At 39.5% G+C, this 72,089-nt stretch overlaps 2 protein-coding genes and 1 long non-coding RNA gene across 4 annotated transcripts in view; 1 reads left to right on the forward strand and 2 right to left on the reverse strand.

Moving 5' to 3' along the window:
• Positions 1–15,125: 15,125 nt before the first annotated feature.
• Positions 15,126–17,976, reverse strand: LOC147137859 (uncharacterized). Its single transcript, XR_015089363.1, has 2 exons — positions 17,688–17,976; positions 15,126–17,244 (listed from the first exon to the last, which is right to left on the reverse strand). It is a non-coding gene; the product is annotated as an uncharacterized LOC147137859 (long non-coding RNA).
• Positions 17,977–23,201: 5,225 nt separating this feature from the next.
• Positions 23,202–45,196, forward strand: LOC147137860 (alcohol dehydrogenase 1-like). 2 transcript variants are annotated; one of them, XM_086049930.1, is made up of 10 exons: positions 23,202–23,302; positions 31,333–31,450; positions 33,976–34,077; positions 36,487–36,628; positions 36,736–36,823; positions 39,261–39,480; positions 41,637–41,897; positions 41,972–42,104; positions 44,651–44,789; positions 44,883–45,196. In XM_086049930.1, the coding sequence occupies exons 2-10, from the start codon at positions 31,433–31,435 to the stop codon at positions 44,914–44,916; spliced, it is 1,137 nt and encodes a 378-aa protein (XP_085906056.1). In that variant the 5' UTR covers positions 23,202–23,302; positions 31,333–31,432; the 3' UTR covers positions 44,917–45,196. The 2 variants fall into 2 exon arrangements, with proteins under 2 accessions (XP_085906056.1, XP_085906057.1); XM_086049931.1 differs by lacking the exon at positions 31,333–31,450 and having other exon boundaries at positions 23,278–23,302.
• A 7,863-nt stretch (positions 45,197–53,059) lies between these two features.
• metap1 (methionyl aminopeptidase 1) overlaps positions 53,060–72,089 on the reverse strand; it is a 27,210-nt gene continuing 8,180 nt past the window's right edge. The window contains exons 5-11 of the mRNA XM_086049161.1: positions 66,840–66,931; positions 66,530–66,613; positions 64,650–64,788; positions 60,049–60,180; positions 54,346–54,489; positions 54,179–54,244; positions 53,060–53,391 (exon numbers count right to left, since the gene is read on the reverse strand). Coding sequence (XP_085905287.1) covers positions 53,225–53,391; positions 54,179–54,244; positions 54,346–54,489; positions 60,049–60,180; positions 64,650–64,788; positions 66,530–66,613; positions 66,840–66,931 — 824 coding nt within the window. The 3' untranslated portion in view covers positions 53,060–53,224. The remainder of the gene's footprint in view (positions 53,392–54,178; positions 54,245–54,345; positions 54,490–60,048; positions 60,181–64,649; positions 64,789–66,529; positions 66,614–66,839; positions 66,932–72,089) is intronic.

Genomic DNA, 72,089 nt, shown 5'->3' on the forward strand with positions numbered 1-72,089 from the left:
GGACGCAGGGTTCCGTCTTTCTTCCCTACAAAGAAAAACCCTGCGCCCACTGGAGACGAGGAAGGTCTTATGAGCCTTGCAGCTAGTGATTCATTCATGTATTTTTCCATTGCTTCTCGCTCTGGCTTGGTCAAGTTGTATAGTCTGTGGGTTGGGAGCGTAGCCCCTGGAAGCAAGTCGATACCGCAGTCATAGGGCCGGGGCGGTGGGAGGGAACGCGCTGAGTCCTTATTGAAAACTGCTTTCAGGCCATGGTAGTTGCTGAGTATGTTGCTCAAGTCAACGACCTCTGAGGTGCAGGTGGAACTGGGGACTCTGACTGGTATTGCTGACTTTAGACAGTGGAAATGGCAATGGTTGCTCCACTCCCGAATAGTTCCCGTGGACCAGTCTATGTGAGGATTGTGCAACTTTAACCAGGGTCTACCTAAAATCACAGGTGTGAGTGGGGAAGTTATTGTATAGAACTCAACTATTTCTTGGTGGTTCCTGGACAGGACCAGGTTAAGGGGCGTGGTACGGTGCGTTACCTCTTTTAAGAGGCTTCCATCTACTGCTACGACCCGCTTGGGGGAAGATAGCGGGGTCAGTGGGAGGTTGTTTTTTAAAACGTAGTCAGTGTCTATGAAATTGTCATCAGCCCCCGAGTCAATCAGCACCTGGACTGGCAACGAACGTTGTGATTCGTGAATCATAACTGGCACACGTGTTTGGGAGGAGATTCGGCACACCAATGCCTCCCTTCCTACTGGTGAGCCCCGTCTTTTGGCAGTTCGGAACAGCTGGCGATGAAGTGACCTCCCTGACCACAGTAGAGGCAGAGCTGATTCATCATACGCCGTCGTCGCTCAGCAGGGGTGAGTCGGGCCCTTCCCAACTGCATGGGTTTCACAGGGGAAGTTGACTTGCGCTGCGTTGAGGGGAGCGTTTTGTATTTTGTATACTGTATTTTGACTGTAGTATGTAATACTCTTCTGAGACCACAAGATGGCAGTGTAAGTGCCCACATATGTGTCCAAAATACCCACAGTTCCACGGTGCACACGTTTGTGGACACAAGAGCTAGAAAGTGCTGCCCACATGTGGCCACTAAGCCTTAGGAGGTTATATTATTTTTGAATTTGTATTTCCTTGCGTGCATTTTCCTTTATTTTATTGAATATGAAGAATGGCATAATTGTGGTTGTCTAAGGAAGATCTGAACTTCATATTCAGTTTGTCATTTAATTTGAATATACGATGTGTCGGGACAGGAGGATTCTGCTCAGTGGGAGAAATATTCAGGCCCACCCTGATTTTTCCAGGCCCACCCATTAGCCACTTTCTGGCTCTGCCCCTGATGTAAAGCATGAACTTACTACTAAATGTTTTTTTTCTAAAGTATAGAATAGGAACGTAGGTTCAATCATATGAAACGCATTTTCAGCATCCATTCATAATATCAAAGTAGCGTCCATCGATCTCCGACTTACATTGGAGCGATAGCGACAAACATTGTCAGAGCCTTGCCTTTTCTTAACAAACTCAGTCTGGTCTGGGCAATTATTGTAGTTCCAATCTAGTAGCAATCAAGAAATAATTTTATAATCTACATTTAACAAACTGAGGGGGCGGTAAGAGCTACATTGTCAACTATCTTTGTCAGGTTTGGGTAGCAACATAATAGTTGCTAATTCGAGAGTCGTGGCAGGATTTGGTGCTCCAGAGCCAATCCTTTGAGGGAGAGCGACACTCTCCAGAAACCGTTTCGCAGCAATGTTGTTTGTGTTATGATCAGATTTACCGTTTCGCAGCAATGTTGTTTGTGTTATAATCAGATTTATACAATTTTGTGTGTTTAAATTCTCATGAATCTCTTTCGTACCAGTCAGTAGTTTGCCCTCTTCAGTAACAATAGTATGGATAGGTCTATCAGAATCCTCCCTCTTAATCTGCCAAGCCAGACGTTTGCCAGTCTTGTCGCTATATTAAAAATACAATACAATTTACGAACAAAGTGCATGCATTTTGAAGCACACGAACTACGGTGCCTCAGAGAGACCCTACGTCGCAATTCTACCACCAATTTCTTCAGCAGAGGTACAAGCAAAATGTCATCACAAACGACTTCTAGTATTCCCTCAAGTGACGAAGTAATTGCATTGCATTTGTTATACACATGCTGTAGTGCATGATGTGGAGCAGCTACGTTCGCTAACTGTCTCCTTCAGGTATCCGTACCACAAAGATGGCGGCGAAACATGGCAGCCTCCTGTAGGGGAGGCGCGCCCTATGTAATATAATTAGAGATTACGTCACCTACGATTATATTTTTACAAATAAGTTTTGATAGAACAAATTTGCATATGATTAAATTAAGTGTTTTTTTAATGAACAAGCATTGAAAAATCAAAACATTCTACACATTGCCCTTTAAAGCTGATTTATCACAAAGTTTTCAAAATAATGAAAAACAGTAGTCAAAAAAAAAAACTTGTTTTCTTAAATTTCTAATGTATTTTAATGTCTGGTGCCAATGAAAGTGTAACAAGTGCCAAAACAAAATGTGGGATCACTAAAAGCACTATTTTTGCCAGTACAATGCAGAAGCTGTTTATGCAAGAACTTAAGAATTGATTTTGGCCATTAAAAAGAAAAATATAAAATGTCTCCATCAGCTCTTAAATTTATCTCTCATGAGTAGGTTTTGTTTTCATTTAAGTATTATTAAAAGAAAAATGTTAGTGGAACTAATATAAAGATCAATGTATGTGATTAAATCATCTAATCAAAATCTATTAAATCAGTGGAAAAAAGACAGATGGTTGAAAAATTATGTGCCTTCAGAGAAGGTGTAATGTGTGCATTTGGAAGAAAATTTTCTTGGATAATGATGAAATGAAGCAAATAATACTTTTATTGCTTTCCGCCTGTAGCCAGGTACCCTTCCGCCATCCGTCTATCCGCCTTTTTGTCCGGCCTGAACAAATAGTAATCGCCTATAGGCCAGTCCGCCTATCATTTTAAACGGGCTTCCGTTTGCATTTCCGTCTACAAAATGGGCGTCTGTCATAGGCGGATAGACGGACCGGTCCCTCACATAGGCGGAATGCCCAGCTCTGCTTTTTAATGATTCATGTACACACACGTTACACAGACGAGAAAGATTGGCCAAGTCATTTATTTTCAATCAGCAGCACCTTTTACCTGTTAGGGCACAATAGTGTTATTCAGACAGCGTTCTCGGTGCGTGACTTGTCTTGCCTCATCTCAACTGACTGTTCTTCTTCAAAATTACATCCAAACCATTTCTATTATGACAATCCCATGGCTATGCAGCTCAATTCACATACATCACAGTTTTATGTTATCAAAGAAACCACAATATGCATTATGTTCAATAACAAAGACTGCACTTCAACAAACTAGTGTTTTTAAATGTTCTTATAATATTTTATTAAATTGTTCTAATCCACTTTACTCCCTTAACTTACAGATGAACAATTTATATTTTCTTCAGGTGACAGGAAAACTAGTAGTCACTTTAATCCAAAACATCTGATGTGGACAACTATGGCTTCGACCACTGGCTAATAAAGACCCACACGTGTGCTTCTGAGCTTAGTTTAGCATTTAGCATACAACCCTTATTTTAGTAAAATAGTAGAATTGATACTGGCATCTCGAGACATGACATGTCCTGTTTAACATGAGCTTCGGCCACGACTTCAACCCTATACATTTCAGCACTAAATAAAAAAAAACTGACATACAATGACGTGTATCGTCTCCCGCGATCGCGTCGCACTTCGCGTCCGCCATTACAAGAATACGTCATAGTGAATCGCATTCACAAACTCTAACATAATTGTTCAAATATAGACTACTTAGCTCGACATTAATAATACATTCAAACACTCGTGACCATTTTCGACTCTTGTCTATCATTTCCATCTTATTTACAATCCAGTCTACCTGTCAGGGCACAATCGTGTTATTCAGACAACGTTCTCTTCTCGGTGCGCGGCTTGTTTTGCATCATCTCAAACTGACTGATCTTCATCAGTAGTCAGCCTCTGCTCTGATAAGCAAGGGTCTAAGCACCCTCTGCTGGCGAACCTTATATTGCTCTCTGATACAAATCAGACATCAAACCCATGTTATTAGTAGAAAATGACTTTCAGACATAAAAATAAAATTGTGTTAGGGCAACTATTTCTATGTACAGTATTCACTTTTATAATAGTGCCACACACATGGTCACTCACGCACTTCTGTAGTTCAGTAGTTCAATAGTTTTGCGTTATGTGCAAATAAATTATTTTGCAATCAAAAGCCCTTTTTGTGTTGTTTGTGGATGGAAATCATTATTTAGATGTTTGAGCTGTCACTAACAAAAATAGTAGTGTCAAAGTTGATTCATGCTTGAAATGCATGATTAAAACAAATAAATAATTTAACTTTTACCATAACCTTTTTCCCCCAGAAATTGAAATTTTGATTAAACTTAGCTATTTTCTAAATGCTTATTGATGGAGATTACATATAGGTAGAAACATACAACTTTTTGGGGTTAAAGAAGAGTGTCTAATCTTTCTTTTGGTATGTTCCATATTTATATAGCCAGGGCCGAACTTACCAACGGGTTTACGGAAATCTGTGGCCTCTCAGAGAAGAAAAAAAAACAATTCTGTTAATCACTTTACATTCTTGCCATGAGTTGACCAAGCTGCAGGTGATTCTGTGAAACACCAAGTTGCCGTTGCAGTACATTAAGTCTGCTCTAGGGGACCTATTGGAAGGCATGAAATTTCACATTGTCATTTGTCAGTCAGTCATGTCATCGTGGCATCTGCAGACCAATCACACACCCGTACCGTATACTATGACAATTTTCAGCCAATCCAGATGTCGAGGAAGTTCCTGTTATAGAGCTCCCAACATCACTTGACTGATCCCCATGTATATGTGTTTGTACGGAGACAATTGGAGACAAACAACTGTGAAGTCCATTAAAGTACGTTTTTCTTTATAGTGAAAATAAGAAGCATTGTTAGTCCATTCATGTTTAAATCTGTGATAAAGGCACACATTTAACAAGATGCATGGGTTAGTCAATAAAGGTGACAAGTTTATAGTTGAGTGTATGCGCATGTATGTATAAGTGAGATTGGGCTGCCATTTATTGGTTACACCCATGTAGGCCACTGATACCCGATATAAAGCCCAAAAAACATTCGATATCATGGTGAGTTTTGGTGAGAACAAAACATACAGATAGATATATACGCGGATATACTGATACATGGATACCGGCATGACATAGAGGACTGTGACGATGAAGACTGAGTGAATTAGCAAACCTTTTAATTCATAATTGATTTGCCTGCTGACTGCACTAAGATGCAAGAGCAACTATTAAAGACTGAAAATGTCCTTATGAAGGGTAAAGCAAGGCACATTTTTATACTGAGTGTTCTACTGTTATAGTCCATATTGTAATTGGAAAAAAAATGTTTAGCAATTCAAATGTTTTATGCAAATTAAAAATAAATAAATAGCTCAATGGCGGCACGGTGGACGACTGGTTAGCACGTCCGCCTCACAGTTCAGAGGTCGTGGGTTCGATCCCGGCTCCGACCTCCCTGTGTGGAGTTTGCATGTTCTCCCCGTGCCTGCGTGGGTTTCCCCCGGGCACTCCGGTTTCCTCCCACATTCCAAAAACATGCATGGTAAGTTGATTGGATACTCTAAATTGGCCCTAGGTGTGATTGTGAGTGCGGATGTTTGTCTCTGTGTGCCCTGCGATTGGCTGGCAACCAGTTCAGGGTGTCCCCCGCCTACTGCCCAAAGACAGCTGGGATAGGCTCCAGCACGCCCCGCGACCCTTGTGAGGAGAAGCGGTACAGATAATGGATGGATGGAAATAGCTCAATCATCTAAAATCAGGGGTCACCAACACGGTGCCCGCAGCGACCACATCAGTCGATCTGTCTAAAATGTTAATCGTGTTGCTATTCTTTTTTAATTACATTTACAGTGATGTCAATTTAAAAATTAATACATACAAACGTAAAAAAAAAAAACCACACGAACTTTGGCGTAGTATGGGTCGGAGGTCAGTCTAGTGGCGCATGACAAACCAGTTTTGCTGAGATGAGCTCGCGAGCGCTGCAAAGATGAGACGAACGCGTTTTCTACCCACAAAAACATGGCAGAAAAAAAGGAAACTTATTTTCACAGTGAATGGGAGGAAGAGTTCTTTTTTACTAACGTGAAAGAAAACGGTGTATCATTTGCGGTGCGACGGCTAAGCGGCACAACGTGGAGAGACACTTCAGTACATGTCACAAAAGCTACCATGCTAACTACCCACGGCATCCGCTCCAAAGCGAAACAGCACAGGACATTCAAGGTGCTATTGGAGGAGCTGTCGCTGAATATGGTGACCTGTTACTGCACACAGAAATCCGATGGCTGAGCAGGGGATGGATTTTGCAACGTTTTTTTGTCGCTTCTGGGTGAAATCAGAGAGTTCATGCAATCCAAAGGTGAAGACACCTCTCTGCTGGAGGACACTGAGTGGATACTTGACCTTGCATTTTTAACTGACATCACTGGGAAACTAAACCTTTTGAACTGTGAGCTGCAGGGCAAAGGTAAGACTGTAAGACCCTTTGTATTACTCAGTGCCCTTGAAGTAGCACTCAGTTTCAAAAAGGTTGGTGACCCCTGATCTATATACAATACAATACAATACAATTTTATTTATATAGCGCATTTCAAAACAGCTAGGGCTGTAACAAAGCACTTTACAATACAATAAATAAAACAAAAACAATAAAAGGCTGTGGTACATGTATTAATAAATATAGACATACATAATATATAAAATATAAATAAAAGCCAATAAATTTACATAAAACACTATATACATTTGACACCGGAAAAGAGCCCAAAAATTCAGGTCTGATCAAAAACCAGACAAAAGAAATGTGTCTTCATCTGGGTTTTAAAAATGGACAGAGAGGGGGCTTGACTAACAACCAATGGGAGGTCATTCCAGAGGGAAGGACCAGCGAAAGTAAAGGCTCGATCACCTCTGAGGCTCCACTTGGTCCTCGGCACCTCGAGCAGCGCCTGGTCCACAGACCTGAGGCTGCGGGAAGGTGCGTAGGAGTGGAGGAGCTCAGAGAGGTACGCCGGGGGGAGGCCATTTAATGATTTAAAGATAAATAGGAGAATCTTAAATTTCTTACCAAGAAAAGAACACTTTATGCAAGTATCAGCTGCACACACTGTTGTCTTGTAGGTTACAGAGCCATTTGAGTTGGTGGGAATGGACCTCATTGGCAAATTAAAGCCTACCAAAGGCCACCTGTACATTTGTGCTATGGTTGGATTATTTTACAAAGTGGACTGAGACTTATCCACTTAAAACAAAAAGGTCTAATGAAGTGAAACAGTGTGTGGTTGACTTCTTTTATAAGTTTGGAGCACCAAAAAGAATCCTGACTAAGCAAGGGAGATAATTTGTAAATGAGGTGTGTTACTTTGTTCACATGTTTTTTTTTTCTTTGAACGTGTGCTTATAAATTGACTCAGAATCCCTTTTGTTGCAGGTCAATTATAGCCTTTATGAACAGCTGGAAATACAGAGAAGCCTCTGTTCTCACCATCCACAAACAAATTGACAGGTTAAAAAAAAAAAAAAAAAGAATAGAACCATACAAAGTGCACAGGCCAGAATGTGTTTCACAAGAGGTAGAAGTTATAACTGCAGTATGTACTTTCAGGGCTCTCACTAAAAACTTGTAGACAATCCAGAAACATGGGATGTGCATTTTAAGTCATCTGTGTTTGCCCTCAGGATGGGGGGAAAAAAAAAAAAGCTGACTAATCAGTAATCCCCATTTTATTTATGTTTTGGTAGAGAGGCTTGTTACCCCTCCCAGGTCCCTGCCAACTTTCATGTGAATACACAGAACTGTTGCTAATAATCCCTCTTTCTCCTAAAAATATTTTGTCTCTTATTTGTCATTTCTTTCACATTGATCCTGAAACAGTTGAGGGAATTGCAGGTGACGAGTCTGTCCATTGGCCACTAGGAACTGCAACAAGGCAACATTAAATGTGGCCTAAGTGCAGAGAAGGTAAGGATGAGAAGGTATGAGTCATGTAGAGAGGACTATTTTGTTGTTGGGGACCAAGTCCTGAAGCAGAATGTGAGGAAGTAGCAGAGAAAGGGTGGCGAGAAGGATAGTGCAAGGCTGGCCCCTTTTACAATAGTTAAAGCAGAAGGAAAATCTGTGAGCCCGGTTTCAAAGGAGGGGAAGGATGCTGTCAGTGTGAATATTGACCAGCTCATCCCTTTCAATGAGCCAGGGCCCAGAATTCCTTGAAAATGGCCCAGGCAATCTCCATCTCCCCCTAATGTTTGTGGCTCCTTCCAAATCCCCCTTCTGTCCCTGGCTCTTCTCATCATCCACCTTCTCCTGAAGAGCAAACTACATCCCCATTAGTTTGCACTGCACAGAGGCCCACAATACCTAAATCTTCCCCTCCCCTCTACACTAGTGACTTCCTGCTAATGTAATTTATTTTCCTTTCAGCGATACAAGACATATGGACAGTAAAGATGTCGGTTAAGATTTTGTGGAGTAAAATTGACCCATACAAATTATTTACATCGGACTTGTGGAACCACCTTGGGACAGGGAGGCTCCTAGAGAGTTAAGTAGGTTAGTTTGGTGCCACTCTGAATTTAGGTCGAAATGACGTTTTTTGTGTATACTAATACTGTAGGTGGTAAATGAACTCTTGACAAGCACCATCAAAGACCACAAAACTGGAGTGAAAGGACATTTGAAAGACTCGTATGAAATGAAGGCAAGTCCAAGAGGCTTTAGGAAGGGAATGAACAGTTCAACAATTTTCAAAAATCAACTACCGGTATATTGTTCAGAACAATAAAGTTGGTTAAATACTGTAGTTCGATGCACTACCATATGACGTCCTGGTCGGGATAGTGTGTGAGAATAACCACTGGACACTTGTTGTAAATTGTCATACAGTAAAAAAATTAAATACAAAAATAAAAAAAGAAATTAAGTTATTATGTACCCAAAATAGAGATGGGCTGTCCTAATTGGTGCAGGAAAAAAATGCCTTAAGGGTCAAGTCATTCAGGGAAAAAAGTATTTTTACTTACACGTCAAATTGTATTAATGATTTCCACTTCATTGTTCAGGGACATTTTGGCGGCAAATGCATTGTAACATTTCAAGATGGACATGCACAACAACAAGTCATCCAGTGCAGAAAGACAGCACATCTTGTAATGTCCTTGTTTGCATGGTAAGTCTTACTTGTACACGCAAAGTATTCATTCAGGTACCTAAAATCCTAGTTTGCAGAGCTTCTCCTCACCAAAACTGCCACTGAGTTCAATGTGTCACTGCCACACTTTACAGATTTGATATGATACGTTCTTCTTGGCATTTTTTTCAGTCAAATTATATTACACAGGCAATCCACTACTGGCCACTTAGAACATTTATTTTCTGCATATTATGTGCAATCTTCCAATTCCAATCAATCTGCCGCAGTGTGCAACATGTTTATCACTCAATTGGCACCTTGTATTTGCATAGTAAAGTAAACTACCAAAAACAGTTGAAAATGTTGCATGTGCTACTATTTTTAAAAAAGTTGGTATCGATATTTGTTTAAGGAAATCAATACCAAATGAGTAACATGTGAGTATCGATATCAAAGGGCCATTCCCTTCAAGTTACTTTTGAAACTGACCACACTAAAACCAACATGTATCCAGCCAGCCCACTTGCTCACACGCGACTGTTTGTGTTAGGAATTGTCGTGGAACCAAAAGTAGGAAGGCAGGATGTGAACATGGAGTGCAATTAAAAGTATTTAATTTAAAGGAAACAAAAGGGAAAACAAGGTACTATGATAATACTAAAGGCCAAAGCAATAATAATGAAAAGAAACTAAACAAACACTAGGAAAAACAACTTGGATTTGACATTGACAGTAACAACAATATTGACACCACAATGATCCGACCAGGACTGAAGAAACAGGCACCTAAATGCAAACAAACTGACGAGACACAAGGAACACCTGGACAAGACACAAAGCGTTGGAGGGAGCTGATTGGGTAACACAAGGGCTTGGGTAAACGTGACAGGTGGACACAATAAGCTAATGAGACAGACAAAGGAACACAAGGAAAAACATGAAACTAAAGTGAAATACCAAACTCAAAGACAGACATGACAGTTAGTTAGACTTTTTTTTTCTTTTTAACTCCCCCCCAAGATAAAACATGGCGTATCGCATCGAGACTCTGTGTGGAAATTTATTTCATTTCATGAATGTAAAATACTGGGAAATAGGTTACCAAGTATGTTCGAATGGGCTTGCAAATACGTTCCAACCAACTCACAAATAAGTAGAAATGTATTTGACAATTTTATTTTATTTACCACACTTTCGTAGTGAGGATATAAAACACTTCTAAAATTTCCACAAACAGCTGTGAATCAATTAGCAAAACTGTTCATCAGTTTTTCCCATATCATTTCATTAGACATTGACGACATTTGAACCAACCTGCATGTGATGCATGGAATGGTACCTTGTGAATGAATTCACCATGACACTGTCAATTTAATTGTTATTTAATTGTGATTTGTGGTTGCAGTACAAAGTCTACTTCATAACGTTAGCATGTTACCTTTTGCGTTTTACAATAGAAGGTGTAATATGAGCAACCAAAACGGTATATCCACACAAATTTTGAATTTGTTTTGTTTTTATTGTTCAACTTAGCATTGAACCTTAAACATAAAGGTAGTTCGTGCAATCACAAAAGTTAAATGCTTTATTTTTTCTATTTTATTTTTATTTGGGCATATAGGACCCTTGGTTTACATGGCTCTTGAGTTTATGTTTGTGGGTTGTTTTGGGTAGGGCTTTATTCATGAGGCACAGTGTCTGACGGGAGTGACAGAAAATTGGGGAAACACCCTGACTGACTCTTGAGTTTTTGATGAAATTTGATTGTGTGTAAAAAACAAAACAAGCTTCTCTCAGCTTGTAACCAGTGTTGCCAACTCTTCAGTAAGGAAAGTAGCTATTGGCTGTCCTAAAAATCGCCATAAGTCGCTAAACGACCCAATTTGCATAATTGCACTTTTGACTGTACACTTTAGACTCGGGGTCGGCAACCCGCGGCTCCAGAGACGCATGCGGCTCTTTCATCTTTATGTTGCGGCTCTGTCTGGCTTGGGATAATAAATTAAAAGTGTCCGATTTAAGTGTATTGTAACGTCTTCCAAAGATACGACGTCAGACGTAACATAGTTATATCCCGTTTTATTATTCCAGCACGGCTAATGTGGGCCGTAGTCAACTCCAACTACATGTCAACAACAGTTCCGTCATACGGATCTCTGGTCCTTCGCCTTCTGTTCACTCCTCACACTCGCACATCCCTCCAGTCCAGCGAGTCGCGTGATTAGGTCAGGAACCTCGGAAACAACACATCTTAGCAAAACACAAATGTCACCAGAAATACAGATAACCCAATTCGTAACAGTATGTTATTTGTCTCAAAAATATGTATCATATCTTCAATTAAGTCAACATTTTTAAAGTCTTTCTTCAGACCTTGTGCAATTTCTGTGATCAGCATTCGCCTTCACCAGAGACGTTTGATTGCACAGGAAACAGCTGGCATGAGTGGCTGCCTGCTGCCAGCGATACCAAAAGTGCACAATATCTGAAGTATTTTATTTGTGTGTGTTCGTTTGCTTAGTTGTTGTTCTAAACTGTAAGATTATTGTGACCTCGAAATTTGAAAATAAAATTATATAATCACTGTCGACCAAAAATCTCAGACGTCCAAATTTTTTAAATCACAAAATTGTTTCTAATGGTACGTTCCTACTTCATCTGTAATTTGTATGCAATTCTAGCCTAATTAAAGCGTGAAAATAGCAAATACTCAAACAAAGCACGATTTCACGGCCGGAAGTGTGTGCGACACGACTGTCTACTGATTACAGCCTTTTAGTTAAGCAATAATGAGAGAAAATAATAAGGTTCGCTGTATTGCATTGGATTGTTTAATATGGAGCGATGCTTTGTTGCAAAAAGACCCCCTCACGTGTGTCATGCAGTAGGTCTACATTTCATTTGAATATACACCTTTGTCGCGGTTAGTTGGAATATTGTTTTATTTACTGCACCACTCATGGCTTTAAACCTGAAAGGTGTTCTGTGAAGGCACAATTATAACGCCTGCATCGCAAGCGTGAATCAGCGTATTGTACGCGTAGTAGAGAGAAGCAAGCGTTAAAAAAACATCTTGTGTGCGTGCATGTGGACGGTTTTGTACACGCGAAACACATTTTTGAACGCACAAAACATTTTTTGTGTACGCGGTACAGTGATCCCTCACTACTTCGCGCTTCAACTTTCGCGCCCTCAGTGCATCGCGGATTTTTCAGAAGCAATCATAACAAATTAAAAATGAAACAACACAGCCATATCGGCAGCTATAGTGCAGAAAGACGCATTGTTCCAAAGATATGAGTTGACTCGGAGGCTTTGTACATACCCGCAGGCACTCATAAAAGGCGCGTGACTGGTTCCAAGCGCGAGATCGACCAACGACAGCACAAGTGGATTTACTTTTTCCACTTGTGTAGTGTATGTGAGCTGACTGGGTGCGCATCATCGCAGCCTCTCGCTAGTCTCGTCCACACTAACAAACTAACAGCCCTTTTGAACAACGCTCTGTTCGCAAACTCATAACGTGATTCAAATGTGCCGTTCGACAGCTTTGTTTACAAGTTTTGAGCGGAGCGCGGGCGCTCAGCCACTCGGCAAGCACAAACGTACTCAGCGCGACAATGACGACGAAACAAACAACTTTATGTTCGGAAACTCATAACCTTATTCAAATGTGCTGTTGATTTGGTCAGAGTCAATACTCTGATACTTTCTCCTCCGTATGTGTAATGATGTGTTTGCTCTAATAAAGTTTTGTAAAAATCGGATCGTACAGTACAACAGCTGTGTTTATGAGTCGTGAGCGCAGCGTGCTCCCGGCCGGCACGGATGGCTTAGAAATCGGCAAATAAAGTGTGAAAGTATTTGTTAGTTTTGTCTTAGCTTGTCTTAAAACAACTTACCTTAACTACAATCCCGCATTGCATTTTATCCAAAGGACTTTGTTGATGTTATTGTGCAAAGAGAAAGTTAAGGCATGATTCCCTTCGGCGGCCGAGCTTCTTCTTCGTTTTTAAATGAAGTAGGAGGCAACAAAGGGAACGAAGAAGGAGAAGAAGGGAAAGAAGAAGAAGGAGCGAAAAGAAGAAGAAGCGGCCGTTTTTACTTTCACTTTGCACAACAACGACGACGACGACAAGCGTTTTAAAGTGCAGGATTGGATAAATGACACTACGGCATTCTAGTTAAGGTAAGTCTATTTTATGATAACAATAAAAACTTTAACGTAGTTTTTTGCGAACGTTCCGTCGTAATCGTCTGCTGACGCGGTTGAAGCTCAATTCTTCTCACAGCCTGCAGCTTGGTATTTATTCTTCATTTTGAATTTTTAAGTTAAATTGATTGTGTAACAAGTATTTAGAACTGTGGGAACCATGTCTGGGGTTAGCAACAGCGTAACAGAGCTGCCTGGGGCGGCATGGCTCAGTGGTAGAGTGGTCGTTTCCCAACCCGGAGGTTGTGAGATCGATCCCCGGCCATTGTGACCATGTCGAAGTATCCTTGAGCAAGATACTGAACCCCCATTTGCTCCTGATGCTGCGTCATCAGTAGGTAGATGAGGTACAGTGTAAAGCGCTTTGAGTACCCAAGGTAGAAAAGCGCTATATAAGTGACAGCCCATAAATCCCTCCAAAATAAAACTGTACAATAAATAAAATAATAATAATAATCATAATAATAATAATAATAAGTCTGACGCTACTTCGCGTCGGGTTCTGGTCCCCATTAAAAGCAATAAATGAGGGATCACTGTATTTCACATTACATACACGCAAAACACTTTTGTACGTGGTATTTCACATTATATACACGCGAAACACATTTTTGTATGTGGTATTTGACATTATGCTGACGTAATTGTGGCATCAAACTAACGGCATAGCCGTCGAGCAAGTAAAACTATGTAAAAGTCCATCTCTGTGACAGTGACTCTCTAAGTTTGGCTGCACAATGAGCAGATGTCAGCTGTTACAGGACGTAAATAAAAATATTTTTTTTTTGGGTGTGAAATTGAAATTAATCTCCATAGTTACTGCTTTAAGTTTGACAGCCCTAATATATATATATATATATACATATATATATATATATATATATATATATATATATATATATATATAGGCCTATATTTTTTTTTCTTTCTAAAGTAAGACTAAGGTTAGCCCATCAATTGGTGTTCAGTAGCATGCGTTCAGTAACAGCTGCATTATTGTATTGTCTTCTCAAAAAAATAAAGCTCTTGTGAAAAATAATAAATAAAAAAATATATATACTGGTTAAAAGCAACCGTTTGAGTAAGTCATAGTAAAGTTAGAACCGAACGCAAGTGGACCGAATCAAACATACCATACCCAAACGTATTAATACACACACGTGTACCGTTACACACCTAGTTATTTCACAGTACAGACTGATGACGTGATATTACATTTTATTAAGGCACACAGTTGGAGAAAAAAGTCTGAGTGGTAAAGGTTTTTGCTTTCTTGTCAGAGCTGTGAAGCAATCAACATCCCATTGTCTGTTAGTGGCCACCCAGCTATGAGAAGATCGCAGAGTGAGAAAGTCATCAATGGACGAGCCATTCTGGGATATCATCAGTTTCAAAAAAATATTGAGTTGCAGTCTACCAGAAAGAAGACGCACGCAGGAGCCATATTGAGAAAAATACAGTTGCTGTGTGTGTAGAAAAAGTTTGCTTAATTGTAAACAAATGAGGTTTTGAAGAAAAAAAATGCAACTTTTAGGAAGAATTCCAGCGAAATCAGGCATTTCTGTCACGTGAGGAGCGGGATTTGGACCCATGACCAGACATGACACGGAAGTTGTAGCGTAAAAAGTTTTTATCAACGAAAATACTAAATAATTACAGAGAGCTGAAACTGGAAGAGAGTTTGCATCCTCACTTGAAGAAGTTTTGACGTACTGACAACGTGTCACTCAGAAACTCAAGCTTATAAACTGTCAGATATCAGGCTTATATGACATAATGAAGTAGAAAGCATAACCACGACCATAGCAACTGTATAGCAACTGATGAATCACGTAACAACCAGTGAAAACAGTACCCCCCCCCCCCCCCCAAGGGGCACCAAGTGGTCCCCAGAATCTAAAATAACAAAAGACAAACACGGTCAAAAATCAAAAACACAATGTACACTAAGGCAGTGTTTTTTCAAACTTTTTTGAGTCAAGGCAAATTTATTTCATTGAAAAAATCCCGCGGCACACCACCAGCTGAAATTGTGAAAAAAAAAAAAAGCTTATTTTAACAATATAAGTGTTATATTGTTTATATAAGCATTTTTTAACATTGAAGAATGACGTTATAATTATAATGTCTTGTATAGGAATTAAATAAACACAAAGAAAAAAGTTTTATAATGTTTCATATTGATACTTAGTGTGATGGGCCTGTTTGGATAAACACTAACACTAAACACTAATTCGCTTGTCTCTAAACACAGACAATTAGCTACCTGCGGCTGCTAATACCTGCTGGTATGGAAGAGTACTACAATGGAGTAAAGACATGATTACGATGCCAGGCGCTAGACCGCACAGGCACACAAATGAGATAATTTCCCACGGCACACCTGACTATCTCACACACCAGTGTGCCGCGACACAGAGTTTAGCAAAAAACACTCCACTAAATATACACTAGAAAACCAGCTGTACTTGTATCAAGACAGCAAACAGACAGCAGTCAGACGCGACAAAGACAGTGACCCAACAAAGACTGAAAGAAAAAAAAAGAAAAAATACAAACAGAAGAGACAATGAGCAACACTGGACGAGACACAAAGTATATAAAGGGAGCTGACTGGGTAACACAAAGAATCGGGTAAACGAGCACAGTTGGACAAAACCTACATGACTTGGGCTAAGACAGCAAACAAACATGCGACAAAAACAATGAACCAACAAAGACTGAAGAAAAGCAACGAACGAAATACAAACTGATGAGACGAGGAACACCTGGACAAGACACAAAGTGTTAGAGGAAGCTGATTGAGTAACTCAAAGGATCTGGTAGCCAAGCACAGGTGGACACAATAACCTAAAAAGAATCACGAGGAAAACATGAAACTAAATACTAAAGACTGAAAGCAAGGAACTAAATACAAACTGGTGAGACGAGGAACACCGGGAAAAGACACTAAGTGTTAGACGGAGCTCATTGAGTAACTAAAGAGATCCGGTAACCGAGCACAGGTGGAGACAATAACCTTTATTGAGTAACTCAAGGGGTCTAGTAACCGAGCACAGGTGGACACAATAATCTAACGTGACAAACACATATAAAAGAATCATGAGGAAAACATGAAACTAAATTCGAAAATCAAAATCAATAACAGAACAGAGAAGGCCAGATGAGAGGTTCTTGACGGGGCCAATCAGGTGGGCGACCTGAAGGCCAGACGAGTGGTTCTTGGCGGTGCCAATCCGGTGGCCATCCCGAAGGCCAGACGAGAGGTTCTTGATGGGGCCAGTCCGATGGCCGTCCAAAGGGCCACACACCTTGTGGCACCATAACAGAATAGGAAGGAGGCCGCAAAGCCTGCGCTGCCGCAGCAGAATCCAAGGGCAGCCAAAGGCCTTGCGCCGCCGTAGCAGAATCGGAAGGAGGCCGCAAAGCTTGCGGTGCCGTAGCTGAGTCAGAGGGCGGCCGAAGGTCTTGCGGGGTGTCGTAGCAGAATCAGAAGGAGGCTGCAAAGCTTGCGCTGCCATAGCAGAACCCAAGGGCAGCCGCAGAGCATGCGCCGCTGGAGCAGAATCAGAGGGCAGCCGCAGAGCTCGCGCCACCGGGGCAAAGTCAGAGGGAAGCCCAAGGCCTTACGCCGCCGGAGCAGGGTTGGAACCTGGTGGTGCCGAGGAGCAGGGACGGGGGCCTGCATTTGCCTTGACGGCCCTGACCGCACACCATTGCTTGAATAATGACTGGTGAAGTGATCGGGAAAACCAAAATCTGTGTCGAAATTTGAATCTGAAACTAAGGGATCATCACCGGAAAAACAAAAACTGATAAAGGCTTGAATAATGACTGGGGAAGGGACCAGGAAAACCAAAATCACCCAAAATCAATGTCAGAATCAGAATCAGAAAGGAGATTAACCAAATCGTGGCTATCTTCACAGTCAGGAAAATCAAAAACAAAACATCGGGTGTTAATCTAGAAGGGGAGCGTGCAAAACTAGGACAAGTAGATGGCAAAGATGAGAGGGACGTGGACGAGAAGACAGAGCTTAAACAAAGGGTGTGGTTGTGGGAGGCAGGCTGAGGGCAGTTTGAGGCAGACCGGGACGTGCGATGGCCTGAGCGACCCATTGTGGAGGAGCGACACGAGAGGTTCCCAGTGAAAAGGCAAAGCAGACAATCACTACCTGATTGGAGGTGGAGGGATGTTTAGGAGCAGGTGGTGATGTCTTTGGCTTGAGGGATTGTGTCAGAGTCGGCTGGGTCCACGACTGGTCAGTACCTTCTGTCACGTGAGGAGCGGGATTTGGACCCATACGCAGACATGACACGGAAGTTGTACAGTAAAAAGTCTTTGTCAACGAAAATACAAAGTAACAACAGAGAGCTGAAACTGGAAGAGAGTTTGCATCCTCACTCGAAGTTTTGACGCACTGACGTGTCACTCAGAAAATCAAGCTTATAAACTGTTAGATATCAGGCCTATATGACATAATAAAGGACAAAGCATATAAGGACCATAGCAACTGATAAATCACGTAAAAACCAGTCATAACAATTTGAGACTGCAACAATCACGTAAAAATGCCAGCGAAATCCTGGAGGTACTTCTAAGTGTACAGATGTAAGGATGGGTGTGCCATAGCTTCTACTGTGCAAAGGCTGTCGTGACACGAAAAGCCCCCACGCCCTATCTATAAAAAATGCAAATCCATAGCAACATATATCATTGCTTTGGGTATTTATTCATTTATTATGTTTTTATATTTCAACTTTTACATTTCATTGTTTATTGTTTTCACTTTAAAATGTTCATTTGTTTCTCTCCCCTCCTTCAAAACCGCAATGTCTGCCTCACCCAGTAGACCACCTCTGCTCACTACAGTCTCAACCAACTCTGCCTCTGCCTCGGCTAGTGGCTCCAGCCAATCTTCACCCCCCTGCATCCTAGTTGCCACAAACATACAGCACTCAAGATGGATGTCGTACTGCGCCCAATGCCGACACTGTATATGCACCTGACGGAGATCCTCTTACTGCACTCGGTCACTACTTACTGAAGAACAAATAATACCAACAGTTTTGCCAAAAGATGTCTGCTTGCCAAACACAATGAGCCTACCAAAGCAGCTCATCCCCAATGAGATCTTTCGTGCATCGTTCCCAGGAAAGATCCCACTTTCTGATCTAGTCTTAATATCACAGAGAGCTACAATCGTCACTTTTACTGGTGTAACAGAAGGTATGTATTGTTGAGGAATACATTGTCTCAATATTGATTTTTACAGGTTTCGTTCCTTTGTTAGAAGAATGAATTGATTTAGCTGTTTTGTGTTTTAATGTTTTAACAATCTAGTATAATCGGTTTTCCAATTTCACAAGGATGTTTTATTTGTCTAAAGAAATTGGGAAACATTCAATTAGATGCGCTATCTTCAAGACAATGATTTTTGTTTTTCTTTCTAGATGTAGCCACATACTGCAAACTGTGCAATACAGTGGTACCACTACTTACGAAATGGATTGGTTCTGGAAGAAATTTCTTAACTAGAAAATTTAGTAGAGACGTGTTTTCCATGTAAATGCCCTAATCCGTTCCAAGCGCCCCAGAATTCAGAAATAAATGTTTTATAAAGCATGAAAATGCATCAAAACATGTAACAAATGTTATGTTACAATTAGATTATTGCACAATAAATGAGAGTTGTGCATAATGTAAAAAACAAAGAATAGAGTCAAGAATAAAAATGATGGTCATTTACCTTTTGATTGCTGTCCTCATCCCTTTTTGCGACCTTTAATTCATGTTCTCTCTCAGAAGTGTTTGCCTGGCGTTTTGTAAAGAACTGATTTAAGAACGTGACGACTGTCGATACATTACGGTCATTCTTTGGCGAGATCAACCAAACACATCCCCCTTTCATACTTTTCTATTATCTCTTGCTTTGTTTGTATGAACAAAAAAAACAACAATTTTCTTCTTTTTTTCTTTTCCTCGTATCTCCATCACTTTCTTGGGGTCCATAGCGAATACTGTAAGTTCCGTAAGACTATCGTAACACCTCATGGCCCGAGGGGCGATTGACGAGGACGCTGCATTGACATATCTATCACATATCTATCTATCTACCTGTCTATCTATACACATAGACACATACGGTAGAGGTCCCTCTTAGCCAATGGGATGCCAGATGCTAGGTAATAGCCAATGGCAGAACAGCTATGAGTATGTTGTGTTCAGTAAACTCTGGAGCTGTGAGTAGCAGTCCATACAGTACTTTTACCTTTCGTGTCCTAAAATTTCTTTCAGAACAAGAGGCAATATTTTCCTGTTGAGGCGTTTCTTTACTTGAAAATTTCGTATGAAGATACGTTCCTAAGTAGAGGTACCACTGTACAATTGAGCACACGAACATTGAGGAGAGTGCAAGACGAAGGGCGTAAAAGAAAGAATTCAAAGTAAGTAAGAAATGAGTCAAAGCAGGAAAAGGAGCCAAATTTGGTCCCATTTTAATCATATTGATAACTCCAAAGCAGAGTGCATTGTCTGCAAGAGAAAAATTTCATGCAGAGGGTGAATATTTTCAATTTATATTTTGTTGTTTTGGATTTTTTTTCAGGGATTGTGTGTTGTGTTCCATAATGTATTTTTGTACATCTGTAAATAATTTAATTTATATATCGTGTGTTTATTTGTTGTTGCACTGAAAAGTAAATATTTCTAATTTACATTTTGTTGTGTTGCGTGTTTTTCAGGGATTCTGTGTTGCTTGACTAAAGTTGCTTAGTATAAAAAAGTTAAAAACTGTAGAGTGGAAAAATAAAGCCTATTATAATATATTAGTATAATCATTTTTTTAAATTAATTATTAATTAATTTAGTGCGTAATGTTACTTTATTATTGGTAATATAGCGATTAAAGGAACACAAAAATCTGAAGAGCCTGTTGGGAGCCGAATGACCGAATGCTCTTTTTAGTGAGCCAAGCCGAGGGAGCCGGTTCTCTAAAAAGCCAGAATTCCCATCACTAGACTCATTCGGACTAAGGTACTTGATAAGTAAAATACTTATATATGTATATAGTATAAATATATATATATGTATATATAAGTATATACATATATAGCATATATATCCTTTATACTACAAATACTATGGTATTTGCTGTGTATGGTAGCTTTTGAATCGTCCACTTAAGCTAGACAAAGTAACATAGGCCTACTTATTTCCTTTTTATTTGTTTATTGTTTATTCGGTCATCATGCAGTACATTCCACAAAATTCCCACTGTAACATTCAACAGTCAAATATTAGTGACAGACAGCAAGGAATATATGATACTGGTATAAACACCTAGATAAAGGCATTAGTGTTGTATTTCTTGTATAAGGCATAAATCTAATATAACGTTTTCATTTATAGGTCTTTTTAGGTCTTGCACTCAGCGAATCAATGTGAGCCCTGTGAGGCCCTGGTTCATCATTGCCAAAGCTTTAAAATGGGCAAAACATTTTAAAAATAGCAAACATATTTTGCCTGATCTTCTCTCATATGAACAATATTTGCTGTGTATGCAATATTAGAAGGCGTCAAACATTTTGCAGCATTTCAAATTTAGCCTTCAGACTTATCACTCAATCAGGATGTGATTCTCCAAGTGCAGTGTGCACACTGTTCTTGCATGGCTGGCATTGCAGATGCTGTTGAAGATTGAGGCAACAGTCCGCATCCGTGGAATAACGACAGTGACAGATGGATCTGCTTACTGAAAAATACCATCTGGCATTAATAATGTCTGTGCAGAGGTCGGCTATAAAATTGACTTTTCTTCTGCTGCAGTTCAGAGGAGTGCACTGGACAAAGTCATCAGCGGTGAGAGTCCCATTCCTGGCACAAGGACACGGGCCAGCAAATACACACCCACAGACACTCTGACAGATTTGGAGCCACTGTATTCTACGTTCAATATACAGAGGACAGTTTTTATGTCAACAGTAGACGGCCATTTTCATCAATATGCAGACCCTACTCAACCCACCTTAATCCCAAAACTCCTTCAAGAAACGCTGCGTGACCCACACTATGATGGAGCTAAACTGTCTGTTCTCCTTCAACACTGTGAGACTATTAAAAACATGTGAAAGCAGCACAAGCACAAAGAGTTGGGGCACATACCAAGCATCAGCATAAATCATTTGCCTGGTACGCAATACGGGCAGGGAGAGTAACTGCCTCTAATATGCATGCTGTTCTTACCACTAACCAGAGCTGGGCATTCCGTCCCGGGGCTGGACCGGTAGGTACCCTCCGGCCCGGTCGGATGCCCATTTTGGGGGCCGGGGGTGGGTTGTTGACAAATTTTTAAAAAGGAAATACACAGTACTTCTACCAGCCATCGCTACAGCACCGCACACCTTCTTCTTTCTCCAGTCTCGTCCTTATTTTCTCCACCCAGGGAGATTCTTGCTCTCTGGTTCACTTCACCAACCGTCCTTTTTCACACAATGTTCAACACTGCCCGATACTCTACTGTAAAATATCACATCCTAACATAAACTACACGTTAAATAAAGATCACCAATCAATTGCAATATCATCCATCCATCCATTATCTATACCGCTTTATCCTCACGAGGGTGCTGGAGCCTATCCCAGCTGTCTTTGGGCAGTAGGCGGGGTACACCCTCATCTGGTTGCCAGCCAATTGCAGGGCAAATTGCAATTTGGTTTGTCCCATACGGGACCTTAAATGTCCCGTATTTTGACTATCAACTCTTGCAAATACAGAAAACTGTAATCTACCGATCCTGTAATATAAGATGCTTTTAGTAAAGCTTTGGATGGCAATCGATTGTCAATAACCGACGGACACAGACTGGTTGTCAGTTCAATGTCTTTTACTTGTATACTTGATCGAACATACATTGCTAGTTATTAAACAGTGATAGCACATTAGAGCGCTCCTAAGTGGAGACTCTCGGTACTACACATGACAGATCCTAGATCAGATAAAGCGTCAATCTCAGAACAAGCACACTGGCTCACAGGATTTGAGACCTTTTTCAAAACGCTGCTGGCGGCACGACTTCTTTGGGCCCTTTGTGCCACCTTCAAACAAACTACTGTCCAAAGTCTGGAAAAAATCCAAATCAATCTCATTGTCTTTACTTGAACCCCAGCTCTGGCCTGGCTGCGAGTGATCACGGGACCCCAAAACCCAGTGGCACAGTCAATGGCTTTGGGCCCCGCCTCCAGCAACATGTCCAAAAGCACAGGTAAGTCCCAACCCAGGATGGCAGATACCGGCAACATTTCCACTACCCCCATCGGCAACAAAAAGGGTTGCTGATCCACCACCATAGTCAGCTACGCAGTAGGGTACGAGTGGCTGTCACCATGCACACACAAAATGTCTTCCTGTTTGCTGTAGTCAAATTCTTCCTACTCCCCTTGAACATATAAACTATAAACTGAATTAAGTTAAGTACTGATCCTTTTTTTTATTTTTTTGGTTTGTTTTCTTCGTGTTTTTCATGTTGTGTTATAAGTTCAATAAATCAATCAATCAATCAACTAAACAGTAACCAAAATTCACATAAATGATATCTACAATGTATATCAAAGGTCTTCGCATCACAGCTTTCAACTTATTCACACAGAATACGAAATAATACAAATAAATGACTAAAATGTTTCAGCCCATAGTCAGGTGACCTCCTCCTCTGCCACCGATCGCCATTTAAGGCCCAATAAGGAAGTGCCTGGGTTTGGTCCAGTGTCCTACGATGCGGCAGCATGCAGGTGAGTGTCTGATGTGTATGACCGTGTGTCCGTGTGTGTGTAGAGCGAGTGTCGAGTAGCGATGGGTTGACGAGACCTCATGGAGTGTACTGACACAGTACATGAACTATGTTGACAATGTATTGATACTGTGTTGGTCAGTCAACACTGACCTCTGCTGTACATCAAAAATCATTGCAGGTCACATTATGTAAAAAAGGAAAAAAATGCATGCTGACCCAAAATTAACTTGTGAAATAATATTAAATCTTTATTCAACTGCTAGTTTTGTACTTAAAATGTAATCTTTGTAAATTATATTTGCTCCATTTGTTTGCTGAGTGAAGTTGTTTATGAGAAGAGTTCAAAATCTGCTTGTTTGTGTAAAGTCTCAAATGAGCATGTAATATACCAAAAAAAAAATCTAATAAAATTTAGAGATAACGTGTAACTTATGTATGGGATTTTGTTAACCAAAGTGTTCAATCTCTATCCAACAAACCCACAACATGTCGATACAGTTTGTTTCCTTATAAACACAATTTGACAGGCACAGCCAAACGACACACTTCCTGTATTTGTCACATGATTTTTTGTTAAAGCGATACACGTACCAATACGGGGGTTTCACACTTGAGATCTCGGCACAGTGTTGATGCACCAGTGTTGCTCGTCCCATCACTAGTGTCGAGTGTGCACCCCCGACATCAGCCGTGAAGATAACAAAAAGACAACAGTGAACCAGTCTTTGTAATACGAATGACCGCGAGACTCCTGCACGGGTCGCGGGGAACAGTCACAATGGAGCGAGGCTCCGCGGGAACAAAAGGGCCGATGCGCGTTTATCAGCTGCACCCTCCAGCTAACGACCGCGCACCAGTGAGGGAGTGACGGAGTTAAACGGCGTTCCTTCACAATTTGACATACTCATGAATAGGGTTGGGCATCAACAACCGGAATCGAGCAGAACGCGATCTAACATTCCAGTTCTCGCGGAATCGCTCAGATTTTAAAATGTCGGTGCTGAATTTTGATGACTAATTTGGACGCGGAAGAAACACGAATGAATAAGGACCTACAGGAATTGTGTGTGCCCGGCACACAGCCTCTTCCCACCACCAAAGCTACAGCGCGGGTGCAAGTCATTTCGGCCAGGGCTCATTCCCGCTGGCCGATCTCCATGGCTGTGGTGCCCGCCAAGATCGAGCGATGGCGGCAGTCGCCCTATTGCGTCGTCGGCCATCTTGTCACCAAGCAGCTGACTTAGAAGTGGTGCGGATTCTGACCTGAAGTCAGAATCGAGTAAGTACGCCTAACGCCAACAAGTTAAACTGGAACTAAAACAGTGACTAAATACACAAATGTCAATCTCATATTCAGATGATACATACACATAAAACAAAACACATAAAGCTTATGATTACATGTAGACTATTTAGATTAAATATATTTTCCTTGCTTGCCTCTCAAAATGCTGCTTTGTTTGTAATTTTGTAATATATTTATTTAAAAGGGACAATGCATATTAATGAATATTTACATGTAAATATGCCACATTACAATAACATCAACAATAGAGAAAAGGACAAAAAGAAATCAGCACATAGAACTGACACATCAGCGACATACAAAACAAAACCAAAAAAAAATAATAATAATAATAATAACAAGAGGGCACATAGAAGTGTGATTTAAAATTAGTCCTCACATATCTGGTTTCTTCCCAGCCACTTTTTTAGATTGACTTTAAAAGTGCTTAAAGTGGTACAGTCTCTTATTTGGATTGGAATCTCATTCCAGACCACAGTACCTTTGACCAATAAAACCTGATTACTGAAAGTGGTTTGTCTATGTGGTACTGCACAGTCACCTCTCGTGAAGGCTCCTGTTCTTTTCCCACTAATGCTGGATCTTAACATAATAAACTCACTCAAAGGTCGGGGAGCAAATCCATGCAAAATCTTGAATATAGAGCAGGCTAGTTTAAACTTTTCAAAATGATCAAAACTTAAAATATTATGTTTCTGGAGAATAGGGCAGTGATGGGTGGAAAATTATGTCCTATACTTTCACAGCTTTTTTGAAGAGAGATTCTATTGGTTTTAATGCACTTAAACTTGTTAGTGACCAGTTAGTCATACAATATTCAATGTGAGAAAAAAATCATACAATTAAGAAACATTTTAGCAACCCTGTCTGGGAGTAACGATCTTATTTGTCTGAAATTCTTCAGATTTACATTTACAGTTTTGCATACATTTTTAACATGCTTTTTCAAAGTTAAATTTGAATCACGGGTGATACCGAGACATTGAAATTCTTGTACAAGCTACAGCTCCTCACCTTTCAGAAAGATTGGAACGCTTTGAAAATACCATACAGACAGTTTTCTTGGAATTCAGGAGAAGACATGATTTGTATATTGTGTTCAATATGCAGTAGAATCCTTTAAATAACTGCTGCATTATTGTATTTTTTTGAGGTTATAAAAAAATAAAGCTCTCTTGAGAAAAATGAATACACTGGTTAAAAACAGTCCCTTGGGTTGTAACTCATATAATTCGTCCAGAGTATCCGTTTGGCACAGCTTGTTTTTGAAAAATTATTGCTTCCCTATTTTTTGTTTTTTTCTTCAACAAGTAACCTGATTATGTTCAGTAGTCATTCCTAAACCACAATATGACAAAAGAAAACATTCCAACCTTTGAAAAACCAACCAGAAATATGTTATAAGCGAGGGGTGGGTTGAAAAAAAATGTCCATCTTGCTCGGAACCCTACTTAAAATGCATAATGCCTCTCCCCAAAAAGTTGTAAGTGTTCTTTTTGGGCATAACACATGTATACCAAGTATAAGGGAAGGTTTAACGAGTTAAAGTTCACTTCTGAGCAAATGTCTATATTTTCAAACAATCTAAATTTAGTGTGCCAAACGGATACGGTGGCCATTAAAGGGTTAAAGCTGTTTACAGTATTATTTGTACAATATTAAAGCAATGTTTGTAGATTCCATTAAGGATTAAAGGTAACCTTTAAAAAAATTGAAATGGAAGATAAAAAATATTATAATATAATAATAAAATATAAATAAAAATGTGGAATTACAAGTCACTGGTGTGGGCTGGTACACAGACCAAGTGGGGTGAAAAAGCCGCAGACATCATGAACAGCCTGGATGACATTGACGACGAATGCATGCCAGAACAAAGGTTTGAGAGCACTGGACACTCAGTGTACTATATCTTCTGGAGTTGTGTGGTGCAGTTGTTCTCGGGCTAGTGTAGTTGTCCTCAGTGTGGCTCCAGGCAGCTGTCATGGTATCGTAGCCAAAGTGGTACTTTTCTTTGCGTCACACTGCACTGCAAGGACTGTCAACATTCCTCAACTTGGAACAGTTAGAATTTCTTTGGACGGATCACAGCTGGAAATATACTCTTGTCAGCTGTGATTTCGTTTGCCGGGGTAACTGTCTCAAAAGTTCTCTATGTGCTCTCCCACACAGCTCTTGCTGTTATTACCACTCGCACCTTCTCGCGCCATCAGCTGACTGTACTGTGGGGTGGTTATGCCTGGTTAAAAAGATGAATTTATAAATATGTTAATTTATAATTTGCTTGAAAAAAAAGGGAATAAACAATTTTGTAAAATTGTATTTATTGACATCTGTTTTCGTGGTAGGGCTGTTCGATTTTGCCGTTTCAGATGGTATATAGGACTGTCTACCTTCTCTCATGTTGATGATTTCGTTTCAGATGGTATATGCACTTTCGTTTCGATTTGAAAGCTATTGTGTAAGTAAAATACTGTTAATCCCAATGGATTGTTCTGTGTGTATTAAGTGAAATTAACTGGCATTCTGAGTTCAAAGATAGACAAATTAAGTTTAAATAAAAGACATTCAAAATACTTAATTTTTCATTATTTTTTGTAAAATCCGGTTTGAGAGAAAATAATCAGGATTTTATTGTTAGGCAAAATCGAACAGCCCTAATACCTTCCATTGCACAATATTTTGTAAATAGTCAGAAAGTGCAAATCGAGTAAACAATACAATGTAAAAACCTTTAACACTATAAAAAATAAATTAATTATACTACAACAACTATTGTTGATTTTTTGGGCTGAAAAGCCTCTGCCAGAGTACGTTGTCTCTGTGTCCGCGGGGGTGTTCTGGCTTGGGGATCTTTTGTTGTATGTAAATGTTAAAAGGTGAGTTTAATCATTTAAGTTCGTGTCATGTAACTGCTGTACATATCTAGATATGTTCTCGTGAGCGATGTCACGTTGATGAACACTAGTTAGTTATTGCGGCTAGTATGCTAACTATTCTAGTGATGAAACGTGTGTATGTGTATTGTTTGGCTGTTTAATTGCTTAATACAGGGAATTGTAATGTTTAGGCGTATTGTTAACTAATGGATGCGCATTGGATGATGTTGCTAGGTTATTCTTTGTCTGTGTTGTTGCAGACCACAATAAATAGACGTACCAAGTGGAATACGGGCCTGTGTTCTCTGACAGGAGCCCACATCCATACCTTGCCACTCTAAAATAGAGTCAGCTGGAGACATCATACCAATCATATGATCCTCTCCGTTTTACTTCACATTATGTACAGTGCATACAATCTTGCAGCCCAAGTCAACCACAAAATTATTGCCAGTTTGGCAGGAGAAACGCAAACGTGTTTCTTGTTTCACAAGACGGGCAGCGGCTTCTTCTCGGGTCATAAGTGACGTACGAGCTGCCTCGCAAAAGTAGCAGTAATGTACTTTACTTTATTTTTTATTTAGTCATTCCGAACGTAAAAACAAAACAGCCAGGGGCCTGACAAACAGAGGCAAATAAATATATTACAGAAATATAAAGCGTGACATCATCAGCAGGCGCGAAGGACCCGATCTCCAATCTGGACATTTTAAAAAATGTCAATGAACATTCGATCAGTCCAACTTAAATTTTTTATTTGGCCCTCCGTCCATTTGACTTTGACATCCCTGCACTAACCTAATCAAATTACATGGAAAAACTTTTGTTATCACATGTAATTAGATCTACATTTTTTATATGATTTGTGTTCGTGTGTGTCTCGCATACATTAAGAGGTCCTGTCCTGTCAGTGATTTTTACTATGCAAGTTTTGCAGCAGCCTGATAACTGTCCTCTGTGGCTACATTGCTGATTTTTAAGGAGCGTTCTGAGACTAGTTAGTTATTTACTGATTTCTTCTAAATAAAATTAATAACATTGAAAATCCAAGATCATACAATTTTCCTGACGAAAAAAAAACCTAAAATAAAAACAAATTGAGCTTGTTAGTGAAAAATGGTTGGATGATCACTTTAATTCAGATCGACCTTTTCCTTTTGCTGCTGTACATGTCATCATTTGCCACCAGGTGTCAGTGCAGATAAAACTATTTATTTATGTACATGTCATCATTTACCTTCAGGTGTCAGTACAGACATAATAGCCATTCAAGTTATTTTCTGTCAAAGTGAGGCTCCGCCAGATGAAAAGGATATGTTTGCGTTCAAGTGGATCCAGTGTCGAATGTTAATGTCTGTACACCGTTTGCTTTTTTTTATTCATGTTGCAGTCATCATATTTCATCAGCTACAGTTATACTGCAGTGTTCCAGTTTTCCAGTATACTTATGCTAAATAATAAAGCAAAATATAAATAAAGCAAATAAGTTCTACTGTCATACTTAAATACAAACATACATATTTGCAAGCACTGCCTAACGGCAACAATACTTAATACAATCATAATATAATGTGGATGAGTGGCATAGCACTACATGTATTCATAGTTTGGTGATCAGCGAATATTGTATTTGCATTAACTCTCAGTTAGTGTTATGTTTGTGTGCTACTGTATTCTCTTAAGTGCAGTGAAAGCGTTGGACAATGTAAAACATTACAGAGGAACAAAAGAATACCTCTCCCTACCAGGGCCCCGGAGCCATGGGTGGGCCTAGGTGTGCACGGACCCACCCAGATTGACAGACTGCCCACCCAGTGAGATTCATGAAAAAAATATATACTTTTACATTTTTAGTCAATTATTATTAAATTATTTTTGAATTTGTGTTCCATTGTAATTGTTTATGTTATTGAATATTAAGAATGGCATAATTGTGATTGTCTAAGGTAGATCTGAACTTTATATTATTCAGTTTGTCATTTTATTTGAATATACGATGTGCCGGGACAGGAGGCTTGTACTCAGTGAGAGGAATATTCAGGCCCACCCTGATTTTTTTCAGGCCACAACCCATTAGCCACGTTCTGGCTCTGCCCCTGCTCCCTACAGTGTGGTGCCTGCATACTAGTGTTTCCTTTTCAGCGTTCGTAAATTGTAAGTGTTATCAAAGCTAATTTCACGAAAACTGTTTATTTATTTATTGATTAATTAATTGATGTATTTTTTTTTATTTATTCATTCATTCATGCACAACCAAAAATAGCTGATTTGAAAAAAAGAAACCTGTTTGGAAGGTTTACAGTACACATACCATATGTTTATCATTATTTTTATCTTCAACTTTTCCCTTTCAAATGTCAAGCAATGAGTTTCAGGACAATTGTATAGAAATTCTTCTCCTGTCTTTATTGGTTGGTTGGTTAAATACTTCCGCATGGATAAATAAAAATACCAGTGTAGCATAAAATCAAACTGTATTCTGAACTCAAAATTTGGTAAAATGTCTGATGGCGTAAAGTAAATCCAAGTATATTTTTGTACGGTTTCCTATACCTTGCTGTTCCAAATAAATGTTTTTGTGTCAGAAGGCATCTACACTTTTTGACCACCATAACTGTGTCTTTTAATTTTTGTCCAACCAGCTAGTCACTGACGGACGCTCGTTTTACTGACAATTGTATTACATCGTATTGCACTAATTAATGATATTTAAATATTTATTTAAGTACTTTCAAGCGATTAATTTTTTTCACTAAATTAATGGCAACATTTTCAATAATTTATCGTGATTAATCATATTTTTCAACTACATTTTTTCGAAGCTTGGAACAGATATTTACTTGGGTAAAATCTTGTGGAAAAAATTAAGTGTATTTCTATTCAAAGACTGTTCTAATAGCTTTTTTTATCTTTGAATTTTCTTTCAAACACAACTGTTGAACGATACCCCAAATTTAAATTAATCTCCATGGTTAATGATTTAACTTTGACAGCCCTAATTTATTTACATCTTTCTTTCTTTCTTTCTTTCTTTCTTTATTTATTTAATTTTGGTCCTCTATGAAGCACTTTCATTTACTTTTAGCACATGAGATTGACATGAGTAACTGGGAGTGGGCACTTGTATGGAATATAATTAAGCGCCTTCCTGTCTTTTCAACTCATGATTCATTTTTCTTCATGAGTTCCGGAACAAAAGCAGAGCAGAGGCTAATAGGTTACTGAATCTGCCTCTGGTGCTTCATGATAAACACTATTCTGAGAGACATACTTAATCTATTTTAAGTCACTTTCCTGTTAAAAAAAGAATAAAAATAAACATCCTACTGAGCGCTATGGGTTATACAGCAAATAGTTATATACCTGTAAAATAAGGTATACAAAATGAGAATGTTATTGTGAAAATCCCTAAAACAATGAGACTTGGTGTTTTTGTCTCACGAGTTGTGATTTGACTTGCACTTGAAGAACAATAACCAAATGTACTGTTGGAGAAACAGTGATTTAGTGGGGACATCATGAGTTGTGTCTGTTAACCCTCTTCTTGTCTGTGGGGTCAATTTGACCCCATTCAATGTTTAACGTCTCTAAATGAATGATTGAGATAACTTTTTTGCTACAGACCTGATGACTATCCCCAATCTAAATGGGGTCAAGTGGGTGAACATAAAACGAAAAGATGATATATTTTCAGTGTTCTGTACAAGTTGTCTGCACCGGTGGGGTCAAGTAAACGTGAAGGTAACAAGAGGGTTAAAAGAACAAGCGTGTACCTATGTGATCCAAACCACATGTGCTCAACTTCATATCAGAGCCTGAAGCTCCGCCCATTGTTTTATTCAGTGTTTGTATAAGTCCAGGATCGAGGCGGAGGCTTGTCCAGCACCTCAAGCTGTTGTCTTGCAGCTCCTCCCGTCCTTCTGAAAACACATTGACTGTGAAAATGGCCACAGCTGGTAAGGTAAGTGTATAACAGTAGTCATGAATATTGCTAATGTATGCAACTACACTGACACAAATGATTATCATGCAAAATGGGATCCTGTAGTGTATTTCATGATAAGTGGCTGATTATTCAGTAGTGTTCATGTGAGTTGTATTACATTGTATTTACTGACACACAGGGTATACAGTCAGTCAATATACCGGTACTGTTACTGTTACTATCTGTAAAAGAGAAACCCAAAAGCCATTTAACAATAAAGAACCCTGACTCTACTTTGATTTTGTTTATTTTTTACCCTTTTCGCCTCCTTCTGACCTTTGGAACTGTCATATCTGCCCGCGACCCAGCAATTGTTAATATTTTGTAGTTTTAAGAGCCTACTGTTAAAAGTAGGTGGCTTTGTTTTTCACTGTGGGTCTGGCTCTTCCCGAAAGCCTGGTAGGCCAAGTAATTGTCATGTTAGACAAACAGGCAAAGGTCTGACATTTACTTCTAATTCTTTGCTCACCAGCCACTGTGGCTAGTGGTTTTCTAGTGGAGTTAATGGCTTAGTGGCTACTCTGCATTTTCACTAGCGGCAGTTTTCTTTTTTGAGGGGTTAACATATCCTGTATACTGGTATGTAGAAATAAATAATATATGCACGTTTAACTTTTTGTCCAAAGACAAAAGCGAGAAAGAAGACAAACTTTTGGGTTCAAACCACCATGTCATCAGCCAGTAGTCATGCTAGTTATTGCATCGCACCTAGCAAGTCAGCTAACCTTTTTTTCAGTTTTGGTCATGTGCTATTCCGCATACAGTAGGTTATGTTAAGTATGATAAAAGCTTAAAAGCTTACCAACCCACCTTCTATGACCGTAATCAAAACTGCGCGGTAGGCTGAGATGGGTATGCAGATCCCTGATATGATTTGGGACAAAAGCCTTAACGCACTGTTAACGCATTCAATTTCGAGTCATTCATAGGCTCCACTATTCAAAATCAAAACTCCTTAGGATTTTCCCAGATATTTTAATGTGACCTAGCAGAGGCAACCCTCCTCCACAGTTTCACTCTTTGCCCCAAGCTGGAGAGATTTTGGATGCGCTTTTTTCGGACCTTTTCTGATGCACTGAATGTTCATCTAGAACCGGACCATGCCTTAATTATGTTCAACTATTCAGACTCTATATCCACGTTACAGAACTCACCGAGGCAACTTATTTCCTATGGGATGGTGACGGCGAAGAAACGTATTCTTCTATTCTGGAAGAAGAAGCAGGCCCCTACTTATCGGTTGTGGCTCAGTGAAATATTTATCACTCTCCACCTTGAAGAGATAAGGTTCGCCTTAAAGAACTTTGAGTAGCAATTCAACAAGATCCGGTCGCCCCTTGTCTGCCACCTAATAAATGATGGTTCCATTCATTGATTAAAGACCTTTATTCCTGGTTTCCATGACAACTTCGACAATATGAGTACCTTGAGCAGATGTGGGGGCAAAATGTATTATTTAATTTTTTTTTAATTTATTATTTTTTTTATGTATGTATATATATACATATATGTTTTTCTCCTTTCTTGTATAGTATATTTGCTTTTTTCACTGAAAATGAAAATGTGTTGCTTTACTGTTTCATGTGGTTCAAATCCCTTTAATAAAAACATATTTGACAAAAGTATGATAAAAGCTGACTGTGGCATACTACAGTTTACTTGAACTGAATTTACAACCTTTTTAAATGTAAATGATCCCTTTCCACACTCAAATCAAGACTACCGGTACATAAATGTTTAACATTACAGGTCATTATCAAGTATTCAGTTGTTAGCATGTGCAAGTGTGATTGTGCTCCATTTATTTGAGAATATGCTTCTTTAATCAATATAAAACATGAACTAGCAGTCTTGTTTGAGGTCCTATGAATACTAAGTACCTCATCCGCCTTGGACAACACATCTAAAAACAAATTTTAACTTTCTCAGAAACTCAAAAGATAGTGTCTGAAGCTTTGTTCGTTGTGGTTTGTTCGTGTTTATTTTGGATTAGATCAAGTTTATTTTTATTTTATTTTCATTTTATTTATTTTTTTTAGCAAAAGGGTCAGGAGTCCGGACTCCAAAAATGTAAAAAAAAAAATGTAATGTTTGTTTATTTATTACTCGCACATCCACACATAGTCGGTGAAAGGTTAACCTTTGTTCCCCAAAGAATGTACGCTTTTTGGGGACAGCATCCTCAGCCTGTCGGGTTTATTAGAGCTAAGTACAAGTACAAGTACAAGTACAAGTACTAGGTAGTACAGTACACTTTTAACAGAATTATGTCACTCCCAGCAGGGGAGCAAATTATGACGTGTGTGTGAATGTCAAGTAGCGTTTGTCTGAAAAATGTTTGCAAACCTATTTTTTATTTTTATTTTTTGGAGCAAATGTTCCAGACCAGATGTTCCATCTTATTTGCTATTTTTTTTTCACTTCACCGAGGCTGTGGTGAGCCTGAAACTTACTTCGTAACTCAAGTAATTGCTCGTGTTGTGTGTTTATCTGCTTTTAAGGTCATCAGGTGTAAGGCAGCAGTGGCCTGGGAATCAAACAAGCCTTTGACAATTGAAGAGATTGAAGTGGAGCCGCCACAGGCCAACGAGGTCCGCGTCAAGGTGAGAAAAAGGGGATTCCAACTTAATTGTGTGTGTTGCACAACGAATCATAAAATACACTGCTCCCACAAAGTTTCTGGTTTTTGGCTTTCAGACGAAAATTCAACCAAATAGCATACTTGAAAAGTCATTTTTCAATATTTTTGGAGAAACCAAATACAAAAAACCCCCCAACATTTTGTAGACACACATTGGTATTTTTTAATTTATATTGAAACAAAAACTTCAACCAAATGGGCGAACAAGTAAGCGAAAAGAAAAAGACCCAATAAAAAAGAAATACTAATGTGTGTTCTAAAAATGTTTTTTTTTTCTTGTTTTCCAAAAATATTGAAAAATGACAATTATGCTACGTGGCCTATGATATGCATTATGACAGGCATCACCAACCTTTTTGAAACTGAGAAGTACTTTTGTGTACTGGATCATGCGAAGGGCTACCAGTTTGATACACAAGTTGGAAATAACAAATTTGCTCATGTTACTTTTAATACTATTATTATTAACAATTAATCATTCTCATTTATGTGAAGACAAGGATCATGATAATACTTTCTCACACTAATGAAACAGATCAATATCAATATGCTTTTTTTTATTTTTTAGAAAAAGAAATCTCAGCCAGTGTTCACATTTTTAATTGATCACATCTACAACTTTCCTAGAAAATCACCATACCCTATTACTGGTGAGATATTTTTAGAACAGGGCTACTCATGTGGTCCTTGGGTGACATCCGCATTATAATATGCTATAACGTGAACTTACTTTGACCTTATCTACCCATCCATGAATCGACCGATAAATTTCCAAGGACGTCCACTTCTATGCCTTTCTGTAACTGTTTCAGTCAACCTGTACAACAAGCCATGTCTTAATGTGTGTGTGGCACTGGTACATGAAGGATGATGCATGACAGTACTCAACAGTTATTCATTATGGTGTTGGGGGAATGCCACAGAGACTCCAATAGAATAAAAAAATTCCATCCATTTTGTAATGCTGATTCTACTCTGGGTCATGCGTGAGCTGGAACTTATTCCAGCTGCCTTTGGGTGAAAGGTTGACTATACACCCTGGATTCATGTATGTAAGACATTAGAACAGGTGAGGCAGGGCAAGGCATTTCTAGTTGTAAAGCATGTTTCAGGCAAAGCATTTCAAGGTCGTTCACACAAGGCACAAAAGGCATCAAGACAAATTTTAAAAGCAAAATGTGGGAACAAGCCCCAAATTCTATTTTTTTAAAAATGGGGAAAAAAGGTTATTGGAATGAAAGATTCCGATTTAAATCCATATTAAAATGATGACATAAGCCAGGTAAATACAAGTTACAGTGCAAAGAGTGTTTACATTTGATCTACCAAAAGTAATCAATGAATGGAAAAGTATTTAGCCTTGATTTGAAAGAACAGAGATGAAGCAAATCTGAAAAAACTGAACGTTGCCTGCCAATATTAGTTCTAACTCAGATTACAGAAATCAGATCTGTCATAGATAACCTGGGAATTGTGGATGGTTCATATTTTCCAGACAAATCAGAAATGCATTTGGGCACTAAAACGTTCTTTTGTCACTGCTCCAATGAGAATGTTCAAACATCCTGTATAAATGCTTGGTACTTGCCACTTGCACAGAGAATAAGAAAAAAGCCAGAAAAAGACTCATAGTAACTGAATAATAGGATAATAGAATAATAGGACCTCCCAAGAATTAACCAAACATCTTTGAAACATGCTGCCTTTGCTTTTTTAGCCTCCTATGTAATAGCACTCCTCAATTTGGGATTTCTTTTTTTCACATTTTTTTATTTTTTTATCTTTAAGGGCCTGTGTACTTGTAAGATTTAATTTTTGAGACAAGTATAATGCTACTGGCAGGATGAACCAGGTAGCCTTGCCGAGCCAGGGGTGGGTTGGCTGGCGAGCGGGAGGTATCATGGGGGAGCGGCGGTTTCGTCAGCAAAACTCTGGGCGATTAGGATTTTTTTTTTCTTTATCAGTGTTATGATAAAAAAAAATGCTAGCCGATAGGGAAGCGAGCGGTGCTGGAGACACTAGGATCACCTCTTTCACTGCCATTTAATAGTAAATAACCAGAGATGGGGACTTGACCCTATTTTGCTAGTCCGTCCTCCGTCCGCGACCTGGGCACTCTTCGATCATGGTTCCTCCGTCCGTATTCATAAAAATAATCATTCAATCAAATCAAATAATCTGTCCATGTCCATCCTCATCCTTTTAAATTGCTACTGCAAAAATGGTGTGGTTTACATTCGCCGCAGTGCATTGTTGTATGTGTGACGTCCGGAGCTCCATACTAAGAGTGGGACTTCGTTAAATGAATGCGCTACGACCACCAAGCACTCAAGTGGGTGTTTTTATTGACAAGTCCTTCTCTTTGGAGCAGATTGTGGCAACAGGTGTCTGCCGCACTGACCTCTTCTACCTGTATGAAACTGACAATAAAGACCTCTTCCCAATGGTGCTCGGCCATGAGGGAGCAGGTATCGTGGAGAGCGTTGGTCCTGGAGTTACCGAATTTCAGCCAGGTCAGTTTGTATGGATCTCAGACCTCATATTTATTCCAAAACATGCCATAATTACCGCACTTATGTTTGTGTGTTTGCGTCACTTAAGCACTGGTTTTGTCTTTTAGGCGATAAAGTTATCCCGATGATCATCTCCCAGTGTAGAGAGTGTCGCTTCTGTAAGAGTCCCAAGACAAACCAGTGTGAAAAAGCATGGTGAGCTCCACAAGTAACCACCTTCTTCTCCTTAAAGTAGATCCTAAATGGCTTCTAGGAAGTTAGTGATTTTGGCCTCTTGAGTGCCCCTCCTTTGCTTTCCTAAAACCACTTCGGTCATTCGCAATCACACCTATACTTTTTAGGTAATATACAAATCTCATTGACTATCCTCTCCAACAGCTTACATATTTGATGCCAAACCAATGGGCTTAGTGTTAGCTGTTAGGTGATTAGCATCCTTCCCATGCATTATTGGCACATGTATTGATTCCTTCCGACCTGCGGGGATGTTTACATGTTCCCGAACTTAATTAAAAAGATACATCAACTTGCATCAACTTCCTAGTTTTAGCCAATGCCCGACTCACTTCGCCATTCTAAATGCAACATTCTGCTCATCCTCAACATTGCGCTTCTCCTTAACGCTTCTAAGTTTTCCATGTTGGTCTCCTCTTTTCCCTTCTGACAAAGTACGCACTGCTACAAATGCTTTCACCATTACCTCAGCCTTTCTCTCAGTGGTTATCACAAACCCTCTCACCCACTACCATCCATAGCCGTGTCACGTCCAGGGAGGGTGCTTTTAAAGATATATTAAAGATGATAATAATAATAATGATTCATTGAATGAATTGATTTCCACAATGATTCAGAGGGTCCAATGTAGGCTGTTGTCATATTTATGAATGAAATACTGTATGATGATATCATCTAGATTAGTGTTTTTCAAACTTTTTTGAGTCAAAGCACATTTCTTTCATTGAAAAAAAATCCAGCGGCACACCACCAGCTGAAATTGTGAAATAAAAAAAGGTTATTTTAACAATATAATTGCTATATTGTTTAAATAAGCATTTTTAACATTCAAGAATGACGTTGTATTATAACATCTTGAATAGGAATTAAATAAACACAAAGAAAAAAGTATTTTTCTCATGTTTCATATTGATACTTACTCAGTGTGAAACATGGGCCTGTTTGGATAAACATGCGTCACTAATTCGTTTGTCTCTGTAGCTACCTGCTGCTGCTGCCACCTACTGGTATGGAAGAGTACTACAATGTAGTAAAGACATGATTACGCTGCCAGGCGCTAGACCACACAGACGCACAAATTAGATAATTTCCCACAGCACACCTGACAATATGCCGCGGCACAGTTTGAAAAGCACTGCTCTACACACATCTGTGGAGCTCAGAATCTGAGTCTGCTTGCACTCAGATCAAATCCACCAAAAAAGCATTACACAAAAGCTCAACAATTTTTCCCCGGACATATATAAAATGGGGAAAAAAACTTACTGTTAAGGAAAGAAAGTTCACAAAAAATACAAAACATACCACAGAAGCAAAGCATCAACGAAAGCAACACAAGATAAATTTGCTCAGTTGTCAACAGTCACTAGAAATGAAATACCCACTTGCATATATACGTTCGAAAAGGAGTAGGAAGAAGTATAAACTCATCATGTCCAACCCATTTAATCTCCCTTACATGATCAATATATCAAATACTTGTCAATTCCATCTGCTATTTCTACATCAAATGATACAATCGGATTATATACAGACTAGTGCACAATATATCAATTGCTATCCACGTTCTAATTCACTAACCATACTTATAAATATGTAGTTATGCACAGTTTACTGCTAAACTAGATAGAATACTACTTGATTTAATTCTACAGCTAATATACGCATATACACTAATATAACCCCTAATGATAATAAAGGTTAATCAAATAAGCAATACATGTACATATATACTTTTACTTTTACATACACACTTATACTTTGTACATACTGTATGTACTTTTCCATGACAATAACAACATTAATAATAATAATAATAATAATAATAATAATATAATGATGATGTTGATGATACTATAACGTAGCCATTGTTGTTACAACTCATTATCAGGCTCTTCCTCTTTCCTACACTTCTCAAAAATGTTGATTTTATATTTCTTTTTGAACTGGTGTATGTTTGGTAATTCATCATTCAGTCTGCTCCAAATTTTCAAACCCCACACAGATATACAAATTATTTTCATTTGCCATTGAGTACTTTAAGTTACATGTTCACCTCAAACCATAGCCACCCTCTCTCTCAGCAAACAAACTGAAAAAACACTTTATTTAGCAGCGTGACCCTCATTTTGTGAGGTAAGTGATTGCTCATTGCTTGTTGCTAAAAGGTAAAGGTCAGATCCGTTGACGAGATGAGGAGCTCTTTCCGTTTTATGAAATATAATATGTTGGTGGAGAAAATAATGAAATGAACATAAGCTTGGATGCATTAAATAGACCAGTTTGTCCACACAATCATTGGACTTTTGTTTGTAGATTCCGGTATGAATCCTCTCTGAGCAAAAATAATCTTTTCATCTATAATCCTGGATATTTACACCAATACTTCCTTGTTCAGGGATGTTGTTCCTCACAATGTGAGCCAAGCACCTGCCTCCAAGTTAAACTGCAAGGGAAAGAAGTTGCTGCAGTTTATGGGAATCAGTACCTTCTCACAGTACAGTGTGGTTAACCAGATTGCTCTGGCCAAGATTGACCCTGCGGCCCCTTTGGATAAAGTCTGTCTTCTTGGCTGCGGGATCTGCACAGGATTTGGAGCGGCAGTCAATAATGCTAAGGTATGACGAGACAATGTCCTGGATGTTTGTGCTATGAAAGACACGCAATCTCCCAGTATCTATCTTTATATTAACATGTTATAATAAGACATTTGTGAAAGAAAGAAGAGATATAAAACGATGGAAACGGGCAAGCAAAAAAAAGGCTGTGTGGTTGGAATCAACTTTGCATCATTTCATTCATTGCAAGTCCTTTCCAAAATATATCACACCACACATAAACAGAAGGCCTCAATAACAGGCGACAACAACACTGGTTACTTACAATGCAATGCTTGCTTTGCTTCTAACTTTCAACCTGTGCTAATAGCTGTCATCTTTAATTCATCAAATAAGTGCATTGATTGGGTCATTTTATTAAACTCCATCATGTTATCTTAAAACCTGAAACGGGTATAGACTGTATTGAGTATCTCTGCGTTACGACTGTAATTAATTACTTGCCAGATTGAAAGATGATACATGAAATAACCTTGGCTACCGTTAGTTTAAAAAAACCCACATTGGATTATGAAATAACAGAAAGTAAATAGGTGAAGGTGAAAAAGCTCCTAAAATTAGTCTTATCTGTAAGGGTTGCGATACTTTGGCAGTTCTCCAACACAGAGGTTGAAATGCTTGATTCAAACACACACAGAACACAATTCAAGTTTTCATGTGTGCAGTGTTTATTGCTATTGCTTATTGTCTAATCTACAGATAACACCAAAAGACACTACATGGAGCACTAAGCTCCTAAAAGACTAAGAGACTAATTTCATAAAATGAATCGCAGCAGGAGGTGGCTAGTAATGTTCTAATCAGACAAACGTGGGACTCGTAAGGCTTGACCTATCAACTAACCCACAGGTGTCAAACTCAAGGTCTGGGGGCCAGTTCTGGCCCACCACTTCATTTTATGTGGGGCACAAAAGCAAACGTGTGTGGTCATGATTTCTTGCTAAAATACCAAAATTGATACTTTTCTTCACTTTTAAAAACGTTGAGATATTGAAAGCATTTTATTTATCAATCCTCCTTTTAAAATAAATGTCAGAGCTGGGCACTTAACCCTTTTTTGCCCGTCCGGCCGCAACCCTCCACCCTTGACCTGGGTACCCTTCCGGCCGCGAACCCCCAGCCATATTCATAAATATTGCATAAAACGTGCACGATGCCCCCGCAGGAGAGATGCTAACGGAAGAGGTTTATTTAAAGACAATTAGCTGGCTAACTTACTATTCAAACCCGCTGTGGACACGCTTCAAACGCGCCACTTATTCACGTACTTACCCAGCTGCGTGTACTGTACTTACTTCCATTGCGAGCCCTGGGGTTGGTTTTGTCATATTGGATAATTATTTGGGTCCAACAGACAACAAGTCAGCAAGCATTCAACAAGTTACTTATATTCCACACTTCCCCTCCTTCACACTTCCCGGCCTTCAAAATAAAAGCATACCAGCAAACCACTACACAGCAGTTTTGCTACGGCGTATTTCCGGAAGTAGGAAAGTGCATGATGTGCAAGTGCCATACTTGAGTGCTGCGCGCAGCTTGAATATACTTCCGGACACAAGTTGTTTTGAAAGAAGCCTAAAAAGAAGCCTTTCACCGAGTAGGCTGAGATGAAATTTGGCCGCCTCGCGAGCATGTCACACGCATGAGGGCCAATTAGTGGGCCGGACTAAAACCCACTTCCGCCCATGCTTAGTCCAGCCATTTTTAAAAATGTGTCACCCCCACCCCTCCACCCCAAAAAATGGGCATGCGGCCGGGCCGGAGGGTCCAACCGGTCCGGCCCAGGGACGGACTGCCCAACTCCGATAAATGTAATATTTGAGCAAACGATTATTACTGGTCTGATTTCAAAAACTCGTGCATAAATTTCTTGTGCATATGTAATATGAGGCGATTCTACATTTGGGTTCCCATATCATAACGGCCATCCGCAGGAAACCATAACTACAATGTGTGAGTTTGACACCCCTGGAGTAACCCCCAATTTAGTATGTACCAATTTGTAAACATCCAGTAAATTCTGCAAATGTTGAACTAATATATATACACACTACCTAAATACAAATGTACAGACTGTCTGCTAATATTTGCCAAGTTTTGCATACATTTTGTCAACTGGCCAGCCATAATGATTAGCAACTTTTTCTTTTTTTCAGGTGGAAGTGGACTCCACTTGTGCTGTGTTCGGCTTAGGAGCTGTTGGCTTGGCTGCAATCATGGGCTGCAAATATGCTGGTGCCAAAAGAATTATCGCTGTGGATATCAACGCAGACAAGTTTGACAAAGCCAAGGAGTTTGGAGCCACCGACTTTGTAAACCCAAAAGATCACAACAAACCCATCAACCAAGTGCTATCTGAGATGACTAATGGTGGAGTTGACTACTCTCTGGAATGTGTGGGTGATGTAAAACTCATGGTGAGGAACATTTTCTTCAAGAATGACCATTTTTAAATGCCTTGCAAAATAATCAGTGTTCCGTTCCTGTCTAGCGAGCTGCCTTGGAATCCTGCATTCCCGCCTGGGGAGTAAGCGTGATCGTCGGCTGGACTGACAAGGAAGACTTCTCTGCTCGTCCGAATGATCTCATTGGTGGACGCACATGGAAGGGCTCCGTGTTTGGAGGTAAATGAGCTGAGGGATTCTGCTGGATTTTCATGGGGCAGGTGGACAGCGGTCGGCACTATCTTTATTTCCTTTTTATCATTGATTTGGAATATAGTAGGTTAATTGAAGATGCTAAATTGTCCGTAGGTGTGACTGTGAATGTGAATGGTTGTTTGTCTGTGTGTGCCTTGCGATTGGCTCAGGCTGGAGACCAGTGGTATGTTATGGACCCTGGTAAACCCTGCCTCTCACCCAAAGACAGCTGTCTTAGGCTCCAGCACATCCACGACCCTAGTGAGGATAAGCAGCTCAGTGAATGAATCTATGTATGTATTATAGCGCTGACTCGCACCCAAATTCCACAATTGCTATTCGTGTTGACATTAATAAACGAGTTCTGAATCAACTCGAACACGCTGTACATATTCCAACATATAAAAAAATCTAACTTCGTCAAAATAGTTAACAGAGTGCAATTATATTCCACTTTCTTGTCACAATATGTTGTCCAATGTGCTTTACAAAGCCTCACATTCACTTACTTGAACATGTATCGGAGCGTAGCCTACACCGCCATGTTGATGGAGCTTGTCAACCTATGGAAAGGTTTTCCTTTTTATTTTAAAATAACTTACTTTAACCTCCAGGATTCCTCACCATACCCTGGCCAATGGCAGAACCCAGGATGCTTTTTGCCTTTTGGTCCCATTTTAAATCCATCCTGTTGTACTAGCAGTTGTACTAGCCCCTTCCTAGCGTGCACTAAGCTAGTTTGTCTCTCAAGTCCAGCATGCAAGTTTGCAAACTCCTTTTTTGTTGCTAGGATGGTGTGAGAGGCCAACTGCGAAGTAATGACAAAGGTGTTGATAAACTGCCTAGCTGAGCTTTACTGACTGACTGCTTAACAGTTTAATTTAATGCTCATTATCTGGCCAAATATTCCCGTACACGCAAGCGCTTCCGGGTGTCGCATTTGAACATAGTACGCTTTCACGCGACGCATAAGCACTGCTTACATACTATGTCACACATACCGAGACTTGAGTGCTGCCATCCAAACATTCTAGGTTCCTAGGTTAATGGGTTTTACAGTCTCGTAACTTCAGCTAACCTGAATATTGATAAGACTCCTCCTCCTCCTCCAAAGCCTCTGCTTTGTAATAACAATAACTACAACTGCCATATAGTTCCCATCTGAATCAATTCAAGTTGTTAAACCCCCCCCCACCCCCCACCCCACACACACACCAAAAAAAAGAATTTGAGAATTAGTGAGACACTTTCAACTTGTGAACTGTAAATCAATAGCATTCAAATTCTATTTATTATCACAAAGAGCAGAAAACACATTTGCATGGCCAATCATTTAATGCTTTGAATTAGTCGAATTCATGTCTTTTTTCCTGCTGTAAGTTCTCGGTTTATTTTCCAAATGAAAATACATAAGTGAGGTTTAAAATGACCAGAGCTGGGCACGTGACCCTTTTTTGCCCCTCCGGCCGCGACCCTCCACCCTTGACCTGGGTACCCTTCCGGCCGCGACCCCCCGGACAAATTCATAAACATTGGCGGCCCCCGCCCCGTTCCGACCCCCACATTTTTTTAATGTGATATTTTGTATTGGGATATTAAAGGAGGCAACTTCCAATTTGGCATACAATGTTGTAACTGTATTTTATCTGGAATATTATATTGGGTTAAATGTATTTTAACGTTAGTGTTCTAGAGCTAAGAATAGAAAGAAAAGAGAAAAAATAGCTACATTTATTAGTTTTCAAACACCTTTCTTAAGTATTAACAAAAGCGGGGGGGGGGGGCGGGGGATGTTAAACGGGTAGAAAGGGGGAAAAATACGATGTTTGTTATTTTCCTCTTTTTGGCATCTCTGTCCCTGCCTACTAAACAATGTCATAAAAAAGGGGGGGAAAAGAAAAGTAGCTTTTTTTTTCCTTGAAAGTTTGCATCACCACATTTGCCTGCCAAAGAATTGGGGGAGGGAAAGGAGCAAAATTAGCTGTTTGAAACAGTTGCACCCCCATTTCACCTGTTGATCAATAGAGGGAAGTTAATTTTGCATGATTTTTCTTAGTTGTGCACTTCCATGCTTGCTTCATAAATAATAGAAGAAAAGAGAACAAATGCAATATTGTTTGCCAATGAAAGACTGTCATTAAAAAAAGGGGAAAAGAAGTTATGACCTGAGAATCTTCATTCAACATTCCAAGGGACCATTATATGTACTACATTTATAAATGAAAGGCAGCTATTTGGCTTAGCTCGCTCGGCTGAGGGGTTCAGAAAATCCTGGGACTTGGAGATGTGTCTTTGCTGCTTAGGAGGGAAAAACACTTGTCGCTTTCTATGGTCATGTTTCATGCGTCTTGTGCACCTTTTCCGTTTTGGTTTTACTAGGTTAACTCTTATTCCAATATGAGGGCATAAAAGATCAGACATCTTCAGCATTTCAGGCAGCTACAATTGCAATACAATGACACAATACGATTTATTGTTTTTTTTTATTCTCGCTCTCAGTATTTTTATTTTTTTTGTCATTTCTGAATCAGGCTTTAAGGGTAAGGATGGCGTGGCTGAAATGGTTCTAGCCTACCTGGACAAGAAAGTGAAGCTGGATGAGTTCATTACTCACAAAATGCCTTTGGAGCTCATCAATGAAGCCATTGAACTGCTGAAGCAGGGCAAAAGGTATATAGCACACTCCAACTGATAAAATTATTACACAGTAATTAATCACTGACAATGTTTGTTTGTTTTTTGTCTTGTCCTTTTGTTCCACAGCATCCGAACAGTCTTGAGTGTTAGCCCAGAATAAGTCAATTGTTCAAGGAATCAAGGAATTTTATTGTCATACCAACACACATTTCCAAATTGTGATGGTTTCCAGAACTCCAGAAATGGTCTCTGTATTTTCAATTATAGGATATGTCAAGACTTATTAAACATGGTGAATCAGTACACTCCAGTCATACGTTTTAATGAATGCAAATAAGGACTTTTAAACAATGACTACAACTTCAAGGTATTACTGTTTATGCCCTTTTTGAAACACATGTTCACATAACAAACGTTTAGCATGTCATTTGTAGATAAAAATAAACAAAAGAGATCTGTGACTTCTCAGTGTTCTGATTTTGTTTTGTACCATGTTCTCAAAAGTTTTCCTTATCTACAGCAGTGACGAATGTCTCTGACAGAGGTGAACTGGGACAACAAAATAAAAATAAATCAGCACAGGCATTTCTGGCTTACACCGGCAAGGAATGTATTTTACAATTATTCCAAATTATTGTGGTGAGGTGTAAGGTATGTGTAGTCTATTCTCTTTCTCCCCAACTCCTATGTCAACAGCATGGCCTAACTAGATAGAGAGAGAGAGAGAGAGGTTATTAGAAATTTATCAAGTGCTAAATAGAAATTGTTCTTGAATAAAAAATATTTGAACCTAAAGGAAAAACTGCGACAATAGAAAGCATTTAAACCATATAATATTGGACTATCCAAGTAATACTTGCTGTTTCATCTCATTTTGTTGGGTTCTGTTTAGCTGTATTCAGTATTTCAAAGTTATATTTTCAGTTCTTGGTAATAATTGGAAAAGGCTCAAAATCATGCATAACACCAGCCAAGATAACAACATCACACCAAATACACAAAATAATAGGAGCGTCATATAAAAAAAAAAACAGTTTCTTTATGTCTTATCAAAAATGTTGAGTTAATTATGACTTTGGAATTCCATCAAATAGGGCTGCAACAATGAATCGATAATATCTGTAAAAATCTAGAAGTGTTGGCAATTACTTTCAACAGCATTGCATTGTTTGGTGCGATTATTACATTGCTAATCTGCTGCATTGTGCTTTTATTACATCAAATTGCGTTGTGTCACATATCAACGGAGTGCACCTGAGTTGAGTGGCCAACGCACACTCGTATAACACAGAAGCCCAGCAATTGAGCAAGTCATTACATAATGCTACTTCTGTTTTCAAGGCAACGTAACGTTAGTCTCTCTTTGTGCTGGTGTCTATTCAATTATCCAGTTTGACAAGCGTGAAAAGTTCATTAAATGTATGCTAACTGGTAATAAGCGCAGTAGTGTTGTTCACCTGACGAGACAAAAGATTTTTTTTTATTAGTCCGTATTTTTTTGCCCATTAACTGTTCAATATGTGGTCATTCTGTGCTTGTCCTATATGGTTTGTTGCTGATGTTGGAATGGATTTGTATTGCAGAGATGAGCCATCCCTGTATACGTTTGTATGTATGTATGCATATATATATAGTTAGCTATAATAGACTGCTCAGCCCTCCAAGCCAGCTACAACGCGGTTCATTAACTGTTGGAAGATCACAACGAACGGGATCTTTATTCCCGTTTTTATTTGCGCAACGTACATTTCCCTGTTTCAAGTATTGATTACTTAAGTTGTAACATTTGGATGGTTCGGTGTGCAGTTTGTTCGATTAGTGCATGTAACATACTATGTTAGGAGTTGCCACTTTTGCTCGGTGTTTTTTGTTTGTTGTTGGCATTCGGCGGCGTGGATCATCGGCAGCGGTTTTATTTACTGGTGTATCAGGAGGATCAGGTAACAAGTCATCATCATGTGCTTTCACTTTCTGGTATTGTGGAGTTTTACCTGCTAGGCTGTAGCAGCGTTCCCCTTTGGGTTTGTTGCGTCGGATTTGATAGTGTTGTGAAGCGAGCAGTTGAAGCTTTGCTTGGGAGCATGTCCGTGGTTTCGGAAGGGTGGCTAGCATGCTAGTTGCTGGACTGGGCCAGCGATCAATAGTGCATATATGCCCGCCGCAGGTGTTGCACGAAGACTTGGCCATGGCCACCCCTGGCCACCACGTAGCTCCGCCCCTAGATCCATTGTTCTGATATTTGAAAAACGGTAATCCAAACAAATTAAATCTGGAAGGGGTTACGTTCGATTTAAAAAGTTGCAATGTAATTGTTTATGGTTAAATGGCAAAAGACTCTATGACCTTACTTCCGTCTTGCATCATGGTTACATCAATGATATCTATTAAAATTCTCAACCATCATAGCAATGGTTGCCCTTCGGTTCAATCAAACGTGCCTGGTATTGTTGGTACATTATTTTGCTCCCAGCTTGTGTAGGAGAGGGAAGACAAGCCCCAACCCCCCCCACCTGTTGCTGGTGTCACTTTGATGGAGGTCATAGCTTGATGAAATGTCATTCTCCACAGAAACTGCCAGCTCTTCCCCCCCCAGCATGTTTAACACACTTGTTCAGTAGCTTGCTCACTGAGCACAAGACTAGGAAGCCTGTGGATACTGCACAGCAGGCACCTTTGAATGGGTTGTTTATAGGAAGGCGAGAGGACCATGTACATCACAGTGTAGTTGAGAAGACCAACAAGTTTCAGAAATAGCAGCCACCTTATTAATCAAGGCACAAATAAAATGTAAAAATCATTAGCTCTTCAAGTGAATTATATTATTCAAGGTTCAAGATGTTTATTTGTCATATGCACAGTAAAACCACAAGCACTGAGCAATTAAGTTCTTACTTTGTTCCCTCCACTTACACAAATAATATAAAACGTAAAAGAGCTATTGTAAATGTAATGAAAGATGAAAACTGAATACATTATATATATATATATATATATATATATATATATATATATATACATACATATACATATATACATATACATACATATATATACATATATACACATATATATACATATACATACATATATATACATATATACACATATATATACATATATACACATATATATACATATATACACATATATATACATATACATATATACACATATATATACATATACATATATACATATATATACATATATATATATACATATATACACATATATATACATATACATATATACACATATATATATACATATACACACATATATATATATACACATATATATATACATATATACACATATATATATACATATATATACATATACATACATATATACATATATATACATACATATATATACATATATATACATACATATATATACATACATATATACATACATATATATACATACATATAGATATAACGACAACAAAATCATTCAATTGATGTCGTATTGATGTTGAACTGACATCAGAAGCCCATTGGGCAGGTATTGTGCACTGTTAACATTCAAGTGAGCAGGATTGCAAAACACAAAAATGTAGCCTGTTGAACAGAACGGTGCACATGTCTCACGTGGTGACGCCACATCTGCTACAGAAGGCATTTTCATATTTCAGGAAAACCTCATTCTCCATGATTTTCAGCCATCTTAATGCTATGTTACACAGGACACGCATTTAACCATTCACACGATGTGATGCCATATAGAGTAAATGCAGACGGCGCTCTGTGGCGCAAAATGGCAGCAGGCTACGGCAAGCGGATATGATCATACAACACATATCCACATTTCTTTTGAAGAGCGCTGTACAGTGTTTTTACGTTATGCCTGACCGCGTTCAACTTAAAAACACTGCTTTTTTTTTTTTTAAATTATGTTAATGACAACTAATGAGCTCGGCCCCTGCAGTTTGGCCAGCCAGAGATAGGGGACTCGAGTCATATGAGCTAAGACAATTAACTTTACAGTTTAACTAGCGATACAATACTGGTTTGGGAAATTGGGACCAGTAAAAAATGTGATTTTGAAAACGTAAGTACACTATGTAACGTAACTAGGGGTGGGATGGTTTGAGAAAACTGTACGGACAGATCGTTTTGACTATGGAGTTTGCGTTTGCATATGCAAAACTTCCCTCCGCCCTCTATTTAATAACGAGGTGAAGCGCTGTACACTTCAAAAGTGGCTTTATTCATCAAAACATAAGACAACGGTGTCACCAGCATGTTTTATTCTAAAAATAAATATTGCAATTGTGGAATAAGTGTTCATCCACTCGTTTTGGTGCCATCTCTGGGGCCATGTTGTCTTCTGTCGACTGAAAATGACATCACTATTGATCACAACAATCAATCACGGCTCAGATTCAGAAAACAGGTCAGCCGTGATTGGTCGTTGTGAGCAGTTGTGATGTCATTTTCAATCGACAGAAGACAAAATAGTCGCCCCCAGAGGTGGCTAAATACGAGTGCATTTTGCTGCTTAACTTACATTCTACAAACGCAATATTAATCAGAATGCTGTGTTTAAACTAGTGGGCCTGCTGGGAACATATTCTTGAAAAAAATATGTTTGGGTTGACTTCCGCTTTAAGTGTAGCTATAAATCTTTTAGTTAATTGTTAAAAAGAAGTTAATTTCATTTCATTTTTAGAGATGTAAATGTGCATTATATTTTTAGAGATAATGTACTTTTTGTAGTAGGATCAGTAAAAAAAAAAAATATATATTTTTTTTATCACTCCAACATCTCATTGCTGTCCTGTGAAAAACGCTTATGTCAATTTTCTTATTTTTACGGTGTTTCCGCGTTACGGACATCGCCTTAGCGTGAAAATTAACATTTTTTTCCCCAAATTGTACATAAGTGGTTTTCACAGGACAGCGACGATATGTTTTACTGAGCAAGATTTTATGATTTGACATATGACTTGCTTGAAATTTGGCGGCAACTCGACTTGATGTTTTTTTTCCACAGAAACGTTTGTTGACACTTGGGTTGGAGCAGCACCCAGTCTGAGTGACCAAAGTACCCCTCTGATCTTCAACTGACGATGACTTTTGTCTGCAGTGTTCACCCTCACACTGATGCATGGTCGTATTTGTTTTGCTCTCGGGTGCAATACCTCCCGCTGAAGATTTGCACATCTTTAGACATTTTCGGTTTGGAGGCTGATGATATGATAAACATGCTCGAGTTGAATGCTTCATTGAAAAAACAGCAATGTAACATGTACACTTAACACTATACGTAGTTCTATAACACAGCAATAAAAAAAAAAAAACAATCAGCTCACCTGAAGGACTTGATGCTCCAAAGTATTTTGCTGGAGCAGTGTCAGCACAACACTCCGGGGGTGCAGTATTGGTCACAGTCTGGTGCTATTTCAGTCCATCCTAAGCACGTTTATAGCTGGTGTCTAGGAAAAGGTCTGTGTTGATGTACTGACTGTACATGTGTTTCCCATTCTAGACACTATGGTTTGCGTGTTTTTGACTGTATATTGTGTTGATTACTCTGTGTTTTGTACACCTATTGTGGTTTTCTCGTTTATAATTAATAAACCTTTGTAACTAAATGTACTTTTCAGCATCGCTCTCGCTTTCTTTCCTGCTTGCCTGAAACAATACAATCATCAATCAGCTGTCACCTTAAAAAACAGGTGTGATGTTAGAGTCATGCGCCCTCTTGCAGAAATTAAAAAAGAAAAACAGAACTATATCACAGCTGTAATAATATCTATGTTTATCATTGAAAGGTTATCTGAGGACCTCTGTCTGGTTCTTTTATCCTTAATGCTCGCTATGCTAACAGTAACTACCAGAAAACATTATATTCAGTTGAAGTATTTAACGGATATACCGTAAAGATTGACAAATAGCCGTGGAGCCAAATGAGTTCTGAGGTTTGGGGTTTGAGTCTTGGCTCCGGGCCTTCTTGTGTGCATTTTGCATGTTTTCCCCCCTTATTGCGTAGGTTTTCTCTGCTTCCGGCTTCCTCCCACGTCACAAAAATGTAATTTCAACTTAATTGAAGACACTGGGTCCATAGTGATTATTTGTCTCGCTGTGCCAGGCAACCAGTCCAGGGTGTCTCCAGTTTACTAGAAGAAGCGGTATATTATAACATGCTGTGAATATATATGTGGATGGTCTTTGTGTATATGTGCCCTACGCTTGGCTAACGATCAATTGAGGGCATCCATAAGATACGGATATAATATTGTCTCATACAATCCACCCATCTGTCCATTTTCAATAGGCTAAGTGCTTGTGACAATCCAAAACGATGAGTTGTGTAATTTCAGTCACGCAGGCAAGTTAGGTAACACAGTCACTCTTATTCACATGGTAGTCACATTCCGTCTTGATTACTGCTGGCCTACCACACAAATCCATCCGTAAATTGCAATTGAACCAAAACTCTGCCACCTGCATTCTGACGAGATCTCCTCACACAAGTCACATCACACATGTTCTACAGCAAGTTCACTGGCAACCCATTACACACTGTATTTTATACATGATCGTCATCCGTCCATTCAAAGCCATCAAAAACCAACCTCATCCAGATTAGCAGACCCAGATGAGGTCATCCTCATCTGTTCAACATGTTCTGCCACCCGCCCGGCTTATCACCAGTCAAGAGCCTTCAGTCGCTCAGTCCCCACCTTAACATTAGAAACTCAGGAATCTCACCACATTAAAATCACTACTTTAAAAAAACACTTTTTAAATTGGCCTATCCATAGTTTGTTTAGAACTACTTTTATCTTCGCTGTTTTAGATTACTTTGCTGTACTTGACACTAGTAATATCGCATTTCTTGATTTTACATTGTTCTTTTCATCTTAAAAGGTGACTTTGAGTGACATGAAAGGTGCCCCAAAGCACGCATTATAATAAATAATTATGAATTGTGGTGTGCTGTTTTGATGAGGCAATGGTGATGAAAGCCAAAGCATATACCTCAAGAGAGAAAAAAAGAATATGTATATTTAGAATGCAATGTATGGCTTGTCACATGACTGTATGTTAATGTAACCTACTTTTCTGCTATATAGGTCAAAAACACAAATGAGGATGTAGGCTATCGTTTCATCATATTCTTTCATGTATTAAGTACTTAGCCCATCAAAGGAAATACAGCTAAGACCAGAAGTTGTTTTGTTGACAGACGCATACTAAGGTTCAATTTTAATTTTAACCTCCCGAGTAACTGCTTGGGATTTTTTTTTCACAATGGGATCATACATGTAAACTTCACATACACGTAAATAAAATAATTTGCCTGTATTTGCCTTACCCATGTCTTTTTTGTACTTTACCATACTTATCATTTCTAATCTTCCAATCTTTCAACTGAGTGCAAAAAGGTGTTAGCCTTGGCTTGACACACACCAGCACTTTTACTTCTAGCAATAAGCAATACACTAATATATTGGGACAAATTTAGTAACATTAATTAGGACCACCATTTTGCTCAGAGCTAAAGAACATTCAAATTTCTCTCTTTTTTGGAGTAGCACAAAACATTTGCTTCATATGTAACTGATAATGACTAGGTTCACAAATGTAAATCTAAAACCTTATTATTTTTTTTAAAGCAAGCAGAACAGCTATTTGGGGTACAGTACTTCCCATTTTGTGAAATATTACCTTTTTTGGACTAAGTTACATAGCGTGTTTTTTAATAGTGGTTAACATGCCACTGTAGATAAAGAATATAGCTTGTTGGGTACAATTATATTTCAAAAGTGCATCATTTTGTATGACGTGCTATCCTGTTTCCACCCATAATCCCATGCACGTGTTCAACCTGTCCACTGGCAGAGAAAATATTTGAGAAAGGGATTTTTTTTTTCTTCTGAAGTAATGTGTACTCAGTGTTTAATAATGAAAAAGTACTTTCGAACCTCAAAATTGGTTAATTTGATCTGTAGAAAAACAGGAGTGTTAAACAACAAAACTAACAATATCCTTTCGCAATTTTCAGGAGGAGACCAAAAACCTATCCTTTCAACTGGTAAAACCAAAATAACTTTTTAAAACTTTTTTTTTAAAAGATGTTTTGAAGTTCAATTAGATATTGTGCCCCCTGCTGACCATTAGAGGGCACCCTTAATCTCAACTGTCCATCTCCCATCCATCCTTCTAATTATTTACCTGAGCCTGATGACTGCACAAATTACTTTTTCATAAATATTTTAATGTTTCCCTTTAGCAAAACAAAAACACTTGAACTATCAAATCAATCCACACGTGACAAATTCAAGTATGTCCATTTGAGGGCTGATATTTAATTGAAAGAACATGAGAGCCACGAGACACTGAGCTCCAAGGAGCAGTATTCTCTTGTTTGAACGTGCGAGCGTGTACATGACATCCTGGATGTCAATACGTCCGCTTAGTCCAGTCCTCCGTGTACGTGAGCTCCACTCCAGCCTACATTTGGCTCAGAAAATGAGCCTGACCGTTATCTTCGAGGCGACGGGTAAGGATCTCGCAGCCCGTGTCTGTGACCAGAAGGGTGTGTTCAAACTGAGCAGAGCGCTTCCCGTCTCTGGTGACTGCTGTCCAGCCGTCGGGCCAGGTCTCGTCTTGCCAGCCACCTGAGATATTGAATGCACAAGGCGTTGGGCACAACACAGGTAACACAAAGGTAGGGTGAACGATTTCAGGAAGACTGAATTGGGATTTTTGTGACCAAATACTGCAATTTCGATTCAGATGTAACGGTCATAAAAATCAGAATTCACTCTTCCTGAAATACACATACATACACACACACTATATAGATATATATATATATCACACACATATATATATATATATATATATATATATATATATATATATATATATATATATATATATATATATATATATATATATATATATATATATATATATATATATATATATATATACACACACACACATATATATATATATATATATACACACACACACATATATATATATATATATATACACACACACACATATATATATATATATATATACACACACACACATATATATATATATATATATACATATACACACACATATATATATATACATATATACATATATACACATACATATATATACATATATACACATACATATATATACATATATATACACATATATATATACATATATACACACATATATACACATACATATATATATATATACACATACATATATATATACATACATACCGTCGCTGTCATGTCATGTGAAAAACATCTCCATTTTTATGTTTTATATATATTATATATATATATATATATATATATATATATACACGCACACACACACACCCACACACCCCCACACACACGCACACACACATTTTAACATATTATATATGTTATTAAGACCCACCTTCACATATCATGGGTTCAATGGTAAATACATGACCCGGCTTCATAACACCAACTGCTTTGTTTTCTGGGGAGAAAAAAATGCAGAATGCAGAAACCATTCAGATACCCAAATGCAGGTTAACTGCAGCTGGAGCTGATATTTACTTAACTGTCAGAGCTACGTACTGGCATAATGTGGCACATTGGGAGCAGTGTGGAAAAGTCTATGGATGCCGTGGCCGCAGTAGCTCCGCACCACAGAGAAGCCATTGGCCTGAGCGTGCTTCTGGATTATGTTACCAAGCTCTCTGTAGCGGACGCCAGGCTTCACTGAAAGGACAACAATGGTAGGATCACACGACTACACTATATTGCATCACACATCTGATACATTCCAAAACATGAGCATGTGAAAGCACAATCAGTGTGGCGTTCCTTGGCTTGGATGGAACGAGAGCTGATTAACCAATGTGGAATAAAGTTGACAAATTAAGCAAAACACAGATAACATAACTTTTGGCCTTAGATGAAACACCAAAATTATGAATCAAACTGTGACCTACAGTCCAGGACAAATTTGTTAGGACACTTAATAAAAGAAACACCCACAATGGAAATAAAAATACTCACACAAGTAAAAAAAAAATGTACTGCCAATTAATCAATGAAAATCAGCCCCTTTTTTAAAACAAATGTATTGTGGCTGAAGCGAATACCATATTTTCCGTACTATAAGTCGCTCCAGCCATAAAATGCATAATGAAGAAGAAAAAAACATATATAAGGAGTATAAGTCGCATTTTTGGAGGAAATTAATTGTGCTCTTGCTACACATCATTTCCACCGAGCTACGATGGTAACATTTAACTAACATTCACACATCTAGCATACAAGAAAGTTACGGTAAGATAACTTTAAACTCATCAAAACGGTTGTTGATCGATTAAATAAGTCTTTTATTTATCCCCGACCGTGTAGAATGTTTCCAAGTCTCCAAAAATATTTATGTATTCGGTCATAATTATCTCTTTGTTCTCTTCCCCGCTTTCAGCTCCGTACGTGTGGCTGATGCAAGACCCCAGCCAGTGTCTTAAAGCAACAGTACACTATTTTGTATAGATGTATATTGATAGTCAAATTGTCTTTATCATACTATTTTTATTACTTATTTATAGGGGTGTAAAGGTACACTCTGTGTATTAATACGTTTCTGTATGGCATGTTCGGTTCGGTCCACTTATTAGTGCGAGCTTACGCACGGACGCTGACTGTTCCGTGCAGGAGACGAGAGTGGCGGCACAAAAGAGAGAGCCAGAAAAGAGCCAGAGCTCGAAGGTCCCCGCGTACACTGCGGTCTCCTGTTTGGGAACATTCGGGCTTTTCTGTTCCCCATTGCCGATGGGGAAAGATGCGTGGATAAGTCCGAAAGTTGTGTGCCGACATTGCTACATGAGATTGGCGGCTATGTTGCAGCTAGCACGTCTAACATGCACGGCATCATCCGACTGTGAATGTTTCTTAGATGAGGGAGCAAAAACGTTCAATTTAAACAGCGAGATTTATCATATTGTAGCATCTTCCAGAACACGGCGTCAGTTTAATTATCACATTTTTATTAATCCAAGTACAACTGCTCGCGCTCTTCTTTCTCCGCTGCCCCACTCACTTGCCGTACAGTGCATTCATGAACCTCGGAAACATCACAACTCAGCAACACACAAATCCGACCACAACACAGATAACCCAATTCGTTACGATATATAAAAATATAATAAAAATTGGTCAACACAAAAATTTCTACCTCAAAACTATAAATAATAATCAAACTATAGTTCCGCCTCCTGGAATCATGTTTAGCTACTGTCCATGTTTAACGGCAAAGCGTATCTGGGGTAGCATGGAGAGAAAACACCCACACAGGAATTCAAGCGTGACGTGCAAGTATACGAGCTCACATTGCACTACTATAGGAAAACGCCCTACCGCCCGCATTACCTAATATAATATATCCTACTTAAAACTTACTGTATGGTGTTTGTAAACTACTGTAGTGTATTCTTTTTGCAAATGAAGCTGAAACCCACCTCCGTGCAAGTTAAAGTTTAGCATCGCTTGCTCCCTGCGGGCAAAGCCTGTCTCTCATGCACAGATCACTAAGCAGTTATCGAGTGGGAGTGTAAAAGTGACGTGATTCTTGTGGGAAATGCATCTGAAAAATAAATAAAGAGCAGGAGAGCATGACAGTCGCACCTGGATCTGCTACTTATTTTTCTTTAGTAAAGCCTCCTCACGGCCACTGACAGTGGGCCATTGTAACAGCTATGAACAGTTGCGAGGGGCACTCGAGCTGGCAAGCATGACACCACAGCCTGGGTTATATGGAAATTAATATGAAAATGTTAACTACAGGGAGTGTTGTGGTGGTAATGTACATCAAGTTTAACGAACTGATGTGTTTATAACAGATCAGACATTTTCCCCCAAATCCCTGGGGAGGATTACCTGACATAGTCGATAGAATAATCTAAGGATTATCGAAAAGATTCGTTAGTGACAGCCCTACACATATTCAAGACGCCCTCTGCCAAACGTAGCAAAGCACCTCCAGAAGATAACAGTTTTACAGAAGGGACAGTGTTCTTTTCTTGGTATGCTTTATTTTTGTCTGTGAGCAGAGTTTGTCTTTCCAATAAACTCCAGTTTTGTCTCAGCCGTCCATGGGACATACTCCAAGAATCTTTGTGAGTTGTCGATATCTATTAAGGCATATTCAATTCTCGCCTTTTATGATTTGCTTTCAGCAGTGGTGTCCTAGGTTTTCTCCCATGAAGTCCACTTTGGCTAAAGCAATGTAGGATGGTGCAATCTGACACTGTTTTACTTTGACCTTGGTGTTTACCTTTAATTTCCTTGGAAGTTGTTCTGGGCTCTCTGGTAACCATTCATATTATCTCTGTTTTCAATTTGTCCTCCATTTTCCTTGGTCAACCACATCCAGGGAGGTTGGCTACAGTCCTGTGGATAGTATGTGCTACTGTAGTGACAGCAACACTAAGCTGCTTGAAGATTTATAACCTTTACCATTAACGCTTAATACTTGTGTATCATTTTCTTTCTAAAGGCCTCGATAGACCAATCCGACGTTAGCCAACTGTGACCAACGCTTACCCCTGTGGCGTTGGGTCGGCTGTCGGCACGTCGTGCTGGAAAAATACACCGCAATGACAGCCAGCGACGCTGACCCTTAAAGTATTTTCTGCGCATGCCTGAGATGTAATACCCCTCCATACCATCGGCGGCGGTAGTCACTATTCCTCATGGTTGAAAAGCCAACCAGAAAGCTATTGGCAGGGGGCGGATTATAAAAATGTAAACAATGCATTCAGCTATACTTTTCGCTCACGATGAAGCAAACCCTCACGCGTGAAGCAATTCACTCACGATGAACTCCCACGTGAAGCAAACCCTCACGCACAGTATTGTGAAATACTTACATTGTCAACCCTCGCTCTTGCACTTGTCAGAAGATTAAGGCAGCAAAGGCGTGCTCACTGTTTATGCGCATTTGTCACTTCCTGTTCTTGACCCGTGCGCTGATTCGCTAACTGACAGCCAATCAGAGTAACCAAAGGTCACGACTTACGACGCCGATGCAACATGCAGAAACGCCCATCAGACGCTTCCTAACGGGGTCCGATGTTCACTATATCAATCAGCACCGGAATCCGATGCCCCGACACTTACCGACGTCTGACAATTGGTGTATCCAGGTCTTAATCTCCTGAGACAACTCTCATTCGCTTTCTGTGGTTCATGTACAGTGTCGTACACATTCAATGACTACTTGTCCCCCTTTCAATATGCAGAATGACGACAAGATTGAACACACCTGTAATGCTAATTAAATGACACATCTTCATTTAACATGTCCCTGTAGGCCAAACATGTCAAAGTCAAGGCCCGCGGGCCAGATGCGGAAGGTTTTCTACGGCCCCTGGGATGATATTGCTTTATTATTAGATCCGGCCCGCAGACCGCAGCAAGCCGGTGTGGGTAGCAGATGTGATCGGGACCGTCGCGTCTGTCGATGACATCACGCTTTAAAATATATTGTAGCGTCTTCCAAGAACACAGACGTAGTTTAATAATTATCACGTTTTTATTAGTCCAACCGGCTACTGTGGGCCACAGCCGACGCCAATACAGTACGACAACCGTTCAGTCAAAAAAGTGCAACTGCTCTCCTCTTCGTCCTCCGCTCCTCTCGCCCGCATTAACCTCGGAAACAACATAACCCGGCAAATCACAAATTCGACCACAACACAGATAACCCAATTCGTTACACTATTTATGTAATAAATTTCTTTGCATCTGTGTTTGCCTGTTGTGTTTGCTAAATAAAAAATAAAATAAAATAACGAACATTACCGCTGCTTTTGCGAGGATCGTCCTTCGGTCGTCTATGTGCCGACTGAAGACTTCACGTCACTGTTTCATGGCTTTCAGAATCGGATTGTGGTGAAAAGTTATTCGAAGTAAAACACGCTTTATTAAGAAATATTTCATGTTAGAAAGCCCACGTTGCTAATACTATTAGTAATTGTTGGCATTTGATACATTCATTGAGTTTCGACGTAGTGCTGAGATGTCCCACACTGTGAGCAGGCATTGAACGCTCCTCGAGCGCTAAATGTTAATAGCAGTGACATTTCTTTTCTTTTTTTCTCCCTTCGACACAGCTAGGAGTTTGTTCGTGCCAGCAAACTCAGTAGTTGCAGATTGCCCGCTTCACCATGTTTGTTGTTGTGTGTAAACGTTAAAAGGTGAGTTCAATAATTTAGGTCCGTGTCAGGCAACTGCTGTACATAACTAGATATGTTCTCGTGAGCGATGTCACGTTGATGAACACTAGTTAGTTATTTCGGCTAGTATGCTAACTATTCTAGTGATGAAACGTGTGAATGTGTATTGTATGTAGTGTCTGGCTGTTTAATTGCTTAATACAGTGAATTGTAATATTTACGCATATTGTTAACTAATGAATGTGCATTGGATGATGTTGCTAGATTATTCTTTCGGCGTGTAAAGTGGAATACGGGCCTGTGTTCTCTGACAGGAGCCCCCACATCCATACCTTGCCACTCCATCATACCAATCATATGATCCTCCCCGTTTTATTTCACATTATGTATAGTTCATACAATCTTGCAGCCCGGGTCAACCAGAAAATTGTTTCCAGTTTGGCAGGAGAAACGCAAACGTTCCACTGATCTTGTTTCACAAGACGGGCAGCGGCTTCTTCTCGGGTCATAAGCAGAAGTGACGTACGAGCTGCCTCGCAAAAGTAGCATTAATGTACTTTACTTTATTTTTTATTGAGTAACTCTGAACGTAAAAACACAACAGCCAGGGGGGTGACAAACATAGAGGCAAAGAAATATATTACAGAAATATAAAGCGTGACATCATCATCAGGCACGAAGGACCCGATCCAATTAAAAAAAAAAACATTCTATCAGTCCGGCCCTCGGCTTGTTGCAAATTTTTTTATTTGGCCGTCCATCCATTTGACTTTGACACCCCTGCTGTAGGTATATTATCTATCTTTTTTTAAAAATCTTTTTGAGGAGTACAGGCCTGTTTCATTAATTTGTTTTTAAAATGATTCTGTAGAATGCCAATTCAAAATCATAGTCTGATTTCATAGATTTTCAGTCATTTTTTACATTTATTATTACTTTGTTGAAATGTCAAGTTATTTCAGTGACCATTGTGGTGTTTAATCAGAGGGGTACCAACAATTTGTCCACAGGTAAATTGACTGTAAATCCAAGTAGGCTATTATAAGGTGAAAAGAAAAGGCAAGAAAAAGAAGATTCCAGCTCTTACCAGAGTCTATAGCTTGCATAAGGCATTCATAAGTAGTCTGAACAAGTTTCTTTGATCCTTCATCCACTTCTCCAACATAAAAGGTCTCATTGAGGTCGCCATGGAAACCATTATGGTAGACGGTGATGTCCACTGTGTGAGAGAACAAGACAGAATGTTACAGTGATTGAATTGACATAAAACAGATTCGATCATGTAACAAAAGAAGCAGTAGGTCCAAGTGATCGTTAGCGGGTATAACAGACCTGTTTTCCTCGTTGATGAGGTGGAATTGGGAGTTGAAGAAATTATCGAGAAATAGAGGGCAGGCAATATGAATGGAGGAGCACCACTGTGAAAGGTTAATGACATCATTTGTCTTATGGTATCATGCTGATGACTTGAAGGTGAGTCCATCAGAAAACATGAGGGGAGTGTCTGACGGACGACATTGATTAAGTAAGAATATTCATAAAGAGGTTCAAATTGGACTCTTGCTGACATCATTTCAGGATGCGAGTAGTGCCATTCATCATACAGAGAGAACACATGCACACAAAAGCTTGTGCCCCTATCAGTGGCGTGAGAAGCACATTAGATGCCCGCGGCGAACGGCCGGTTGTGATGCCCCCCCAAATGTTTATGTCGAGACCAAGGGAGGGGTAGGGAAAGTCTTGGACAACCGTTCAACATGTGGCGTGGTGGCGTTTTTACTTTTGCGGCATCCGCCCTTCTTGGGGATCATACCGGCACCGCCACCAAGTCTTCAGTTTGGGAGTGCAGAACACTGACCACTGAACTAAAAGTTTGGGCCACTGGCAATGTTCCCTCTGATTTTCCATGTGTCTGAGCATTTACACAAACACCCTGAGCTTTCCTTGGACCATGGTGAGCTACACCAGCAAACAGTGGCCAAACCAGTATCACGCCTATCCAAAACCTATGATTATAACAAGTTACATGATGTAGGTATGTTACAAAAAAAAAAAATCAAACCATCTGTATATCAACATAGAACATATGATTGAATACTCCTTGAAAATAGATTATTTAATTGAATAGGTATGTCACACAAACAAAATCAGCCCTAGATTGTTACTTTTACTTTAGCACTCAGGTCATTTTAAGCATGAGTAATTGTCAATACAATCTGTATCAAAATGGTCCCACAATGCCCCCTCATAAATAATGGAAAACATACCATTTAATAAAGCACTAAAATTTCTAGTCACCTGACTTCTGAAACCCGAGAGAGCGCCTCATTTGAATGGCTCGTAAACTGCCCCCATGTTTGGAGTTCCTGAATGGAGCAGTGGCCGTGTCGCCTATAGTGTCTCATCAGCAACTGCATGCTTCAAACTATAGTTTGCTGAGTGTGCACACAAACTAGGGCTGGGCGATTATGGAAAAAATAATAATCACAATTATTTTTGATTAATAGTAAAATCATGAATAAAAACTATTATCCAATTGTTTCAAAACAGTATTTATTCAACTATCATCATAGTCCCATGCCCATTCTTCACAGTGTTCTGTTACTGGACATCTGTGCTCGTCACAGATTGTCCATAATGGACATCAAGTTCAAACATAAGGGTGTCCATATGTGCACTTGGCACCAGGACACACAAGGCCGTAGTTCGATGATCGACTTTGTAGTTGTGTGATCGGATTTGCGGTCGCATGTTTTGGGTACGGTGAAGAGAGGGGCGGAGCTGTCAACTGATCACCACCTGGTGGTGTGTTGTCTCTGAAGGTGGGGGAAGATGCTGCTCCGACCTGGCAGACCCAAAAGTATTGTGGAGGTTTGCTGGGAACGTCTGGCAGAATCCTCTGTCAGAAGGAGTTTCAACTCCCACCTCCGGCAAAACTTCATCCACATCCCGGGGGAGGTGGCAGACATTGAGTGGACCATGTTCCGTGCCTCCATTGTTGCAGCTACCGACCAGAGCTGTGGCTGTAAGATGGTCGGTGCCGGTCGTGGCGGCAACCCCCGAACCTGTTGGTGGACACTAGCTAGGCGGAATGCAGCCTTGGTGCTCACAGAGGCAAAAACTCGAGCGTGGGAGCAGTTCGGCGAGTACATGGAGAATAGGCGGCTTCAAATAAATTCTGTTCCACCATCCGGCGTCTCAGCAGGGGGAAGCAGTGCACCATCAACACTGTATATAGCGGGGAAGGGGTGCTGCTGACCTGAACACGGGACGTTGTGAATCGGTGGAGAGAATACTTCAAAGGCCGCCTCAATTCCATTGCCTTCCCATGAGGAAGCAGAGTCTGGGGTCTCTGAGGTGGACTTTCCTATCTCTGGGTTTGAGGTCACCGAGGTGGTTAATAAACTCCTCGGTGGCAAGTCTGGATGTTGTGGAGGTGTCCTCGTTGACACGCCTCTGAAACATCATGGACATTGGGGACAGTGCCTCTGGATTGGCAGACCAGGTTGGTGGTTCCGGTTTTTAAGAAGGGGGACCAAAGGGTGTGTTCCAATTAAAGGGGGATCACCCTCTCCAGGTAGGGAATGACATCGTGCCCCAAGTGGGGGAGTTCAAGTATCTTGTTCATGAGTGAGGGGAGGATGGAGCGGGAGATCGACAGGCGGATCAGTGCAGCATCTGCAGTCATGCGGACTCTGTATCGGTCCGTCGTGGTGAAGACAGAGCTGAGCCGGAAGATGAAGACAGAGCTGAACTGGAAGGCGAAGCTCTCGATTTACCGGTCGATCTACGTTCCTACCCTCACCTATGGTCACAAACTGTGGGTCGTGATCGAAAGAATAAGATCCCAGATACAAGCGGCCGAAATTAGTTTACTCCACAGGGTGTCCGGGATCTCCCTTAGAGATAAGGTGAGAAGCTTGGTCTTCCGGGAGGGGCTCAGAGTCGAGCCGCTGCTCCTCTACATTGAGAGGAGACAGATGAGTTGGCTTGGGCATCTTGTCAGGATGCCACCTGGAACCCTCCATGGTGAGGTGTTCCGGGCGTGTCGCACTGGGAGGAGGGCCCGAGGATGACCTAGGACACGCTGGATAAACTGTTTTCAAGCTGGCTTGGGAAAGCCTCGGGATCCCCCACCAGGAGCTGGACGATGCAGCTTGGGAGAGGGAAGTCTGGGAATCCCTGCTTAGGTTGCTGTCCCTGTGACCAGACCTCGGATAACCGGAAGAGAATGAATGAATGATTGTTTATCTGCCGGTGAGGGCATGGTAGCAAGGATTAGCAATGCTAGCTCCTTTGCTGCAACCCAAGAATGAAACAATATGCAAATATTGCACCAGTTTCTGCATCCAAAAACATTGACCTCAAACTGCGCAATAACAACTTTGGATTCTCCCCGTTTCTTACAGAAAAACCCCCGATTCAGGATGAGTGACTGGCACGCTGAAACAACAACCAACACGACAAGGAGAGCAGTGTGCTTCTCTGTAAATGCATGAAAAAGGATAATCAGATGCTTTCACGTGAGGGATGTCAGCCAGGGTCGCAGAGGGACAATGTTCCAAAACACAAAAATACTGAAGACCACAGACAGGTACGCGTTTTCTACCCAACTGAATTATATTTAATATGTCGTCAGTACACATTTACCCCTGAAAAGTATTAATTAGGGATGTCCCGATCACGTGATTGGAAAACGGGGCCATTCAGGTGATTTTCAGCTGATCCGGTATCAGGTGTAAAAGATCGGTTTTATGCAAACATTTAAGTTCACAAAGCTATGAAATAATGAAAATGTTTAAATATTGTGCCAAATAGAACAATAGTAGGTTAGTTTTATCTTACACGTTAGTTTTTTTTTTTTGCGTGATGTAATGAGTGTGACATGCACCCACAGACATGTCTCCTTCGCTGCGCACAGCTCTCCTGCAGGCAGAGGCAGAGCAGTGTGTTTGTCTTCATAGCTTTTTTGGAGGGAGAACAGAGCCGAAAGGTACTCCTTAAATAAGCCTGCCTTGCCTGATATAAATAAGCCTCCTTGCTAAATGACATCGTCCAAAAGTTGAGAGAGCTTGAGAATTGCGACAGACTGGTTAGCAATTGTGACACAAACTACAACTTCAGATCTAAGTTAAACGAGCATAAACTATTTGGTGATAAACAAGCTTGTTTCTCACTGGTTGCATTTACCGAGGTCATAAATACAGGGAGTCCTCATTTTACGAACGAGTTCCGTGTGAGTCGCTTATGGGGTTTAACAAGAGATTTAAAAAAGGTAGTACAGTAATACAAAAATACATAAATCAGGTATAAACATGAGAAACAGCGCTATTTTAGGGTCACTCGGTTTAGTTTATGAATAAGATTATCTATACACGTATATAAAGGGGCACGTCTTCGTATTTTCCATTTTTTTCTTTTTATCATGTGTATATTGAATCGGTCTAAACATCACGCTCCTACATACAATTAGTTCAACAAATGTAAAGAGGAGTGCTATTTTTGTATTTATTTGAGATATATGCCTCTATGAATAACCTATTTGTATACCAATATAATAAGATATACATTAATCTTTTGATTTTGTTGATGTCTTTTATGTTGTGTGAATTGATTAGATTGATTTAAATTGTATAATAGGTGAGTACGAATAGGTGCAGAAAACGCTCAAAAGCCAATCAAGCATACCATTAAGTATATCGCCATCTTGTAGTGGTCTTCTGTCCGGGATTCCATGGCAGATTACTTCATTGACAGATGTGCAGCAGGATTTGGGAAAGTTGTAATAGTTTAGAGGAGAAGGGTAGCAGTTTCTTGCAGTACAAGCCTGAGCAGACAAATATGGATACAATTAAGTGAGACAAAATCAAATATCTTGGAGGTCATGCGTGTCAAATGTGTTTTTATCACAGGCCACATTGTAGATATGATTTTCCCTCAGAGGTCATGACTGCAATTGCCTCATTATATAAGATAGGATAAGAAGATAAGAAGGCCTTTATTGATCCCACAGTGGGGAAATTTTCAGTGTTACAGCAGCAAAGATATAGGTCACACATATTAGAGACTGAATATCAAGGAAACTACTGTATTCAATTGTTGTTCAAATTATTTTAAAACAGGGTTTGGTACCAACAAAGTGCTTGCAATGTCTAGAGCTAAAACAGTTTTCTATTTTAATTATTAGCAAGAGACATTAAGTTGACGCACATGATTGGCTTTAGTGGGCCAAAATAGTGTTTGGTCGTTCGGGAACAATTCATTAAAAAAGAACAAATCTTTTCAGTGGACGTGAGTGAATGGATCACTTCGTCAAGTGATTCGTTGTTTTCTCAGTTCATTTTCTCATCTCCACTTCTGCACCCCCTAACACAGCAACGCTTCACCATGTTCGTATATTTCGGCCGTCTAAATCAAGCGAGAAACACAGTGAGATCATTTTGCGTGTGACAACGTGTCACGTTGCCTATATGCGCTTCCAACATGGCGGCTACCTCGGTAGTCACGTCAGCGATAACGCACGGGCCCTATTGGGGAGTAACGATTCCATGAGCGAATCTGTTGCACGATTCTTTTTGATGAACTAATTCTAATGATTCAGTTCATTTAACCCATTAAGAACTAAAGCGCCTCTCTCAACAGCTCCCCAAAACCTAAGGTCGGCTTTGGAATTACCCTTGAAAACCTGAAGTTTTTCCATAAATCCAACACTTACAAAATGATTAATATCTCAGGCCCTGTAACAGACAGAAACATAATTCCAAAAGAATTAAAGATCTTAGACATGTGGCTTTCACACAGGCAGAATTATCATTTATTATTATTTACTGTTTCAATCAAAGATGTAAAAATAATGTCTCAGTGCAAGAGAAGCACTATTTTAATTAAAAAACAAATTGAGTGGTGATTACCATCCTCTATTCTGTTACAACGACGTCAATATATCGTCATTGTCTAAAAACCATATCATAGCACGTTCGACTGGTTCCACTGGTTCCACTGGTCGTGCGCGTCGTCTATATATCACTGCCGTTAGTTATCAGAGCTCTGGGCGATCGACGGCTCCGCCATTACCGTACCTACGGCTCGAAAAAATTCCACAACATCCTCCGCGGTCTTGCGACACAGTCACGTGTATATTCTGATGCATTAAATTGGCTAAGAGACGGAGATTGGATTAAAAAAAGACAGTGACGTATCCGCTCTCCCAGCTTTAAAGGTAGAAAGACGCAACAGTGCTCCCGGCTCTAGTGGTAGAAACGCGGTTATGCGCTCCCGTCCTTAATGGGTTAAAAGAACTGTCATGCCCATCACTAAGCGGCAATAAAAAATGATGATGTAGGCTGGATCTGGGCCCCAGGCCTCAAGTTTGAAAACTGTGTTACAGTTACCATAGTCATTTAATCATAGACTTCTCCAGCTACCACGTAACTATGCCCCTTTGGGGCACTAACCAGTGAATGGCATTAGAGTGATTTATCTGGTACATTGGTTTTCTTCATTGTAATAGAAAATGAATATTAAAGTGTGTATTTTATACAACTGTGTGTGTGGGTGTGTGTATATACCAGATGTACTGCATGGTCAATTTCTTCTGTTGTAACACCAGGTTTCACCATTACAGCTGCGATATCCAGGACTTCTCGTGCCAGCTGCAAATGACAGTCCCAATGCATAATGAATGAACGTGAAATCATTGCAAGGCCTGTACGTATATGCAACACAAAGGAACATCAGTACCAGGCATTTTCAGACCATCTTTTTCCCTAACGTTTGAAAAAATTTGAAAAAAATATATAAATAAATTCCTGGGAATTGAATGGCTGGACTGTGAAAAGACATATATATGTCTCTGGGAATGAGTGAGTTAAATGTTACCTTGCACACCCCTCTCATGCCTTCAATGTCTTCAGGAGGGAGGATCTTGATCTGTGATGTTCCCTTCAGAAACTGCTCAGATTCAGACATCCCTGTGGAAAGACAAGAACAGTCATTCACGTTGATGAAGCTTGATGAACTGACTAAAAGAATTTGCAATGGAGCTGTGGCTCGCCTATTTGGAGTCATACATTTACAGCACATTAACAGTCAATCAAGGTTGGACATAAATCAATCAAATTTTGTTTCATTCAGTAAAAAGCAGGTAACCATGTCTCCTCATCTCCAAGAACCCCACCACAGCCCAGACCTCCACATCATTTCTGTTAGATGCACCATTACGGGACCTCAACTTCTCCGCTTGATGAAGACCTGTTAATACTCAGGAAAGTCCAGATCTGTGATAAAGAGACTTGTTTTAGCACCTGAGATGACTCTACAAACAATTTGTTGTGTTTCAAACCCTCCTGGTCCAGACATTTTGGCATTTCCTCATTTTGAAGTCAGAGGACACCTCATAAACATCATCAAACCAAATGCATCTCCACAGCAGGACGCTGCTTTGAAGCCCACTTGGCATTGCTGGACCAAGAAAGAGTAGCCTCAAGGGATAGATATCTATGCACTTGTATCCATCCAAACACAGTGAAATCTATCTAATCAATATATATGAATGTATACTTGCGTAAAATATACATTTGGCAGTTTTTGATGCAGTGCCGTCTGAGGGATCGAAGGCCACGGGCATTCAGTGTTGGTTTTCGGCCTTGCCACTTACATGAAGTGATTTCTCCAGATTCTGTGAACCTTATGTTGACATTATGGACTGCAAATGATGAAATCCCTAAATTCCTTGCACTTGTACATTGAGGAACATTGCCTTTGTTCGACTATTTTCATCATTCTGATTCATAATATTGTGTTTCTGGAATATGAGTTAAACAGCAAAATCCACCTGTTTTTAGCCATCTCAGGGGAGGCCATTTTGTCACTTCTGTCGACTGAAAATGACACCACACACCCCCAGTGCTCAGATATCGACCAATCATAGCTCAGTTTCAGAAAACAGGTGAGCCGTGATTGGTCGTTATCTAAGCTCTGAGCAGTTGTGATGTCATTTTCAGTCGACAGAAGTGACAAAATGGCCTCCCCTGAGATGGCTAAAAACGTGTGGATTTTACTGTTGAACTCATATTTCATATTAATATTGCTTCGTTTCAACTAGTGGGCCTGCATAGAACATATTCTTGAAAAAAAACTATATATATTTCCCCTTTAATGGGTTAAAGGGATGATCCAGCCGGGATGGTCAATTTTTCACTAACACACTCATACAATTTCTGTATTTTTTTTTTTTTTAATCAGGAAAAATGATATGAATGATTTTCAAATATACTATCAATTTGTTTTGGAGAAATCAATACAAAACTAACAACTTTAAAAACGCCTCCTGGAAATGAGCAATACGCATATATACAGTGCATATATAAAGAGTGTGAATCTCTCCTATAAAAGGCAATTCGATACGTATCTTGATACATATCGGGTAAGATACAATTCAGGAACAGTTCAATTTTAAAGTGGAATGATTCGATTCGGTTTAATTCAGTGGTATTATGATTCGATATGATCTGGCTCAGTTCAAGCGGGTATGATGCAATGAACTTCATCATTTTACATACATTAATTTAATTAACTTGTCAGTACAGTAAACTTGGCCTTTTCTTTAAAGATATACTGTATCGCTCCAATAAAATTGTCCGCATCTCGATATATTTTGAAATGATTCTAATGTGTTTCATTTGATCCACTGGCATCTTTTTAAATCAAAACGGATTTGCCACAAGCTGTCTTTGGGCCGTTTCCTCTGTTCGTCTTTGCAGCACCTCTCAAAGGCCATCAGGTTGGATGGAGAGCGTCGGTGCACAGGAATGTTCAAATCTCTCCAGAGAAGTTCAAGTGGATCAAAGTCTGGAATTTTGGCTGGGCCACTCAAGGACATTCACAGAGTTGTCCTCAAGCCACTCCTTATTTGTCTTGACTGTGTTTTCAGGTTTTCATCCAGTCTCTACACATTTCTGCATTACCTTTCTCTCAATCCTGACTAGTCTCCCAGTTTCTACCGCAGAAAAAACATCCCCACTGCATGATGCTGTCACCACAATGCTTGCTTCACTACACAGATTGCATTGGTCAGGTGATGATAGTGATACCTCGTTTCCTTCCAACTGTGGGACCTTATATATAGATGTGTGTGCCCTCCCAAATCATGTCCAATCAACTGAATTTATCACAAGGGATCTCTAATTAAGGTGTAGGAAATTCTCAAGGATGGTCAGAAGATCTGAACCTGAGCCCAATTCTGAGCTTTGTGGCAAAGGCTGTGAATACTTATGAACGCAATATCTTATCGTTTTTTAAATTTGCAGTAATTTAAAACAAAAACAAAACGAAAGGCTTTTTGTCATATTGTCATTATGGGGCGTAATGTGTATAACTGAGTGGGAAAATTAATTAATTACATTTTGGAATGATGCTGTAACATAGTAAAATGTGGAAAGAGTGAAGTACTGTGAGTACTTTCCGGATGCACTGCAAACTTAAGGTGTTATTTGCAGAGGTGTGCTTAGTTAGTAGTGCTGGCAGCAGCACAACTTTACATCTAGCACAAGTAAATTTAAAGGCTTTTAATTTTCAGCACAAAAATCAACAATACCATTTCTATGACAATGCATTGTTGTTGGGACATACGGCTTGTCCCGTCAGAGTCAATTGTAGCATTGCCTTGTAGGGTTAAATTCACATGTAGTACTAATGATTTATTCATGTGATTATTTTAACATTCCTCTCTTTTCTATTATTAACCGGTCTTGCATACATGATATAAATATAATGCAAAGCACCCTAAAAGCCTAAGGCAGCTCTGCACTTCAGAGAATAGAGGAAAGGATAGAACTAATGATGGTGACACAGGATGAACTAAGCAAGAGTGTAAAACTAGACTGAAGAGCAGTGTACAGTGTAATCAGTCAACTTGGTGTTGCAAAAATTTTAGACATTACCATGTTTAATGTTTCATAACAGAAAATGATACTGAGTGCACTAAAGTGTCGTGTTTGGTCAAAGCACTGGAGTTGTCATGTATTTACTGATCAATAATTTATGAAGTAATAAGATGATTGCTGTATGAACATCAACAGTTGCTTGGCAACAGTGATTTTCGACCTCTGCACAGTCCAGCCCTCCTTTAAACCCCAAGTGTCCACAGCGTGAGTGCAATAATCAATTAAACACTATAAGAGAACAGCTCAAGAAAAGACTAAAAACCATAATATTTTCATAAAGTTCACTTTTGCGTGAGGGTAAAAGTGGAAACAGGCATTTAATAATAGTGTACAAATTATTTTGCACAATTTCAATGTCAACACTATTGTCAGAAGTATTGCTGTGCGTTGTTCCCTGAAAAAGCATCACTGGAGAATGAAAAGACATTGTAACCATGGCTACCTGAGTAAGGATCTATGCAGGCGGATGACAGGGACGTAGAGTTGCCATGGTAACACTGAATGAATTGCCAAGAGAATTTTAAGACGAGTTACAACTATTGGAGGGATATTATTACGGAAGAATCAAAATTGCAGCAGACATAAGAGGTGTTGAAAATTGTTACTGCTATACGTTTCCTAAAACTACATTAAATTTGCAAATCACATCAAATTAGAAAATAAGAAGCTGCAAGCGATCACACAGGAAAACGATGGGGATTCTATTAAATAGTTTTATGTTAACAGTGAATGAAATTATTACTGCCATCAAGTTACAGCAGCTCCACATAGTGTAAATATGTCTGTATTTAATGCATTATGAATGTTACGGCAGTTGTGAAAGCATGTGTACAGACAAGGAAAAGGAGAGGTATACTATGTATGCCTGCAGCATGTATAGAATCCAAGTATTCTTCAGCAACATCATAGGTAAGACGTTTCTGAGACGAACCCGGAATGTGCAGCTTTGTCCTTGTTGCTCAATACAACAGGGATAGCTCAGCAATAAGTCAACATCAATAATAAATAACCGGAATGTCCACCGCAAAGTACAGATAAAATATTAAATTATATATATTTATATACAGACCTGATCAAAATCTTAAGACCAGTTGAAAATTTGCTAAAATCAGCATTTTGCACATTTGTATTTCAATACACATGTATTTTTGTATTCCCACCGACGTCAGTCTTGCTAACTCCAAAACATTTACAGGCTAGTGACATGGCCTTGCGCTTTGCTATGAATTTACCTGTTGAGACAGGACACTCCTCCATTTTTTAAACACGTTTACTTGGCTGCTAACAGAGTCACGTGACTGCGTCCTGTCAGCTGATTCGCCAAATTAAGGTTTATCACTTCCTCCTGCTTGTCGTCTATGCACACCGATTTGTCGAATGAGGATTACATCACTTCCTCCTACTTTGCGGACTTGATCTTCTTTAGTTTTCGAGGCAGTATAAATACTCAATCTAAAATTGCACATCGCGAAAGCAAGATTGATAATAATATGGATGACGATATATATCGACCACGCTTGTAACAGCTGGGTCTTTCGACAGGACAATGCTGCAGTTCATTATGCTCGCCTGACGAAGGACTTCTTCAGACGAACAAAAATCACTCTTTTGGACCATCCTGCATGTTCCCCTGATTTAAATCCCATAGAGAACATTTGGGGGTGGGATGGCAAGGGAAGTTGATGAAAACGGCCATCAGTTCCAGACAGGTGATTCCCTTCGTGATGCCCTTCACCACTTGGAGCAATGTACTCACTTGCTTCCTGGAAACACTTGCATCAAGCATGACCAAACGAATTTTTGAAGTGATTCACAAGAACGGTGGAGCTACTCATTACTGTGCCCTACTGAGAACATTTTTCTTTTGGTTTGGGGAGTTTTGTGTTATTTTTTGAGCGATGGTCTTAAACTTTTAATCAGCTGATAAACTATTTCAGTTTGATTGTTTTCAAAAAATTACTTTTTCAAAATGCTTTTTGTCACACTCCCCCTTCTTGCATATTGTAATTCTACTTAAAACCTCATTAAGATCAAAATGTGCAAAAGGTAAATTCTATCAATTTTTCAACTGGTCTTAAGGTTTTGATCATGTCTGTATATTTATGTATATTGTCGCTGTCCGACAGAGACCTATGTTTTTACACAATTTTAGTCAATTTAAAGCGGTGAAAATAGTAAATACAAA

This window comes from Filicampus tigris, chromosome 13 (assembly GCF_054856515.1).
Source record: "Filicampus tigris isolate MCC_2025a chromosome 13, RoL_Ftig_1.0, whole genome shotgun sequence".
Taxonomy (NCBI): domain Eukaryota; kingdom Metazoa; phylum Chordata; class Actinopteri; order Syngnathiformes; family Syngnathidae; genus Filicampus; species Filicampus tigris.

Coding starts and splice junctions, on each gene's coding strand:
- LOC147137860 (XM_086049930.1), top strand. Junction 36,629..36,735: donor AGTTACCGAATTTCAGCCAG/GTCAGTTTGTAT, acceptor TTTGTCTTTTAG/GCGATAAAGTTATCCCGATG. Junction 41,898..41,971: donor TGGGTGATGTAAAACTCATG/GTGAGGAACATT, acceptor GTTCCTGTCTAG/CGAGCTGCCTTGGAATCCTG.